Below are 72,089 nucleotides of genomic sequence, written 5' to 3'. Positions count from 1 at the left end.
TTCAGGGTGAGACAGTGCTATATTGCATATAGATTTTGAGTCTGATAGACCTGGTTTTGCAGCTGGGATCCCCCAATTCTCATTTGAATGACACTGGGGATGTCCCCAATCCTGTTGACTTCAGTTTCCCAATCTGCAAATCAGGGATAATAACACTCATGACATAGGATTTGTGAGAGGATTAAATAAAATGGCACATGTTAAATGTTAGTATAGCTCCTGGTACACAGCAAACCCAATATAAAGCTTTCTTACTTTTACCCAGTAGGTCTGAGTGAAGGTGTTTTGAGCCTGGGAAGGGGAATTGAGTTCTGTTCTTCATGGGAGGAGGAACAGGCTTAGAAGGGATGGGGCCAGCATGTGGAGACCTGCAAACCAGACCCCATTCTTCATACTGGCTACTGTGCAAGGGGGAAGCAGGCACTCAATCATTTGCCCCTATCTTCTGTTACAATTTTTTTTCTAAAATTTGTAGTTATTTTTAAGAAAGAAATGGGGTCTCACTATGTTGCCCAGGCTGGCCTTGAACTCCTGGACTCAAGCCATCTTCCCACCTCAGTGTCCCAAAGAGCTGGGATTATAGATGTGAGCCACCACAGCTGGCACTGGTCCCTTTTAAAACTGCTTTCAAAGCTATGGACTTTTCCTTATAATCAGAAAAAGGAGATTGGACACTCTGGATCCATCTTAGAAGAGTTTGGTTCCCCAGTGACTCCTCACAGTGTTTGGACCTTTTGAGGTTTCTTCTAATTTGCAGTCCCCTAGGAAAGCTCTACCTTTTAAGGGAAGAAGTTTATATTAAAAGGAGCATGTGTGGGTCTAGTGGCTCAAGGAAGTGGGTCCAAATCCTAGCTCTACCACCTAATTCCAAGGCAAGCACTGAGGAGTTGGCCTCTGGACTCTAACTTCCCTTTGGCAAAACCCCTTCCTCAGTTTGTAGTATCTGGATGGCTCAGCATGGTAATTTTGAATCCTTTGCTGCTCATTCATATGTCCTTGAAAAGACTTACCTGAAAGAAACCGGGATCAAACATATGGCAACTATTCAGTCTGTTGTGCCTGCTCCTCCTCACATTGTGATCCTCACTATCAGGCATCTGACTTTCAGTGTCAACTCACACATGACAGACACTATGCTAAACCCTTTAAATGCATTACTGCATATAATCCTATCTATAGGCCCCTCAAGTACATACTAATATATCTATTGTGAAGATAAGAAAACTTATCTTGAAGAGGTTCAGAGAGGTTAAACATTTTTTCAAGGTCACACACCCAGTGAGAATTGGAAAAGGGATTCAAAACAAGGAGACCTGCTCTACAGCACAGATTTTGGTACAGTGAGCATTTTAGTTTTCCTTTACAATTTTCATGGATCTGATTCAAACCAAATCTATAATGTCTCCCTGGCATAAATTCAGATTTTGCCCTAAATCCAAGGGCACATGTTTCATATATAAACAGTCCTAAAGTTTCAGAGGTATCTGGTTACCTTTGTAGTATGAGTGCTTAAGTATCTCTGCTTAAGATAAAATGTGCTAAGTCCTGATGAATCTACCAGGAGACCAAGGAGCATACAGCTTACCCTAGCTTTTTCCCACTAAAGAAAAGCCAGTTTTGCTTAGGACACTTGAGAAAACGTCTGTGCATCTTTGGGAAAACCACTTTACCTCTCTGAGACTTTGTCCAATTCTTCCAACAATGTGAATGGTCATATCTGTCCCATCCATGTGTTAAAATAAAACCTGTGAAAATGATTTGTAAACTCTTCTGTTTTTCACAAATTTTATGGATAAAAGGTGATGAATAAGGCACCTTATATGGAAGAAGCAGATAACTAAACAAATAATATGAATAATCTAGTATGGTTGTGGCTGTAACTTAGAAGCAACATGGTTGAGTGGGTGATGTTAAGAAAGACTTTTCTGAGTAAGATTATACAACTGGTAGTAGTTACCCAGGCAAATAGCATTCAAAATAGCGAGAGGGAAAGAGCTTCAGTTTCCTCCTCTGTCCATGAGAATAATAGCACTGTCTCACATTATTAAATTTATGAGAATGCCATGCATCGACTAGATGTTTGAGAGACAGTGGCAAAAATCAAACACGATACATAACATACATAACAAAAACACAAATTGCTACTTTAGATAAATGTGCACATCAAGTCCATAGTCTAACTGTTCATTTGACCAAAGTGTCTCATCTGCAATGGTGGGATGGGCTGAGCAGGAGGCGGAGGATATATATGAGTAAAGAAGGCAAAGAGGGAGTCCTCACACAAGCTAACATTCTCCTGGGATGGTGGCTGCTGGGGGAAAGAGGTGAGCTTGTTATACTAAAGAGAAAATCTTCATCATGGAGCTGTTATAAGGATCTAATGCATTTCTTTTTTTTTTTTTTTAATTTATTTATTATTATTATACTTTAAGTTGTAGGGTACATGTGCATAACGTGCAGGTTTGTTACATATGTATACTTGTGCCATGTTGGTCTACTGCACCCATCAACTCGTCATTTACATCAGGTATAACTCCCAATGCAATCCCTCCCCCCTCCCCCCTCCCCATGATAGGCCCCGGTGTGTGATGTTCCCCTTCCTGAGTCCAAGTGATCTCATTGTTCAGTTCCCACCTATGAGTGAGAACATGCGGTGTTTGGTTTTCTGTTCTTGTGATAGTTTGCTAAGAATGATGGTTATAGGCATGGGCAAAGACTTCATGTCTAAAACACCAAAAGCAACGGCAGCAAAAGCTAAAATTGACAAATGGGATCTAATTAAACTAAAGAGCTTCTGCACAGCAAAAGAAACTACCATCAGAGTGAACAGGCAACCTACAGAATGGGAGAAAATTTTTGCAATCTACTCATCTGACAAAGGGCTAATATCCAGAACCTACAAAGAACTCAAACAAATTTACAAGAAAAAAACAAACAACCCCATCAAAAAGTGGGCAAAGGATATGAACAGACATTTCTCAAAAGAAGACATTCATACAGCCAACAGACATATGAAAAAATGCTCATCATCACTGGCCATCAGAGAAATGCAAATCAAAACCACAATGAGATACCATCTCACACCAGTTAGAATGGCGATCATTAAAAAGTCAGGAAACAACAGGTGCTGGAGAGGATGTGGAGAAATAGGAACACTTTTACACTGTTGGTGGGATTGTAAACTAGTTCAACCATTATGGAAAACAGTATGGCGATTCCTCAAGGATCTAGAACTAGATGTACCATATGACCCAGCCATCCCATTACTGGGGATATACCCAAAGGATTATAAATTATGCTGCTATAAAGACACATGCACACGTATGTTTATTGCAGCACTATTCACAATAGCAAAGGCTTGGAATCAACCCAAATGTCCATCAGTGACAGATTGGATTAAGAAAATGTGGCACATATACACCATAGAATACTATGCAGCCATAAAAAAGGATGAGTTTGCGTCCTTTGTAGGGACATGGATGCAGCTGGAAACGATCTAATGCATTTCAAAGTCCATATCACAGCCTTGGCACATGGTAGGAGTTCACTAATTGAAATTATTATTTGAAAACCTGATTAATAGATGATTCTATGAAAATACTGCAGAGGCAGCTCTTCATTTATCTTAGGGAAAATTCCATACTCTCCCTCTTAACTTGATTAATTTTATTTTATTGTGGTAAGAACACTTGACATGAGATCTACCCTCTTTATTCATATTTTACCAAAGCTAATGGGCTACGAGTCTAAATGAAAAAACAAAAAGAAACCCTGGATTCTAGAACTTGCAAAATCTCAGTTCAAAAATTCACATTATTTACATCCTTGAAATTTCAACTGTGTGATTTAAGTTTCTAGTTCTTGGCTCTATCCCTTTAGGCACGTGACAGCAGCAGTAGGGCTTCTGTCTGGGCATGGATAACTGAGAAGTGATCCTTGAATATCTGTATTTTCTGGCTCTTTTCAGAGTCTAAGTGGTGCGAAGGAGACTGTCTAGTGGTAACTACACCCACCAGACAGTGGTGAGGTCCTGAGAGGCATCCTTTAATGCTGCCTTTCCTATTATTGAGAAAAATGGCACTGGCTTTAGACATGGCCTCGTTAGGTTCCTCATAGTCCTAATGTTTTATTTGATTATCTCAGGAAGGAATGCTTTGAAATTTTGTCCCAGGTCATGGTTGATGGTAGGATAGTGAGTTTCAGAGTCTCAACATGTTTCCTTCCTTTGGGAGAGAAAGGCTTGGAAAATATACCTCTTCTCTATGTGTCAGATGCTCCAAAGAAACAAAACCAGACACCCTCCTTCCCACAGAGTGGGGGATAAAACCAAATGTGTGTGCTGAGGAGAAAAATGAAAAATGCCCGTTATTTTCTGCAGGCTGGAAAATGATGTATGTTCCTGGGGGTAACCTGCTACCTCGGAATTAGTCATTCGACATCGTGTTCTCTCTGCTGCTTGAAGTGCCTCATTTTAAAAATGTTAGATTTTTTTCCCCTCTCACTTAACTGTAGGAACATTAAATGCACAACTTTATCAAAATGACACAAGATATATGTTTCTGCCAACAGCAACAGGAGAGGATTAACAATTCAAATGGGAATGAGGAAAAGTTTCTCTGAGACGATGGGAAGAAGAAAAGTTTGATTGGGGATCCTGAACTTTCCTCAGCCTGAAGCACACTGTTACACACTTGGCGTCTCTGAGGTCTGGATGGGAGAAACATTTTAAGAGGAAGAGGGTTTATTTTATATTATTTTGGTCTGTCTCTCTGAGATCAGGACTAGTTGTACACATTTGTAGAGTGTACAACTATGTATGGATATCTCAAAAAATAATCATCACTTGCATAATGACTGATGCCTGAATTTGGTCAGGGCTAACACTTCTGGTCATTATGCAATAAAGGGCCAGAAAGCCAGTATTAAATAAAATTGGAGAAAGGAAGGACAGTGTGAGGGTATGGAGCTAATATGGGTTGGCTGTGTCCCCACCCAAATCTCATTTTGAATTCCCACGTGTTATCAGGGGTACCCAGTGGGAGGTAATTGAATAATGGGGGCAGGTCTTTCCTGTGCTGTTCTTGTGATAGTGAAAAAGTCTCATGAAATACATTGGTTCTACAAGGGGGAATTTCCCTGCACAATCTCTCTCTCTTTGCCTGCCGCCATCCACGTAAGATGTGACTTGCTCCTCCTTGCCTTCTGTCATGATTGTGAGACCTCACCAGCCATGTGCAACTGTAAGTCCAATAAACCTCTTTCTTTTGTAAATGACCCAGTCTTGGGTATGTCTTTCTCAGCAGCATGAAAATGGACTAATGCAGGAGCCCTGGGAGATGAGGGGATGAGAGGGAAATGATCTCTGTGGGATTAGTTATTGCAAATAAGAAATAGAATTCTATATCTATATAGAGGGTAAATGGTCCATTGTGCCATTTCGCTGATAAAATGAAGTATTTATGTTAGATTCAGTTGGAATTTTTTAGAAAGTTAAGATTCTGGATGGAGTGACAGAATTTCCTTGTTCTTAAGAAGAAGAGCATATCATTTTGCATGAGCTCTGGTATTTTAGCAGGATATAGATATGAACCCTTGAACTTCTCAGAATCCTTTTCTGATATGTGAATTATATATATTAATTTATTTTCTATGACTCTTTTCTGTGTACCACCTTCTTAACCAGGAGTGGCTTTGATGCTGGATTTTCCAACCCCCATGTAATCAACCCCATCTCATTTTCTATCACTACAGAGCATGAGATTGTAGCCAAGCCACTGACATTGAGGAAACTCATAGTGAGGGCTCCACAGACTATCCTCTAGATAACGAGTAAGAAGAAAACTCCTCCCAGAGGAAGAGTACAGAAATGATAAACTTGACCCAGTAAGAATATATGGGAGATTTGAGAGGAGGAGTAATTCTGGGTACAGTCTGGTGTTGGCCACTTGGGTTAGCCCTCCACTTCTCCAATCTCAGGACATGTGAATCTCTCACTTGCTAAATGGATCCCAGGCACATCTCTGAAATATATCAAGTTTTTTCTTCACTCAAAGCTTCCATAATTACTGCTTCTTTTCCCTGGAACATTTTTCTATATGATCCTCTCAAGGCTAATTCTTGAAGTGTAGGGTGGAGCTCAAATGTCCCCTCTTGAGGAAAGACTTCTTTCCTTTACCATCTAAAAAGCCATGCTCCTCTCACTCATTCTTCTCCCTATCACATTCACATGTTTTGTTTTCTTCTTGGTTTCATCGTTCTTTGAAATGACCTTGTTTTTTATTTTATTTGCTTACTATTTGTCTCTCCCACTTGGATGCAAGCTCCACGTAAACAGGAACATTGTTTGTTGCTATGTCCCCACCACCTAGAAAAGGGCCAGGTGCAGAGTAGAAACAGAGCAAGTATATGTTGAATTAATAAATAAACTAAGAGTCCTGTGGATCACAACTCCAAAATGGCCCCTGTCTTATCCTCTCATGCTTCCCCTGAAGGCAGAGACTGAGGGAAAACTGGTATACAGAGGGTTTAGGGATGTGATCATAGAAGGCAGGCATGAGAAACAGGAGTGAAAACAGGGGAGGTAGGGGAGGCCTTTAAAAAGGTATGTTACTGATTTGGCTACTGCTACAAACAACTGGTAATTGACTCTGAAAGAGTTTCTGAGGAGCTGGATAAAATGGAACTCAGAAATGTTCATCCAAAAGAGGCAAGGGGAAATAATGATACTTGGGCAATTGTGATCCATTCTTTGGCCAACAGTTGCCCCAGGGGACATGAACTCTTCTGTATTTTGCATGGCATGTGAGTGAGTGCCCAGTGGTTCCCTGCGGGATCCCAGGGAGTAGAAGGTGGGCAGTACACACTGAGGTGAAGCACTGCCAGGTGACACTGTTTGAAGCTGGTTGAGGCTTGCCTGATTCTGGTCCCTGCCATGGCTGGAGAAAAGATGAGGCCATGGGGATTTAAGTAATGCACAAGAGGTATGCAAAGTTCGTTTCAAACTCTATTGACTCATTAAATTATTTCAACAGCCATCACCTCAAACCATTGCATTCTTGCTCACCTGAAGGGATCAGGCATGATGTGTCCTTCAGTTTCATTCCCTAATATACTCCCGCCACAACTCCATTTGGTGGTTCTCAGACAGCTTTGAGACTTTGGCTCCCACAGGGCATGGAAACTCAGTTTTCTCTTCTCTGACCATTTTAACCAATGGCAGGCACAATTCATAACTTTGGACCTACTATTTCTTGGCATCTGGTACCAGAATCCAGGCTCATTATTTCCTAAAGGCTTTCACAAAAGTACAGGTAGGTGTCTTCTTGTCTCTCTCTTTTCCTATCTTCTCTCCCAGGGTCCCTGCAGAGCTTTGCATATGACCAGTTAGCTCTCAGAGCAGCATGATGCATTTGGCAGAGGAGTTTGCAGGAGAATTGTCGAAACAGGTGTTTATTTTACAATCTGGAAGAAAATTGCAAGAGGCAATAGATTTTGACCCTGCAGTTTGTTGAGTAAAGTTTTGTTTTTAATTTCCCCCTACCTAGACACATGATAAATGAGATAACTTATTTCTTCTGGTCCCTCAGTGGACAATATGATAACCATTCCTTGACAGCAAGCAACATGCTATTTCTTTTGGCATGTGTTTTGTCAAAATATGTTTCCCTGGGAGATTCTCCTGAGTCTCAGATTTTTATTTTCAGAGTACTTTTTCTGATATCCCTAATTCTACCTGAAATGTCTGAAGTCATCTGGGGGACTTCGGAACATGTAGAGGGAAATGGATGCTTTATAGATCTTAGAATTCTTGTGGACCTGAGATCCAATAACATCCCCTGTTCTCCACTCAATAACTCCCTTATAGTCTCACATTCAGGATAGTATCTGACTCATTTGTCTAGAGGATGCTCTGGGCTTAGTGATAAGTATTAAGGATAGCAGTGGACTATCATTGCAGTTGCTCCCCAGTGCCCTCAGTATAATATCTAGATATTTTTCTGTGTATAAGTTATTTCATTTCTAACCTTTATTTACTTATGTAGCCTTAATTTTTCTTATTACTCACTTTGTACTCTGACCTTTAGCTGGACCATGTGGATTTTTTCAAATTCCCCATGTTCCCTCTTCTGAGCATTTTCTTCTGCTTCTCTTCACCCAAGTAATTAGTCTTCATCCTCCACCTGTGTTATTGAGTCTCCAATCTGAGTTCTCCTATTGTGTCTTGCTTCCATAGCTTTTATTCTTTTTTTGTTTCAAGACAGAATCTCAGGGAACTTTACCTTAAGAGGGATATTTTAGTTATTTTCTTGGAAATTAGGGTAAAGTATAAAAGAAGTCCCTAGCTTTTTATTATATAAGGTTTAAGTAATGGAAGTCTCATATTTAGTCTAGTTCAAGGCTTGGCAAACTTTTATTGCAAAGTACCAGAGAGTAAATATTTTAGGCTTTATAGGACCAATGCCATCTCTGTCACATTATCTTTTTTTTTTTTTTTTTTTTTTTACAATCTGTGAGTAATGTAAATATCATTCTTACATTTTGGGCTTTGGGACACCTTTGGTTTACAGGCAAACTAAGCCTAAAAGCTAAGAGTTAGTCCCCTTACTGTTAGGACTCTAGTTACTAGTACTGTAGATAATAAAACATCAAAATATCGCCAAGGCTCCCATAAGACTATGAAGAACAAATAGCTCTGATGAACAAGGAACCTGCATTTTCAGGCTCAATTATCTTCACATTTAATAATGTCCCAGTAGCTTATTACAGGATGTTGGTTGTTATTACAATGCTGAGGAAAATTGGATGAAAGTGTGCTTAATTATATATAAACCTTTGTAAATGATTGTTCCTTTGAACTAGTATTAAGCAGTCTCATGAGATCTACCTGTAATGCTGGTGGACATCACGTGGTTGATATACTTAACCAAGTTTCTATTTTCCAGAATCATTTCTGCTTTTGTTTCTTATTCTGGCTCCCAAGAAGGCACAACAATTCAGGCAAGTGAAGAAAAGGTAGTACTTTGAAGCCCAGAAGGTAGTAAGGGAGACCATTCTTATTGTATGACTGTGGCAAAGATTGATAAGCTAGTCATTGAATGTTAGCACCAGAAGGTAACTTAGTGACTATCTGGTTGGAGGAAATGAAGCTCAAATTTTAAAATGAGTGGCTGGCTGAGCTGGAACTGGGGTCCAGCTCCATGACTCCCAACTGTGGGTTCTTTACACCTCAGTGCATTACCTCTCTTGACTGTCTTAAGTATTTTAGACACTATGATTAAATCTGGTGGTTTTTAATGTATGTCTGCAAATGTTTTAGCCTGGTTCACCAACAAACACAATGTACAGAATTTCACTTTTTCCTCATGCAGTCTCCCCAAGACAGACTTAACCCTGTCGCATTGAATTAAATTTAGCCTAAAATTGTCTCCATAGGTATTTTAAGTTTAAACATTTCTCTCTACACAGTGAACTGTAACCTAACTTGACGTGTAAATAGATTGTAATATACTTTGTATAAGTAGTTGAGTCTCAGCCAATCACAGCAGCTGAGTTTCAATTACAGGCAGCCAACTGTTCAAACCAGGTTCAAATAAGGCAAGCGCCAGCTGTCAGCAATCCAGCTGTTTCTGCAATTCCCTTCCATTTTCTGTACTTTGCTTTCCCTTTTCTGTCCATAAATGTTACCGGACCATGTGTCAGCCCTGCAGCCTCTCTGAACCTATTCTTGTTCTGGAGGCTGCCCAATGCTTGACTCATTCTTTGCTCAATTAAACTCTGCTAAATTTAATTTGCCTGAAGTTTTTTCTTTTAACACCCCAAAGCCAGACTACTCAGTTCTCACTCAGAGGTGCTCCACTGACACTTGTCCTGACAGAGTGGACTCCACCAAGTTACATTTCCCCTGAGGAGTGTGACAATTAGGCTTTAGTTCTGAAATCAAAGGATTTACAGATGGCTACTCATGGTGTTGGCCTTTACTCTATGTGCCTGCTCCATCTTATTCTGACTTAATGGATAATGTCATTCTCTATTATGCATTCATTAAGGGAAGGCCAGCATCTGATTGTGTGATGGATTATGCCAGATTCACACAACTCTACACATTAATCTGGCATATTAGTAGAAATCAAATAACTGAAGCTCCTCTTGGTGAGAAGTTTGGTGCTTCTCCAGATAAAATAGCAAGGTGCAATGGGGAGAAGGGGATGGATCAGGAGATTAAAGCCCTAGGTGGACAAATGAGCTTTGATACCGAAACAAAGTGTTTGAGGACAAAATAGAGTCAGACCATGTCACTAGACAATGTGGGTTCATGCCGTTGGCTGTATTAGAATGAAGGACAAGATGGAAAGGAGAATATTTAAATAGTTTACTTGGAAGAATGTTCTTGTTCATTTTTTCTGGATACTGTTATTTGATTGGCTAGAGAGCATGTAGACCGATCGACCCTTCCTTCCTTCCTTCCTTCCTTCCTTCCTTCCTTCCTTCCTTCCTTCCTTCCTTCCTTCCTTCCTTCCTTCCTTCCTTCCTTCCTTCTCTCTCCTTCTCCCTCTCTCTTTCTTTCTCTTTCATGATATGATGTCTATTTTTGGTATGTCCTATTAAAGCTAGTTTCAATTACAGAACAAATTGTGACTGTTTTCAGAGTGCATTGTGTCCTCTGCAATTCTGTTATATTATTTATTTAAATGTCCTTTTTACTAGATAGTCTTTCTGTGTCCAGGTGATATGGTTTGTCTGTATCCTCACCTAAATCTCATCTTGATTTGTAGTTCCCATAATCCTCACATTTCCTGAGAGAGACCGGGTGGGAGGTAATCGAATCATGGAGGTGGTTACTCTCATCCTGTTCTCTTCATAGTGAGTTCTCCCAAGATCTGATGGTTTTATAAGTGGCTTCTCTCCTTCACTCAGCACTTCTCTCTTCTGCTGCCACATGAAGAAAGACATGTTTGCTTCCCCTTCTGCCATGATTATAAGTTTCCTGAGGCCTCCCCAAGCATGCTGAACTGTGAATCAATTAAACCTTTTTTCTTTATAAATTACGCAGTCTAAGGTCTATTTCTATTGGCAGCATGAAAATGGACTAATACAGTAAATTGGTACCATAGAGAGTGGGGTGCTGCTATAAAGATACCTGAAAACATGGAAGCAACTTTGGAGCTGGGTAACAGGCAGAGGTTGGAACAGAAAATATGGGAAATTTTGGAACCTCTAGAGACTTGTTGAACGGCTGTGCCAAAGTGCTGATAGTAATATGGACAATGAAGTCCAGGCTAAGGTGGTCTCAGATGGAGATTAGGAACTTCTTGGGAACTGGAGCAAAGATGAGATTGCTATGTTTTAGCAAAGAGACTGGGGGCGTTTTGCCCCTGCCCTAGAGATCTGTGGAACTTTGAATTTGAGAGAGATGATTTAGGGTATCTGGTGGAAAAAAATTGTAAGTGGCAAAGTGTTCAAGAGGAAGCAGAGCGTAAAGGTTTGAAAAATTTGCAGCCTGATGATGCAATAGGAAAAAAAAAATTTCTAGGGAGAAATGTAAGTCTGCTACAGAAATTTGCATAAGTAATGAGGAGTTGAATATTAATCACCAAGACAATGGGGAAAATGTCTCCAGGGCATGTCAGAGACCTTCACAGCAGCCCCTTCCATCATAGAACTGGAAGCCTAGGTGGAAAACGTGGTTTCCAGGGCCAGGCCAAGGGATCCCTCTGCTCTATGCAGCCTTGGGATATGGCCAGGCCACAGGACCCTCTGCTCTATGCAGCCCTGAGTCCCAGCTGCTTCAGCTCTAGCAGTGGCTAAAAGGAGCCAACATACAGCTCAGGCCATTGCTTCAGAGGGTGTAAACCCCAAGTCTTGGAGACTTCCATGTTATATTCAGCTTGTGGGTGCACAGAAGTCAATAATTGAGGTTTGGGAACCTCCATTCAGATTTCAGAGAATGTATGGAAATGCCTGGATGTCCAAGCAAAAGTCTGCTGCAGACGTAGAGTCATGATGGAGAACCTCTGTTAGGGCAGTGCAGAAAGGAAATGTGGTGTTGAAATACCCACACAGAGTCCTCACTGGGCACTGCTCACTAGACCTTTGAGAAGAGGGCCACCATCCTCCAGACCACAGAATGGTAGATTCACTTACAGCTTGCATTGTGCACCTAGAAAAGGCAAAGACACTCAACGTCAGCCCATGAAAGTAGGCAGGAAGGGGGAGGTACCCTGCAAAGCCACAGGGGTGGCACTTCCCAAGGCCATGGGAGCCCATTTCTTGCATCAGTGTGATGTGGATGTGAGATATGGAGTCAATGGAGATTATTTTGGGACTTTAAGGTTTAAGGCTGCCCTAATGGATTTTGGACTTGCATGGGGCCAGTAGCCCTCTTGTTTTGGCTAATTTCTCTCATTTGGAATGGATGAATTTACCCAATGTCTGTAGTCCCATTGTATCTGGAAGTAACTAACTTGCTTTTGATTTTATAGGCTCATAGATGGAAGGGAATTGCCTGGTCTCAGATGAGACTTTGGATGTGGACTTCTGGGTTAATGCTGGAATGAACTAAGATTTTGGGAGACTATTAGAAAGGGATGACTGTGTTTTGAAATGTGAAGACATGAAATTTGAGAGGGGCCAGAGGCAGAATGATATGATTTGTCTCTGTCCCCACCCAAATCTCATCCTGAATTGTAGTTCCCATAATCCCCACCTGTGGTGGGAGGATCCCTGTAAGAGGTAATTGAATCATGGGGGCAGTTACCTTTATGCTGTTCTCGAATTCTCACAAGACCTAATTGTTTTATAAGGGACTTCCCTGCTTCACTTGGCACTTCTCTCTTCTGCCACCTTGTGAAGAGAGGTATGTTTGCTTCCTCATCCACCATGATTGTGAGTTTTCTGAAGCCTCTGTTTTCTAGGCCACTGAACTGTGAGTCAATTAAACCTCTTTCCTTTATAAATTACCTAGTCTTGGGTATGTCTTTATTAGAAGAGTGAGAATGGACTAGTACACTAGGCCTATGTAAATTTTGTTCTTTGGGTCTGAAACTTCTGTTAATCTTGCAGAGTTCTTCCAATCCTTCATGCTTCAACTGAGATACTATATCCTTGAAGAGCCTTTTCTGATCTTCTAGAACAGGATTAAGTGTTCTTCCTAGGTACTCCCACTGTTCTTACCTCCATCAGAATTCTGTTTACTGTATTGCAGATACTTTTTTATGCAGCTATCTCCCTAGTCAAACTGTGAAGGCAGATTGGTTTCAAGATTTCATGGTTATAGCCTGGCATTTACATAGTAGGTGTTCAATAAATGTTTGTTGAATATTTGAATAAACTATGTAACTTCTTCCCACAAAATTACTAGCATTGTTTACTTGGGTAATTTTAAGAAAGTATCTTTCACTTTGGTCTGATATAAGTTTTTGTCTTTCTCAAGAGAGTAAGTGTGAATCCCTGTGGCAGAAATGAAGGCATTGTTCGTATACCACCTCAGCCTCTCCTCTGGACTACTGAGAATTTAAATTTCAGAGACAAAGTGAGCAACCTAACTTTCATTTCCAATAACTGTATCCTCTTTTCTTTCTTCCAAATTTGTATGCCATGCTGCCAAGAGAGATTTTTAGAACAACTCCCACGAGTTTTAATTTCAATTCATTTGGACTGTGTGAGATGTATACTGTATTTTATGTTAAATAGAGTTGTTACCACTTATTTGAGCTCCTTGGAAGAAAGATGTTCCCTAAATGCAAAGCAGCCAGAATAGCAAAATTTACATTTTAATGCATTACTTTATCCCTTTAGTAAAAACTCTCTGGAGAACTATGCAACCTCAGATATTAACTGGGATTGACATTTGGGCTTTTGTGGGTACTGCAGAGGAAAGGTGTTTACTGCCTCTGCATCAGGTGATGAGTTGCCTCGTTACCAATTCTAGACATGTGAAGGCAGTTAAATTACAGCATTCACAAGCCCCTCTAAGATCATCTGTTTGTATTTCTCTTCCATCTACTATCTTGTGTAACAACCATAATCTCAATCAATCAATGAGTCATTTTTGAGTGCATATCTGCACAGACCTTTGCTACAAGCAGAAGGGGAGGCAGACAAGATATGTAGCATGATTCTTAGCCATAGGAAAGTTGTAATTTAGTTTGGGAGATAAGGAATGAAATAATCAGCAAGTAGTACAAGGCAGAATGTAATTCAGGATATTCATTTGGTAAATATTTATCAAGCATCTATTATGTGCTGGCCATAATATTAGGAGCTAGCACTACAGTGGTGAATAAGATACATCACGCTTATAGTACATCATGCTTATAGTAAAAAAAAAAAAAAAAAAGAAAAACATTAAATAAGTACATGTAGATGTTATAAAGATAATTTAAAGTAGTGAGTCCTAAAAGGAAAATAAAACAGGGAAATAGTATATTGATGAAAAAATCTTGATGGAGAATGATGGGAGAAATGTTACTTTAAATTGGGTGGTCCAGATAGTCTTGCCAAAGTGGTGATATTTGAGCTTTGCCCTGAGTCAAGAAGGAGCCAGCCACATGGAGATGTGGAAAGACAGATTTAACACAGAGAGAAAATTAAGGACCAATCCCTGAGATGGAAATGAGCCACGTTCATTTGAAAAACAGAAAAATGCCAATGTGCTTAAAACAGAATGAAGAAAAAGAAATGATGTTTGAGTGTAGCAAGGAGCCAGTTGTATATGGTGCACACTTCAAGGCCTGTTGGAGTTTAGAGAAATAAGTTTTAATGAGAACTGGAGGAATCATCAAAGACATGAATGTGGTGAAGACTAAACTAGGGTTTGTAAAGTGGGCCCAATTGATGGGAGTGGGAAAAAGAAAAGCATTAATGGACAAAAGAATATCATTATCAAATGCCTAGATGCTTGTTAGTTGTGTTAGATACAGGGTTTCCATGTTTTCACTTGCTACCTAACCCAGACCAAGATGCAATTAACTATTGTAGCTTTTCAGGTACAAGTTATGCATACATTCATTAAAAAAAATACTTAAAATGCCAATTAATTTTGATTTTTATGTTTAAATAGGTAATACTAGCATACAAAATTCGAGGTAGAAAAGAAACACAATGAGAGATCTTATTTTTACCCCATTATTCAAAAACTCAATTCCCTACTTTACTGGTAATTACTGCTAAGTGATAGGTCCTTGTAATGTTTCTACCATCCTCATCATTTATCTCTTAAATGTTCTTTTCTGATTTTTATTAACTGTTTGGAATTCTGTTTTATCTGCATATTAATGATACGCCTCTTTAAATATTTTTCAACAGAGTACTTTGCCACTTTAAGCTTGTAATTTTAGTGTCTTTGTTTGTTTTTGAGACAGGGTCTTTCTCTCTTGCCTAGGCTGGAGTGCACTGGTGCAATCTGGGCTTATTACAGCCTCCTAGACTCAAGCAATCCTCCCACCTCAGCCTCCAGAATAGCTGCAACTACAGGTGTGCTCCACTGTGCCCAGTTAATTTTTGTATTTTTGAACAGACAGGGTTTCCTTATGTTGCTCAGGCAGGTCTGAAATTCCTGGGCTGAAACAGTCCTCACACCTTGGCTTTCCAAAGTGCTGAAATTACAGACGTGAGCCACCATGCTCAGCCTAGATTGTCTTTAAACCAGTGTCCAGGTGATTAGGAGCCATGTATGGTCAAAAGAGTACAATCATAAGTAAAACAACTTCAGTTTTTAAGTGCGTAGACATTTCACTAGTTAATTGGCATGGTAAGTATAAATTCCTTATAAAGAAACAGCATGTGAATAAGTTCAAACATCCCTGTGTCAGGTGTCAAAGATATAAGTTCTAGATGAGGCTCTTTTCTTCACGAATGTAATGACATTGCCCACATTACCCTCACTTCTTCTGGCATTACTTTTCACATCTGTTAAATGGAAGAGGTCATCCCTTCCATTGCTAAGATTCTCACTTTAGCTGAAACCAAAGTTTTGCTCCTTGAATACTCTACTATGCATATGTAATTTCACTAGCCCAACATAGCCATGCATCTGCATTCCCATTTTTAAAAAAAGGCTTTTTGACATATCTAACAGCAACATTTAGGTTATATTTGTTCAGGTTTGATGGTATCACAAATTTAGCCATTTAGTAAGTATACTTGGTCATGCACATTACCTGAGTGTTATTTGCAAAGTGAATGCTATGTAAATATCTATTGATTTATTGACTATTATTAATTTTTGTAAAATGAACTTTTTTAGAAAAGCATACATAATAAAACTATGTCACTGATATTTAGAAACAGAAGAGGGCTTATCACTTAGGATAAAGTGGCTTGTTGAGTTCAGTAAGGAAAATAACCAGCCATTCAGTTTTATTTTGGCTGCTCCCAGGAGAATTAATATTATAAAGTGATGTAGAACAAGTAATTCCTTGAAATGCAACATTGTGATTCCAGAGATGAAGCTCCTCTATTAAAATGACCATATCAAGTGCTCATTTATTATTTCGACAAGTATTAAGAATTTATTCTATGAGATATTTGTGTAAGAGAGATATTATTGAGCTATAGTTTCTGTCCTGTAGTAGGATATGTAAACTATACAAATAATGCCAATAAAAGACAGAAAATAATAAGGGCCATGTATTAGTCTGTTTTCACCCTTCTATAAAGACATACCTGAGAGTGGTTAATTTATAAAGTAAAGAAGTTTAATTGACTCACAGTACTGCATGGCTGGGGACGCTTCAGGAAACTTACAATCATGATGGAAGGAGAAGGGACATGTCTTACATAATGGCAGACAAGAGAAAGCGGGCAAGAGCAGGGAAAACTGCCTATGAAACCATCAGATCTCATGAGACCTCACTCACTATCATGAGAACAGCATGGGAGAAACTGCCCCTGATATGATTTGGCTGTGTCTTCACTGAAATCTCATCTTATACTGTAGTTCTCATAATCCCCCTGTGTCATGGGAGGGACCTGGTGGAAGGTAATTGAATCATGGGGGTGGTTGCCTCCACCTCCATCCTGGTATCATGAGAGTGAGTTCGTTCTCATGAGATCTGATAGTTTTATAAGGGTTATTTTCCCTCTTCACTCTGCACTTCTCCTTGCTGCCACCATCTGAAGAAGAATGTGTTTGCTTCCCCTTCTGCCATGATTGTAAGTTTCCTGAGGCCTCCCCAGCCATGCTGAACTGTTGGTCAATTAAACCTCTTTCCTTTATAAATTACCTTGTCTTGGGTATGTCTTTATAGCAGCCTAGGCGTGGACTAATACAGCCCCCCATGATCCAGTCACATCCCATCTTGTCCCTCCCTTGACACATAGGGATTATGGGGATTACGATTCAAGATGAGATCTGGGTAGGGACGTAGAGCCAACCCTATGAGGACACAAAACAGAGGTGTTCAGTGAAAGAAAATATGTTTTCAGTTTGTTAAGGTACTGGAAAGGCTTTATGAAGAATTCATAAAGGTGTCATTTGAGTTGGGCCTTGAAGGATGCAATGTCATTTATGATCTAAATATAAGTAATTCCACTTCTTGAGAACATCTCAATTGGATAAATTTCCATGAATGGAAATATAAAATGCAATAGTTCTCTGGTGCTATCTGTACTTATAGGCCAAAAGTTCTTGGTAAAAGACGAAACAGTCCTACATTATTTACTACCATGTGTTACAGTAGTGAAAAATGTATGAGTTGCAAAAATTTGATGGTTAGGATTTCACACTACTGAAGTTAAATTGGTTTCCAAAGTAGATCCTATCAGACAGAGTGGTCACTTTGCGTTTTTCCTCCATGCAGTGTTGCCCAGGCAACTATCACTTCTGATGGAAGACACCCTCTGAGCAGCACTTCCAAAAGCATTTTCTGCAGAATATTTGTACTTCAAGATGCTATGGAAGAACAAAAAATTTTGTAGACAAATAACTCAGGGCAATGATAAAGACTAGATTTTTTTCACGGACACTTAACCATGCTTATTTGTCTTTTTAAGGTACTGAAAAGTCCTTCAGCAAAGGAACATGCTTCACTTTGGAAGATCTGGCATTTTCAATTCCAATTTTTATAAAAGATACATTTAAAAATTTTAAATACTTTTATGGAAGTACATTTTACATGAAGTATAACACACAGACTATAAGTGTATAATTTAGTAAGTTTTGATAAATATATACACGTGTGTAATCACCACCCAAATCAAGATGTAACACATTCCTATCAACCCTCTAAAATTCACTCTTACACTGTACCTACCAGTAATCAGAAACTACTGTTCTGGTTTCTATTACTGATATAATTTGTGTATTTGTCCCCATCTCATGTTGAAATGTCATTACCAGTATTGGAGGTGGGGCCTGGTGGGAGGTGAATGGATCATGAAGATGGATTTCTCATGAATGGTTTAGCACCATACCATTGGTGCTTTCCTCGTGACAGAGTGACTTCTTGTGAGAGCCTGCTGTTTAAAAGTGTATGGCACCTCCCTCTCTTTCTCTGCCTCCTGCTTTTGCCATATGACATGCAAAATCCTACTTCACCTTCCGCAGTGATTGTAAACTTCTAGGGGCATGCCCAGAAGCTAATGCTGGAGCTATGCTTTCTGTACAGCCTGCAAAATTGAGAGCCAATTAAACCTCTTTTCTTACAAATTACCCAGTCTTATGTACTTCGTTATAGTAATGCAAGAACAGCCTAATACGATTACCACAGATTATTTTGCCTGTTCTTATATTTTATGTAAATGGAATCATACAGTATGAAAACTTTCATTTCTGTTTTCTTTTATTCAATATATGTTTTAAATATTCATTTATATTGTTGCATGTATTTATATATCATTCATTTATGTTCCTAGAAAAACTTTCCATTATATGAATATATTAGAGTTTGTATCCATTCTCCTGTTGATGAACACTTGCATTGTTTTCAGTTTTGGATATTATGAATAAAGTCATTTTGAATACTATTGTGAAACTATTTTTGTGGATTTAGGCTGTCATTAATCTTTGATAAATGCCTATGTGAAATAGGTTGGTAAGTGTATGACCAATTTTACATTCTCTCTTTAGCAAAGTATGAAATGCCCAGTTCTTTCACACTCTCATTCACATTTGGTATTGTCATTCTTGTGAAGCTTGAGTTTAAAATGGTGCATCATTGTGGTTTTCACTTTCACTTACTCAAAAGTTAATGATCTTGAGTATGTTCTTGTGTGCATACTGGCCATTTGTATATGTATATACATATTCAAATATATATATATATATATATATGTGTATACTGGCCTTCTTTTATGAAATACCATAAAAAATATATATGTGTATACTGGCCTTCTTTTATGAAATACCATAAAAAATATATATGTGTATACTGGCCTTCTTTTATGAAATGTGTTCAAAGTTTTAAATTGAGTTGTTTGTCCTTTTATTAATGATTTGTAAAAGTTTATTATATATCCTATACTCATATATATACACACACATACATATATGTACATATGCACATATATACACACATACGTAGTTAAATATACGCACTCAAATATGTGTGTGTGTGTGTGTGTGTGCCAGTCTTTGGTCCTCTTTCAGTCTTCTCTTTAAGAAATGTTTGCTTACCCTAAGGTCAAAAGGATTTTTCTAATTTTTCTCACATTTTCTTCTAGAAGCTTTTTACACTGAACTTTTATGTGTAGGTCTACAGTCTACCTAAAATTAATTTTTGTGCGTGGTATGACTTAAAAATTGAGGTTTATTTTTTTTTCTATGTTGACATTTAGTTATTTCACATCATTTGTTAAAAAGATTTTTTCCCTATTGAAGTGCATTGGCTTCTTTAATGAAAATCATCTGACTATAGTTTTTGTATGTGTCTATTTCTGGATTCTCTATTTTATTACATTTATCTATTTGATTATTAGTTTACTAGTTTTATACTAGATCTTAGAAAAGGTAATGTGAGTATTTCAGCTTTTTCATTTATATACACACACACATAATACACATCCATATATGGACATGTGTATGTGTGTGTGTGTATAAATGAAAGAGCTGTATATCCATACATATATGTGTGTGTGTATATACATATATGAATGCATATATAGTCATTTGAGTGTATATGTATTTGAGTATAGGATATATACACACACACATATATGGACGTGTGCGTGTATTTCTGTGCTAGGTTTTGGGTTTTTTTCCCACATGTTTTAGAATCAGTGTACATTTTTTATTTTTAAAAAAAATTATTGGGAAGTTGATTGAGATTGCATTGAGTATACAGATCAATCTGGAGGAAATGATATCTTAACAATGTTAAGTCTTTCAATCCATAAATATAATATACCTCTTCATTTGTTTAGGTATTTTATAATTCTCTCAGTAGTGTTTCAGAGGTTTTAATATAGATCGTTGTTATATATTTTGGTAAAGTTTACACTAAGTATTTCATTTTTCATATTATTTTATTTTTAAAATTTCAATTTTTTATTTTAGATTCTGGGGGTACATGTACAGGATTGTTACATGGATATATTGAGTGATGCTGAGGTTTGAAGGAGAAATAAAATATTTTCCAGACAAGTAAAAGCTAAGGGAATGTGTTACTACTAGACCAGCCTTATAAGAGATCCTTAAGAGACAGGATTTTTCATAGTATGGGTCTGCTGGTAATGAATTCTCTGGTTTTGTGTACTAGAAAATATCTTTGTCTTATCTTTCATTTTCAAAAGATATTTTTGCTAGAAAATATGCTGGATGGATATTTAATATTCACACTTTTACCTAAAAGACCATTTTATTGCCTTCTGGACTATTGTTTTTGACAAAAAGTTATCTGCTATTTTTATTATTATCTTGTATATAATGTATTATTCTCTGGCTTCTGTCAAGATTTTCTTATTATCTTTTTCAGAAATTTTACTATAAAATATTTATCATTTGCTGGGATTTTTGAACCTCAAAATTAATATTTTTCCAACAAATTGGGAAACATTTGATCTATTAATTGATTAACTATTTTTGTTCTATTATCACTTTTATTTTTTTGGAATTTCACTTATATGTATGCTAGACTGCTTGACATTATTCACACAGGTTACTGAAGATGTGTTAATCTTTTTTCAGTCTTTTACTATCTGTTCTTTACCTTGTATACTTTATATTGCTCTGTCTTCAAGTTAACTTAACCTTTCTGTGCTGTGTCTCATTTGTTGATAATTCCTCCAGTGACGTTTAAATTTCTGGTACAGTTTTTAAGTTTTAGAATTTCTAGTTTTTAAGGGTCTCAATTTCTCTTCTGAGATTTCCCATTCATCCTTTTGTTTTAATTATGACTACCCCCCACTTTAAAGTTATTCAACATATTTAAAGTCATTTTCCTGCTAAATTAAAAAACAAAACAAAACTAAGTAATCTCAGGGTCTATTTCAGTAGATTTTTTTCCTCTTGATTATGCATTCCAGTTTTCTGGGTTTCAAAAGCTGTGTCTTAAAATTTTAATGAACACAGTAGATGATTCTTTGCAGAGATAATATGTTCTGTTATGCTCCTCTGTAGAATGATTTTTGTTATGGGAGGTTGATTATCTTGAACTTGTGGTATTCTTATCTTACTCTTATAAGAATGTCTTGTTTTGTTCATAGAAGAATCTCTCAGTTCTGGATCATAGCATTTACTTCTGAGGTATGGCCATTTTTGAGTTTCAATGGAAGACTCTGAAGCTTCAAATACCGAGGCTCTTTACGTTGTTGGGACTCAATTTGTTCTCCTCTATGGTGAGTAGCAGCTAAAATACCCTCTAAATTTTTCAAGTGTTTGGCTGTTGATTTCCACTGAACTTCATTTAATGTCATCCACACATACACAATGCAGATATCAATTGAGGATTAAAGTTTGTTTTAGGTTGGTGAAAAAGTAATTGTGGTTTTTGCCATTGAAAATAATAACAAAAAAACACATTTACTTTTGCACCAACCCAATATGTAGATTTTTGGGGCTCCCCACTCTGTGCCATTCTCTTTTTCAGGATTTCCATCCTCATTTTCAAGACTCTCTGACAGTTCTGAACATTTTTATCTCACAATTTAATTCAGAAAGACTGCATTTTTTTGCTTGAGTTTCAGATGTTTTGATGGAAAGTGACCTGCATGGCATAGATGCATAAACATGGACCTGACTCTGGTTTCAGTCTTTTAAGGGTTGAATTTATTTAACTTTGCCTGTATTTAATCACTCTTAGGGCCTTTAAATTATTGTTTTTTTAGGGACAACTCGTTCAGAATTTGTAGTTTTTGGTTGAAAATGTGAATTCTATGCAAAATACACTGCTATGACGAACAGAATTTTCAGTGGATCATTCTTTAAAAAATTAATAATGATTTTATTATGTTCCATGGAACTAATAATAGTTTTGTTGTTCTAGAACATGCATAAAAACTGTGTCCCATAGTTTTTAGGTCACTGATTGGATTTATTTTATTTATATAACACTTATCAAGACCCTTTGTTATGAATGACAATATTTTAGGCATTTGTGGGGGCAAAGAAAAAGAAAGGCTCATGAAAGCCTTCAAGGATCTCATATTCATCCATTCATTCATCCTTTCTTTCATTTAACTGAAACGTATTTAATGCCATTATAGTGAGAGAATCCAAAAATAGCTCTACTGTAAAAACTGGAAGAAGTCTAAAGAGCAAATCCATAATTACTAAAATAAAAATGATATTCTGTAAAAAAATGAAAAAATATGTAACATGTAATAAAACATACTAGCTATGAGTGTGTAAAATTGGAAGTACTGATTTAGAGTGGAAACTACAGAAGACTTTGTTGAGAAGTTGTATTTGAGCTAAAACTTTAAGTTAATCAGGCCATATGGTGGCATTAAGAAAATAACTTTTGGAGGAGGACAATAGGGCCAATTAGAGCAGCCAGGTGAAACGGCTCCCATCAAGGGACTGTGAGAGCTGGCGTGCTCCTAATGGATCTTCAGAGGGAAGGCACCAAGAGTGGAAAAAGGGAAGACACAAAAGCTGGGCTGAAGGGGGAGAAAGCTGGGAACCCTGCATGGGGCTACCAAGTACTAGGACTTATTTCTGGCCCCGAGTGGCTCTGGCAGAATAGTTGAATTGAACTGGCAAGGAGCAATCTGCTGTTGCCATGGGCTTTTGGAACCCTGGTAGGAGGAGACCCCTCAACTACCATAGACACTTAAATTAGCAGGGAGAGCAGCCTAGAGAAATAGTAGGGGCAGCAAGGCAGCTGATGTGGAGTGCAGAGGGTTTGGTGCAGGAGCATCTGTAGCAGACCATGGCCAGAAATGGCCACTCCCCTAGCATTGACTTGCTCCCATAGGCTTTAGCCCTAGAGGAACTGTTGGACCTGAACTCTGTAGTATAGTCTTGCCCATCAGACATGACTGGTCTGATCTGACCACCTGTTGGTCTGCTGGTCTCTCCTGGGGCCCTAGTCTGGACATGCTTGCTTAAAGGGCAGTCTTGAGTGCTCTCGGGCCCTACACCATAGCTTCTGCATTCATAAAACATGCCTGACTTGCAGAGCTCCTGTGGGTTGGCTCCTGTGGCCATGTACCAGCCTTCATGCTCCCTCCTTATGCCGCAGCTTCCCCTTAGCCCACAGCAACTCCCCAGATTGCTTTGCTGTCTGTATATCTGTGTGGTATGTATGTATGTCTGTGTTCCATCCCTGCTCCCTGCTCCAAATTCCATTGCAGGTGAAGCCTTGGTGAGCACAGAGCCAGCAATCTCTGCCACCACCAGCACCATACCCTTGTGTTAACATTACACAGAGAACAGTGGATCATCCCTCACCCTCAGTGAGCACTCTTGCTTGCTGGGAACAGAGAAGCCATCTAGAACTGTGCCCACAAGCACCCTACCTCCAAGCCAACACCACCTCCAGTACAACCATGCACGTAGTCACCAGAAGGAGTCCCTCACACCCTACTCCAGCTGCATTGCCTCTGCCATTGTGGTGAACACTGACAGGGAGTCAGGCAGCCCAGCACCTGCTAGGACTCTTCCACAGCTGCTACTATGAGACTAGATCCACTGTCACTGCACTATGAAACACTTTGGCTGACACCACCCATTGGAGTACAGTGACCAGCAGTCTGGGAGCACCTTCTTGGCCCCTTTCCCAGTGAAGTGGATTCCTATCATTAAAAAACTAGAAAACAAAGTTTGGACCCAGTAAAAATCTTCCAGAATTAAAGCATGCAGTCCAGGATTTGGGGGCTGTGCATTGGCCCCCTAAAATCTTCCAGCAATAAATCCAGTTGGCTGAATCAACCTTATACCACAATCAAACCCTCAAATTCATCTAATAGAAAAAAAAAAGAAAAAAATCCAAAGGTCGACACTCTCAAAGATTGAAGGTAGATAAGCCCACAAAGATGAAAAAGAATCAGCAAAGGAACCCTGACAACTTAAAAAGCCAGAATGTCTTCTTTTCTTCAAATAAGCACATCACCTCTCTAGCAAGGCTTCTGAACCAGGCTGAGATGGCTGAAATGACAGAAATATAACTCAAAATATGAAGAGAAATGAAGATCATTGAACTACGGGAGTACCTTGGAACCCAATCCAAGGAAGCTAAAAAGTATAATAAAACAATGCAGAAACTGACAAAATAGCCAGTACAGAAAATAATGTAACTGACCCAATAGAGCCAAAAAACACTACAAGAATTTCATAATGCAATTACAAGTATTAGTAGCAGAACAGACCAAGCAAAGAAAAGAATCTCAGAGTTTGAATACTGGCTTTCTGAAATAAGAGTCAGACAAGAATAGAGAAAAATGAATGACAAGAAATGAACAAAACCTCTGAGAAATGTGAGATTATGTAAAGATACCAAATCTATGATTCATTGGTGTCTCTGAAAGAGATGGGGAGAATGAAACCAACTTGGAAAACATATTTCAGGATATCATCCATGAGAAATTCCCCAACCTAGATAGAGAGTCCAACATTCAAATTCAGGAAATTCAGAGAACTCTGTAAGGTACTTCCAAAAAGATCCTCCCCAAGACATGCAATCGGCAAATTTTCTAAGGCTGAAATGAAAGAAAAAAATGTTAAAGGCAGCTAGAGAGAAAGGTCAGGTCATTTGCAAAGGGAAGCTCATCAGACTAACAGCAGACCACTCAGCTGAAACCGTGGAAGCCGGAAGAGATTGGGAGCCTATATCCAACATTCTTAAAAGAAATTCCAATCCAGATTTTATATCTGGTCAAACTAAGCTTCATAAATGAAGGAGAAATAACATCCTTTTCAGACAAGCAAATGCTGAGGGAATTTGTTATCACCAGAACTGCCTTACAAGAATTCTTGAAGAAAGACCAGTGATACTATAAAGCAACCACATAAACAAGTCTGCAAAATAACCAGCCAACATCATGATGACAGGATCAAATCCACACATATTAATACTAGTCTTGAATGTAAATGGGCTAAATTTCCCAATTAAAAGACACAGAGTGGCAAGCAGAATAAAGAACCAAGACCCATTGGTATGCTGCTTTCAACAGACCCATTGCTTGATGGGTGAAATGACACACATAGGCTCAAAATAAAGGGGTGGAGAAAAATTTACCAAGCAAACAGAAAACAGAAAAAACAGGGGTTGCAATCCTAGTTTCTGATAAATCAGGCTTTAAGTGAACAAAGATTTAAAAAAGACAAAGAAGGACATTGCATAACAGTAAAGTGTTTAACACAACAAGAAGATTTAACTATCATAAATATATATGCAACCAACACAAGAGCACCCAGATTCATAAAGTAAGTTCTTAGAGACCTTCAAAAAGACTTAGACTCGCACATAGTAGTAGTGGGAGACTTTAATTCCCCACTGACAGTAGTAAACAGATCACAAAGATATTCAGGACCTGAACTCAGCACTGGATCAAATGGACCTGGTAAATGTCTACAGAACTCTTCACCAAAAGCCAACAGAACATACATTCTTCTTATGTGAACAGACTCTAAAATTGATCGCATAATTGGAAGTAAAACATTTCAGAGCCAATGCAAAAGAATTGAAATCATAACAATCAATCTGTCAGACCATGTGCAATCAAGTTAGAAATCAAGAATAATAAATTTACTTAAAACTATGCAATTACATGGAAATTGAATAACCTCTTGAATGACTTTTAGGTAAATAATGAAATTAAAGCAGAAATCAAGAAGTTCTTTCAAACTAATGAAAACAAAGATACATCATACCAGAATCTCTGGGACACATCTAAGGCAGAGTGTTAAGAGGGAAATTTATAGCACTAAATGCCCACATCAAAAGTTAGAAAGATCTCATGTTAACAACCTAATATCACAATTAAAAGAACTAGAGAACCAAGAGCAAACACAACCAAAACCAGCAGAAACAAGAAATAACCAAAATCAGAAATGAACTAAAAGAGATTAAGGGAGGAAAAAAACATTCAAAAAATCCACAAACCCAGATGCCTGTCTTTCAAAAAAATTATAAATAGATAGACTGCTAGCTAGACTAATAAAGAAGAAAAGAAAAGATTCAAATAAACACAATCAGAAACAAGGGAGATATTACCATTGATCCTACAGAAATACAAACAACCTCATCAGAGAATATTAACATCTATGCACACAAAATAAAAAATCTGGAAGAAATGGATAAATTCCTGGACACATACAACAAAAATTTGATCCAGTGCTGAGTTCAGGTCCTGAATATCTTTGTGATCTGCCTACTACTGTCAGTGGGGAATTAAAGTCTCCCGCTAGTATTGTGTGCAAGTCTAAGTCTTTTTGAAGGTCTCTAAGAACTTGCTTTATGAATCTGGGTGCTCCTGTGTTGGTTGCATATATATTTACGATAGTTAAATCTTCTTGTTGTTCAGTCTTAAGATTGAACTAGGAAGAATTGAATCCCTAAACAGACCAATAACTAGCTCTGAAATTGAGTCAGTACTAGCCTATCAACTAAAAAAAGCCCAGGAACAGATGGATTCACAGCTGAATTCAACCAGATGTACAAAGAAGAGCTGATACAATTCTTGCTGAAACTCTTCCAAAAAAAATTGAGGAGGAGAGACTCCTCCCCATCTCATTCTATGAGGTCAGTATGATTCTGATATCAAAACCTGGCAAAGACACAACAAAAAAAGAGAAAACTTTAGGCCAATATTCTTGACGAACTTTGATGCAAAAATCCTCAATGAAGTACTGGCAAACTAAATCCAACAACACATCAAAGAGCTTATCCATCATGATCAAGTAGGCTTTATCCCTGGAATCCAAGGATAGTTCAACATACACAAATCAATAAATGTGATTCATCACATAAACAGAACTAAGGACAAAAACCACATGATTATCACAATACATGCAGAAAAGCCTTTTGATAAATGTTAACACTACTGCATGTTAAAAACTCTTAATAACTAGATATTAAAGGCAAATACCTCAAAATAATAAGAGCCATCAGTGACAAACCCACAGCCCATATCATACTGAGTGGCAAAAGCTGGAAGCATTTCACTGAAAACTGGAACAAGAAAAGAATGCCCTCTTTCACCACTTCTATTCAACATAGCAGCCAGCACTGGGACTCACAACTGCCTAACACACTTAGCTCCGTGGGTTGGGGAAGACGGGCATGCATCTCTATAGCTGCAGGCTGTGCTTTTCCCCTGCTGGAGCCAGGGTGCTGGATGGCTTGGTCCCAAGACGTGTCGCCAACAGCCCACCAAACCAGTTGTGGCAGATTGCAGCCAGAGTGCATCTTCAGGCCTGACCATAACTCATCCTCCCTCACTGCACAGGCCTTCCCAGCAGGAACTCCAGTAACTCTAGCTAGAGGCTCAGGGACAGAACCCAGATGTCCCTGGGCATGAGCCCCTAGGGAGACGGCTGGCCCTAGTCTCTGCAGATCAGCAGACTTAGTCTTTCCTCCTTTAGTTCTGAGGAATCTGGGAAGCCCAGATGAGTGGGTTTCTCCCCAGCAAAGCATACCCTCTCCACCAAGGGACAGTCAAAGTGCTTCGTTAAATGGGTCCTATTCCCCTGGACACCCAACTGGGTGAGACCCTCCAACAAGGATTGTCAGACACCCTATACAGGAATGATCCTACTGGCATCAGATTGGTGCCCCTTGAGGTCAGAGATCCCAGAAGAAGGAGCAGGCACTCATCTTTGCTATTATCCAGCCTCCTTGAGTGACATCTCCAGGTGCAGATGCAAACCAGATGAAGAGGTCCTGAAGTGAACCCCCAGCAAACCACAACAGTCCTACAGAAGTGGGACCTGACTATTGAAAGAAAAACAAACAAGCAGAAAGTGACAACAATAATAAAATAAAAGCCCCCACAAAAACTCCATTCAAGGGTCAGCAGACTCAAAGATTGAAACTAGACAAACTCACAAAGATGAGAAAGAACAAAAATATGCTGAAAACCCAAAAGGCCAGAGTGCCTCTTCTCCTCCAAATGATCACAGTGTCTCTCCAGCAAGGGGCAGAACTGGATGGAGGATGAAATGAATGAATTGAATGAAGTAGGCTTCAGAAGATGAGTAATAAGAAACAACACTGAGCTAAAGTAGCATGTTATAACCCAGTGCAAAGAAGCTAAGAACCTTAATAAAAGGATAGAGGAGATGCTAACTAGAATAACCAGTTTAGAAAGGAACATAAATGACCCAATGGAGCCGAAAAACACAGAAGAAGAACTTCATGAAGCATATACAAGTATCAAAAGCCAAATTGACTAAGTGGAAGAAAGGATATCAGAGTTTGAAGGCCACCTTGCTGAAATAAGGCATGCAGACAAGATTAGATAAAAAAGAATGAAAAGGAACAAACAAAGTCTCCAAGAAATATGAGACTTCATTAAAAGACCAAACCTGTGATTGATTGGAGTACCTGAAGGAGATGGAGAGAATGGAAACAAGCTGGAAAATACACTTCAGGATATTACCCAGGAGAACTTCCCCAACCTAGCAAGACAAGCCAACCTGAAAATTCAAGAAATACAGAGAAAACCACTAAGATACTCCATAAGAAGATCAACTCAAGACACATAATTATCAGATTCTCTAATGTCAAAATGAAGGGAAAACTGTTAAGGATAGCCAGAGAGAAAGGCCAGGTGACCTCCAAAGGGAAGCCCATCAGACTAACAGCAGACCTCTCAGCAGAAACTCTACAAGCCAGAGAGATTGGAAACCAATATTCAACATTCTTAAAAAAGAATTTTCAACCCAGAATTTCATATCCAGCCAAACTGAGCTTCATAAGTGATGGAAAAATAAAATCTTTCCCAGACAAGCAAGTGCTGAGGGATTTTGTTACCACCAGGCCTGCCTTGCAAGAGCTCCTGGAAGAAGCACTAAATATGGAAAGGAAAAACCAGCACCAGCCATTGCAAAACCACACCAAAATATAAAGACCAATGACACGATGAAGAAACTGCATCAACTAGTGTGAAAAATAACCAGATGGCATCATGATGACAGGATCAAATTCACACATAATGATACTAACTTTATTAATATAAGGTTATTATATGTATATATGTTATAATATATAAATATATATTAATATAATAATAATATATAATCTTATGTAAATGAACTAAATGCCCCAATTAAAAGGTACAGACTGGCAAATTAAGAGTCAAGACCCATTGGTATGCCGTATTCAGGAGACTCATCCCACATGCAAAGCCATACCTAGGCTCAAAATAAAGGGATGGAGGAGAATTTACCAAGCAAATGAAAAGCAAAAGAAAGCAGGTGTTGCAATCCTACTGTCTGACAAAACAGACTTTAAACCAACAAAGATCAAGAAAGACAAAGAAGGGCATTACATAATGGTAAAGGGAACAATTCACCAAGAAGAGCTAATTATTCTAAATATATATGCACGCAATACAGGAACACCCAGATACATAAAATAATGTCTTAGAGACCTACAAAGAGACTTAGACTCCCACACAAAAATAGTGGGAAATTTTAACACCCCACTGCAATATTAGACAGAAAATGAACAAGGATATTCTTCTCAATGCGACATGGCACTTGTTCTAAAATTGACCACATAATTGGAAGTAAAACACTCCTCAGCAAATGCAAAAGAACTGAAACTATAACAAACAGTCTCTTAGACTACAGTGCAATAAAATTAGAACCCAGGATTAAGAAACTCACTCAAAACCAATTACATGGAAATTGAAAAACCTGCTCCTGAATGACTCCTGGGTAAATTATGAAATTAAGGCAGAAATCAGTAAGTTCTTTGATACCAATGAGAACAAAGAGACAACATTCCAGAATATCTGGGACATAGCTAAAACAGTGTTAAGAGGGAAATTTATAGCACTAAATGCCCAAATGAGAAACTAGAAAGATCTCTAATTGGCACACTAACATCACAATTAAAAGAGCTAGAGAGGCAAGAACAAACTAATCCAAAAGCTAGCAGAAGACAAGAAATAACTAAGAGCAGAATTGAAGGAGACAGAGACAAAAAAAGGTCTTCAAAAATCAATGAATCCAGGAGCTGTTTTTTTAAAAAAATAAAAATAAAATAGACCACTAGCTAGACTAATAAAGAAGAAAAGAGAGAAGAATCAAATAGACACAATAAAAAATGATAACAGGGCTATCACCACTGACCCCACAAAGATACAAACTACCATCAGAGAAGCTATAACCATCTCTATGCAAAGTTGGATTCACAGCTGAATTCTATCAGAGGTACAAGGAGGAGCTGATACCATTCCTTCTGAAACTATTCCAAACAGTTGAAAAGAAGGGACTCCTCCCTAACTCATTTTATGAAGCCAGCATCATCCTGATACCAAAACCGGGAAGAGACACAACAAAAAAAGAAAACTTTAGCCCAATATTCCTGATGAACACTGGTATGAAAATCCTCAATAAAATACTGGCAACCAAATCCAGCAGCACATCAAAAATGTAATCCACCATGATAAGTCGGCTTCATTCCTGGGATGCAAGACTGGTTCAACATACAGTAGTCAATAAACGTAATCCATCACATAAATAGAACCAAGACACAAATCACATGATTATCTCAATAGATGCAGAAAAGACCTTTCATAAAATTCAATATCCCTTCATGTTAAAAACTCTCAATAAACTAGGTATTGATGGAGATATTTTAAAATAATAAGAGCTATTTATGACAAACACACAGCCAATATCATATTGAATGGACAAAAACTGGAAGCGTTGCCTTTGAAAACCGGCCCAAGACAAGGCTGCCCTCCCTCACCACTCCTATTCAACACAGTGTTGGAAGTTCTGGCCAGAGCAATCGGGCAAGAGAAAGAAATAAAGGGTATTTGGATAGTCAGAGAGGATGTCAAATTGTCTCTGTTTGCAGATGACATGATTGTATATTTAGAAAACCCTATCTCAGTTCCAAAATTCCTTAAACTGATAAGCAACTTCAGCAAAGTCTAAAGATTCAAAATCAATGTGCAAAAATCACAAGCATTCCTTTATAACAACAATAGACAAGCAGATAGCCAAATCATGAATAAACTCCCATTCACAATTGCTACAAAGAGAATAAAATACTTAGGAATACATCTAACAAGGATCTGAAGGACCTCTTGAAGGAGAACTACAAACCACTGCTCAAGGAGATTAGAGAGGAAACAAATGAGAAAACATTCCATCCTCATGGATAGGAAGAATCAGTATTATGTAAATAATCATATTTCCCAAACTAATTTATAGATTCAATGCTATTCCCATTAAACTACCATTGACATTCTTCACAGAATTAGGAAAAACTACTTTAAATTTCATATGGAATCAAAGAAGACCCCGTATAGCCAAGAAAATTCTAAGAAAAAAGAACAAAGCTGGAGGCATCATGCTACCTGACTTCATACTGTACTGCAAGGATGCAGTAACCAAAATGTCATGGTACAGACATATAGACCAATGAAACAGAACAGAGACCTCAGAAATATTACCACACTTCTACAACCATCTGATCTTTGACAAACCTGACAAAAACAAGCAATGGGGAAGGATCTCCTATTCAATAAATGGTGCTGGGAAAACGGGCTAGCCATATGCAGAAAACTAAAACTAGACCCCTTCCTTACACCCTATGCAAAAATTAACTCAAGATGGATAAAGACTTAATGTAAAAACCCAAACTAGAAAAACCCTAGAAGGAAACCTTGGCAATACCATTCAGGACATAGGCATGGGCAAAGACTTCATGACTAAAACTCCAAAAGCAATTGCAACAAAAGTCAAAATTGACAAATGGGATCTAAATAAACTAAAGAGTTTCTGTTGAGCAAAAGAAACCAGCATCAGAGTGAACAGACAGCCACAGAATGGGAGAAAAGTTTTGCAATTTATCTATCTGACAAAGGTCTTATATTCAGAATTTACAAGAAAAAAAATTACAAGAAAACAAATTCACACACACACAAAAAACCCATTAAAATGTGGGCAAAGGATATGAACAGACACTTCTCAAAAGAAGACATGCGGCCAACAAACATGTGAAGAAAAGCTCAACATCACTGGTCGTTAGAGGAATGCAAATCAAAACCATGATAAGATACTATCTCATGCCAGACAGAATGGCAATTATTAAAAAGTCAAGAAATGATAGATACTGGTGAAGCTGTGGAGAGATAGGAACACTTTTATCACTTTTACACTGTTGGTGGGAATGTAAATTAGTTCAACCATTGTGGAAGACAGTATGGCGATTCCTCAAGGATCTAGAATCAGAAATATTGTTTGACCCAACAATCTCATTACTGGGTATATATCCAAAGTAATATACATCATTATACTATAAAGACACATTCACACATATGTTTAGTGCAGCGCTATTTACAATAGCAAAGTCATGGGACCAACTGAAATGCTCAACAACGATAAACTGGATAAAGAAAATGTGGTACATATACACCATGGAATACTACACAGCCATGAAAAGAAATGAGATCATGCCCTTTGCAGGAATATGGATGAAGCTGGAAGCCATCATTCTCAGCAAACTAACACAAACAGGAAACCAAACGCCACATGGTCTCACTCGTAAGTGGGATTTAAGCAATGAGAACACTTGGACACAGTGAGGGAAACAACACGCACCAGGGCCTGTTGGGTGTTGGGGGGCCAGGGAAGGGAACTTAGAAGATGGGTCAATAGGTGCAGCAAACTACTGTGTCACATGTATGCCTGTGTAACAAACCTGCACATTCTACATATGTATTCCAGAACTTAAAATAAATTTTTTTTAAAGAACAAAATCATGTTCATTACAGGAACATGGATGGAGCTAAATGCCATTAACTTTAGCAAATTAACACAGGAACAGAAACCCCAAATACTGTATGTTCTCACTTATAAGTGGGAGCTCAATGATGAGAATACATGGACACATAGAGGGGAACAACACACACTGGGGCCTATTGGAGGGTTGAGGGTGTGAAGAGGGAGATGATCAGGAAAAATAACTAATGGGTACTAGGCTTAATACTTGGGTGATGAGATGATCTATACAACAACCCCTCCATGACACCAGTTTCCCTATAAAACAAACCTGCACATGTACCCCTGAACTTAAAATAAAAATTAAATAATTTTAAAAAAGAAAGACTGCATTAAAACCTTACCATTGAAAGAATAAGCTTAGCCAGAAAAGAAAGCCTATTATTGCGAAATAAAAATCTGTTATGGGTGACTGCATATTTTCAATGGGAATAAAAGATAAATAAAAATTGGAAGAAAATGAAATCCAAAAAGAAAATAACTTTTATATGAGAGGGAACCGTATGTGTAAAGACCATGAGAGATCAGGAGTAAATGATCTTTCAGACATACGAAGTATATATTAGGGGGAGGAGAAAGTTAAGGATGATGTTCAGGGTTTGGCATTTCCAAGGCATTAGGTGCAGTGCCATTTACAATGACGTGGGGTATGGGCTTAAATGCATCAGTTTGGTTTGGACATGGTGACTTTGAGATGTCTTGAAGATGCCAAACTGAAAACATTAACTGAAGTTAGGTGTACCATTTTGGAGCTAAAAACTGGCATTTTGCCATTCTCCCTCCCTATTTTTCAACCAACTGAAAAGTTGGTGACTTTAGAGCTCTAACACTATTTTGAGCATCTATCATTTAAAACATTCAATCATTTAATATTTGTTAATAGTACCATGTACATTCTAGGCATTGGACTAGTTGTTGAAAACATAGATTTGGATAAGACAGACAAAGTTATTATCCTCAAGAAACTCACGTTCCAGTTGGGGAAGACAGGCAATAAATATATAAACAAATAAAACAAATAACCAAGTAATAAAATTTCAGACAACGTCGACAGCTTTGAATGACAGTTAGAATGTGGAGCAACAGGAACTCTTGTTAATTTATGGTGGTGGCTTCTTACAAAACCAAACATAATTATATCATATGATTAAGCAATGTGGCTCCTTATTATTTTATCCAAAGAAGCTGAAAACTTATTTCACATGAAAACTTACAAGAGAATGTTTATAGTAGCTTCATTCATAAAGCAATCAAGATGTATGTTGCAGGTGAGTGGACAGATAAAATGTGGTTCATCCAGACAATGAAATATTATTCAGTGCTAAAAAGAAATGAGCTACCAAGCCATGAAAAGATATGGAGAAGACATAAATGTATATTACTAAGTCAAAGAAGTCAATCTGAAAAAGCTACATACTGTATTATTCCAATTACTTGACATTACAGAAAAGGCAAAACTGTGAAGACAGTAAAAAGATCAGTGGTTGCCAGGGATTAGCGGAAAGGGAGGATGCATTGGCTGAACACAGAGGATTTTTAGTGCAGTAAAACTACTCTGTATGATACTATAACGGTGGATACATGTCATTATGAATTTGTGCAAACCCATAGAATGTACAACCCCAAGAATGAATCCTAGTGTCAACTGTAGACTCTGGGTAATTATGATGTATCAATGTAGGTTCATCAATTATAACAAATGAATAGCTGTTGTGGGGAATGTTGAAAATAGAAGAAACTGTACATTTGTGCAGACAGGGAGTATATTAGAAATCTGGGTACCTTCTGCTCAGTTTTACTGTGAACTGAAAACTGCTCTAAAAAATAAAGTCTATTTAAAAATTCAGACTATTAGTGCTTTGGGGAAAACTAAACTAGAAAAATAGTATTTTGGGTTGAAAGGATGTGAAACTTTATAGAGTGGTCAAAGAAGGCTTTTCTGGAGAGTCAGCATTTCATCAGAAACCTAAAAGATGAAAGAAAGGAATAACATGACCATTTTTGGGGAAAAGTCCAGACAGGAAACATCTGGAGGAAAGCCTTGAGGTAAGAAGCAGCTAATTATCCTGTGTGACTGGATTTTACCAGATGAGGGAAAGAATGCTAGAAACCTGATTACGTATGGCCTTCTGGATAAAATATCCTAATCAGACCAGCGTACCTATTGATGGCTTTTAGAAGCCTTTTAACTCCTTATTCCTACTCCAATATGATAAATCAGAAAAACATTTCAGAAGAGCAAACAATGGCAGGAGTATCACTTTTTAAGTATTTCCTTGAGACGGTAGAAAATTTAGAAAATGGAGCATCTATGGGTATCTTTCATCCTGCGTCATCCACTTGTTTTTGTTTGAGGAAACAGAAGACAGGATTGGTGGCGTAAAGCATGGTGTGATGCTGTATGAAGCACAGAGATATGCTTTGGTTTGTGAGAACACAGACAATTTCAACAGGAATAGTCAAAGTATTTCAACAGTAAAAGCTATGTAGAAAAAAAAAAAAAAGATGAGAAAATGAATTGTAATATAACGTTATCTGTCCTGTTACTTTAACTTGATGTGATTTAAAAGGGCAATCTTACTACCCGGAGCTGTCTAATCTTCTAAACAATGCTTGGTGACAATTGAAATACCCTGTATCCTTCTGGACTGTCATTTAGCTTATTTGGGGGGATTTGACAAATCACATGTTTGCAAAATAAGCGATACTCCAAATTCCTGTTATTTTCTCTTTTCATTCAAATGTTTCCAAGTGTCAGAATCTTCCATGGGAAATAATCAGCCCTTTTTGGAAGGTATAAACGTGCATGCAAATCAGAGTCGCAGAGACATGAACATGGAGCTATTAGTGTCATGCTGGAACTGCTCAGGTTATTTATGCTCATATTACTCCTTGAAAACAAGAATAAACTGAGAGAATTTGTGGATGGAGAACATCACCAAAACCTTGTCTAATAATTGTGAAACATATGTCCTCTATGGCTTTCATTTAAATCCTTTTCTCCTCATTCTGTCCCCAACATATCCACTTAAGTTAATTTAAGTAAAGTCTGCACAGGCAGATTGAGGTAGGGAGGTGAACTAAATCATACAGATATCTATTTTAGAAATAGAAAATTGCTATTTAGAAAAAAGACCCATTTTTGCCAGGATGTCTAGAAAGCCTTTTTTATACCACTTATATTTATCAGAGAACCACTTACTCACTTTCTACTTTGTCAGTCTTATTTTTTGTATCTTATTTATTCTACAGACTAGGGATGCCTCACGAAATCAGTTCTGCCCTGTGGATTTTTAGGGACCCCAGAAAATTAACCCTAGAAAGATTCTGAAAGATCATCTTGTCCTACAATCTTGTTAAGACCCAAACACTGAAACATTTGATCGAGGCCACTCCATCAGTTAGTGGTTGAGGGAGGCATATTATTTATAGACTATGATCTGTTTCTCTGCCAGACCAGAATAACTCCATGGAATGTTTCTATCCGGTCCAATTGGTTCAGTTATTTCAATACATTATTGCTGCTGTACACTGAGCCCAAGCACAGTGAATGCTCTTTGTGGCAGGTACAGAGGCCAAAATTAGGTTAAATCTTTCCCTTCAGGAATTTCTTTTTAAATACCCACACATGAACAAATGGACAGTTGGCTCCATGTGTAAGTCACAATCTTTTAAATAGATTAAATTAAATTTATAAAATTTTATTTTTCATTGACAAGCAGCATTCATATTTACCATATATTTATGAGGTACAATGTGATGTTTTGATATATGTTTGCATCGTAGGATGACAAAATCAAGCTAAGAAGTCTATTACCTCAAATACTTATCTTCTTTGTGGTGAAAACGTTTAAAATCCAATCCTTCAGTCATTTTAAAACACATAATGCATTATTATTTATTATGGTTACCGCTGTGCAATAGGCCATTAAAGCCTATTTTTCATTTCTAACTGAAATTTTGTACCCTTGGATCAACATCTCCATGTCTCCATTCACTTGCATCCCCCAGTTTCTGGTAGCTACCATTCTCCTCTCTACTTCTATGAGTTCCTATAAGACATCATTATATAGAGAAGTCTCAATTCAGTTTTCTCTAGAAAGAGAACAAGAGTCAGTCAATAAAAATCCTTTCTGACTACTTTGTGTAGTCCAGCACTTTTACATTAAATTTCCTATAGTTATTTACCACTGGCAGGTCTTAGATTAATATTCCCTTTTGGGAAATTTCAGAAATTCTTTTCAACAGGACTCTGAGTTTGAGTGGGCTGCAGCAAGAGGGTCAGGATATGCAGTGAATCAAAGAAATGGTAGTGCTTTTTACCACTCAGCAATCAGTATGTATAAGATACTACGTAATTTTGTGAAATTCAAGTGTTGATTGCATATACCATAAAATTTCATTTTTAGGTAAATACCTGAAATGCTTAAATTTACTCTCCAGGAGCTACTCCTCTCCCCTTATCTAATGTCTTTCTGTTGTAGTAACCTGTTCATTTAATCCACTGCATCCCACTTCATTTATTTGATATCTAACAAACATTTGTTAAGTACTACTGTGTATTTGACAGTAGTTTTAAACGTTTTAAAAGCTGAGGATCCAGGAGTATATAAAACAATTTTTTTTCACCTTAGGGAGCTTACACTCTAATGGAGGAACAGGACAATAAAGCAGGAAAATATGATAAATGATTTAAAGGTAAATTAATTGGACAAATATGTAATTTATTTAGTATGTATCCTGGCATGGAGGAGGTTAGAGTGTGGCAAATTTTCTATTTTCTAGAAATTAGAATCAAATAGTTGTAACGCATCCCCCAGATGCCAAAAATATAATCAAATTGTCACCAGAATCCAGAAACTTAAAGGCACTGTGGACAGAGAAAGCATTTCAATTTAGATATCGACAGAATACTTCTCTCTGCATTTGTTTTAAGCCAAATAGCTTTTCTTCCAATTTTGTTTACCTTTGGTATTTGTATCAAGCTCTTATTTTCTTCTGATAACCCATTAATTTAAAAGTAGCTCTTATGAAGCAATAGTGACTTTTCCATTATTGAGTATCTGTTTCAAAGTCATTTAATCTTCCAAGCAGAATTTGTTGTGTGAAGTTTTATGCAGCCAAGAATGATTTATTTGCAAATGTAGCAATAGCATACAATCAGCCAAACAAGATTTTTTTTTCTCCAAATAATATTCTACTGAAAATTTAAATGTTTCTAGTCTATGTTTCATTAGAATTTGAATAGGTATGTGCAGCTACTCCAAATGTCCACTGATAGTGAAATATTATTTGGGAAACAGAACCCTGTAAACATAACTCCTTTCAAAGTACCAACACATTCAAATTTCTACTCAAGGCAAATATGATTTGGAAGGCAACATTGTTTGAATGAAATAATATAATTCAGATGATGATTATAGTCATGAACTAAAGAACTAATTAATTTGGCAAATATATTGTAGGTATAAAGATACATGTACAATTTCTTACCATGGTTATTAAGAATTTTATCTTTGCTTTAATGGTATCATTATAAAAGGTTGTAATAAACATTAAACATTTAAGGAATATTTTTAAATGATCTATGAGGGGATATTCTCTCTCACAACACTTGTACAATTAGCCTAAATGAGACTTATGGGCTTTCTTATTAATGAGTTAGAGGACTTAAGAGTTTGACTATTTTTAATGGCTGCTCTCTCAGTACCTGTCACAGGGTTGTCTTTGTCTTTGATTTTACTTACTTTAGAATATAGAGAGGCTATCACAATAATCCCATAGCAAGACAAAAACTGTAAGCAACAGTTTCCCTAATTTGGATGCCAATACGTTTATTTGGGGCCATTAAGAGTTGTTTAGTATTTAACATTTTGATGTGTACACATCTTATGTGTATTGACAATGATAACCAGCTATCAATATTAGCTAGGTAACATATTCACTATTCTTTCTCATGAGGGTGATATGTTTGTGTTGAGCTAGCCACATCATTTTCTCTGGTTTTTTTTTTTTTTTTTTTTTTTTTTCTTATAGCCATGATATGTGGCTAGAATCAAGAATGCAGGCCTTGTTTATTTGAAAAACTAGTTAATCTGTATGGTGGAGAAGAAAAAAGAAACAGATTCACATCTTTTGAAATTGCAAGCATAAGGTCTAAAGATTTAAATTAAGAGAGGAAGAAGTTGAGGTCGGGTGACCCATGGTGTGGTGCCAAAACAGATACGAATAAATTTAACTTATTTATCTACCATATATATGGGTGTTGATTTCCAGCCATCAAGCACCGTCTGTATGTCTTAGAAAGATCTATTCCTTTCATGGCAGCCAAAACGCCATGTGAATATAAGCACTTCTCAAAATTTTTTGGCCAGAATTTACTACTGGTATATCATTGGCATAAGCATGGTTATGTCTATTCTCATGATCTTCCTGATGTTGTATTTGTAAGCCTAAAACTCATCATATAACTACTTTTTCTCCCTTGGTCCAAGGTCCCTGACCTATAGATATAAGATTTGTTTTATTTTCATCAGATCAGTGAAATGTTATTCATTCATCCAGCCATTTAGAAAATATTTATTTAGTGCACACTATACACCAGGTTCTGGGCCATGATCTAGCAACACAAAAATGAGTGAAATTAGAAACTTGCTTTAAAGAATTCAGGAGAAACAAATAAGGAAGTGAATCGTGACAGCAGCGTGATAAGGCTGTGATAGTGGTATGAACATGGGTCGATGGAAACATGTTGCAGAAAGTGCTTAACCTTGTCTAAAGATATGAGTGAATATGAAGCCTTCCCAATTATGTGAGATGAAACCTGAAGATGAGGTATGAGGACCCTGAAGATAATCAGATTCCTTAGTTTCTTTATCCTCCAACCCATATTTTTCTTTTGAAAGGCTTCAAATACCAACATTTAAACACATTCTCTTGACTAGGAGGTAATTCCCAGCTTGGCTTTCCTTCCTTTCTTTATTTAGCATGTATTAGGTCCCCAAGATATGCACAGCACTAAACAAGGCACTGAAGATGGTAATGAATGAGATAGACGTGGACCTTATGCTTGTAAAATGTGCATTCTAGTAATGCTGCCATAAACGTATCATCGTCCAAGTACTTGTTGAATCATGATCGTGTTGAGAGATGTGCAGAAGAGCTATAAGGTGTTTGAGTCCATGTCACAGGGAACCTGGCATAATTGAGGGTCAAACAATTTTCTGGGATGGCTAAGCTTCAGCTGAAATCTGGGACATGGTTTCAGACTTTCCAGAGAAAAAGTGGGGAAATTGCCTCCCAGGTAGGAGGACAGCTTGAGTGAAGGCTCTGGAAATGAAAAGAAGGCCAGTCAGTGTAAACCAGACCTCACAGAAGGCTAGGTGTGGTTCAGAAACTCAGAACAATGCCAGGTCATGAGGAGACTTGCTGAATGCTTTAAATGCTGGACAAAGAAAAGACACCGAAGATGTTCATGGTGAGGTAGGAGTTGGGAGACTCCAACACGCATTTAAAAAATAGCCCTCTGCAGAGCTGTGGTGTCCAGATTTGGTCAAAGAACAACTCGTTTGTGGCTCTTTACATACCAGTCTGTCTCTTAAGAAATGTTGAATATAAGATTAAATGGATACATTCTCAACAGGGACCAGAGGTGTATTGGTGACATCTGGCTCCTGCCAGTTGTTTGAAGGGACTCAGCAGTCAGCAGAAGATACCATAGAGGCGGGCATCTTTTGGGGAGCATCATGAAAATTGTGTTATTTGGTCATTGGTTTTACTCTGCCACTCGGTCTTCAGCCTTGCTATTATCTGCCTTCATTTAGAAAGCACTTAGCAGGGTTAAACAATATGTGATTTTGAGCTAAGGTGTTAAGGGCTGAATATAATTTATAATGCCTCTTTAAAATGCAGAAAACACTTGCATTTTTAAACACCAGCTTTTAGTTTACAGTCTTTGCACAGCCTTGAGTTTTATGGCAAATAGCGAGTCCTATGACAGGAATGTAAGAAAGACAACTCAAAATAGAAAAAATTTTCCAGATGTTTTTCATAAAAGAGCACCATTTAACATTTGGGCAGTGTTTTTTAAGGATCACAACATATTTTTACATAGGCTTTAATCCTTTTAACAACCTTGTAGGGGGTTAAGTGAGAGGACTGAGGTAGAATCATCTGCTTGATTCCGTCTACAGCACACAGTAGGATACTGTATCTTGATGGAATTTAGGCTGCCATAAGTATTATATATGCAGTAAGGATATCTTATTTATTTACTTATATGCCAGCTTTTAAAACAAAAAGACACATGGAACAAAATTAGTATAATAGTATCATAAAGAGAAATTATGAGCTAGAAAGAGAAGTAGAGATCTGCTAATTCAAAGGATTGGGATTATTATAACTCCATATCAAATGGAGTTATTGGCTTCCTGGAATCCAAGTCAAAAAGGAAATCTAATGAATCCCTTGGTTTTGTAGTCAAGAAGAATAGGTGGTGGTAAGGAGTATCAACATTTTTTATATTGTTGGCACTAAATTTTGAAAAGTCTTTTTTCACACATTTTATAGAATGGATACTGAATAGTGAAATGCACAATAGGCTCAGGGGCTGTTATTTTCCAAACAAAACCTGCTTGAATTGCAGGCCTCTCTGTTCTGATTTCCAGGTTGGGACACTGTAAGGGTTTGTTCCTATGTCATCTTGCTGGACCTTCGTCTTTCCTTCCTTGCATCTCTGTGGGAGATCTCAGCTGCAGTTCTCTATTGGCTACATTCCTGCCTCCTGACTGCTCATGCTTACTTTTGCCTTTTCTGTCTTCTCTGTTGTCTGTTTCACGCTGCTCAGTGCCTTAGAAATGTCAGGACTGCCTTCTTCCTGCCACTCTTTGGGCGCTGCCCACGTGGTGGTGCCGACCTACCCTTGAATCCAAAGTACTCTTGGCGGTGAGTCTCCCCATTTGGAGTCACATTGCCCTCTTTCTTTCCATCCTGGCCAATATTGCATGTTCTTCTGGCCTGCTTTTGGAGGAGGAGGACCCACAGGAGTGTGACTGGTTCCCTAGTGATACAGTCTCTTTAGCTTTACTGATACTTATGGCACTGGCCCAAGCCTTGGGCTTCATATACCTCAGCAGGTCTGACACATTTCTCGAATGTAGCCATTGTCTCAGGAATTCTATTTTCTTTAGCTTGTGCCTCACAGTCATTCCAATATGTCTGTACAAAATTGAACCTCACTGTGAACATGCTTAAAGTTTATTCCCATGAGGCTCTTTTGAACTAATGAGAAGAGGGGGTACGGCTTGATAGTAGAATGTTTATAACTTAACATGCAAGCATACTTGAAACTCAGCTCTGAGCCAGCTGGGATCTCATTGCAAAAGGATGAAGAGGTGGATTTCAAATACTATTTCATGTAACAGCCTCTGATAATAGTCTTTAAAGAGCAATTCAATGAAGAGTGTTCTATGAGGCTAATGTGGTACCAGTACATAGCCTTCCAGCCTTTTAACTTGCTCCAAGGAATGGCTTTTGAGAGTAGAGGAGCAAATGGATAGTTCTGTAACCATGCTTACTTATCTGAGACTGGAAAAATCGATTCTGCATCTTACTTCTATCATGTGGTCATAATTGATGTTGTGACAAATATGGAAGAAGAAAGGAAACTTTCTGTTTTCTAGTTGAAATTCCTAATGGTCATTTTCTTGAGAAATTCTAAGCAGTCTTCTTAAACAGCCAATCTCATTTCCTGCAGCCCTACTCCTGATTGAGAACAGGGAGAGATTAATGTGGGATGGCCATGGTTCAGTCTTAGTGGGCAGCTGTGATAGATTGAATGCCACCAGCTGCATTGCACTAGGTATTCTGGCAAATCCTGTTTCTGAAAATATACTGTCCAGAGTATTGATTATGCTAACCTTTAGTTGTAAATTCATGTCTGGAGTGAATACTTGCAATAAAGCCCATTTGTCAAGCACAGGCTTAATCAAAGATTATAATTGGCATTAATGAGTCCTCAGTAAAAGAACAGGTTTGGAGTACCAGTTAAAGATTGGTCCATGTCAGTGCATCCATCAGTAATCACCATCTGGAATGGAAGCTGACAGCTGTGCAGGGAATTAGGGGAGTTGCTGCTGGGATACTTTCCTTTTTGATGGGCAGGTGCCCAGAGTCCTCATTATAAATTATGTTTGGATTGAGTGGATGACCTTTTTGGCAAAGCTAGCACTATCATCCTTTAATGTTTTCTTGTGAGAAATCCATTCTGAAGAAAATTTTAAAAGCTTACAAAGAAGAAGCAGAGGGTCAGTTTAAACTCAATTCCAGAACCTTGAATTTGCCAATCAGGATTTTGCAGATATTTTGCATGCACATTTGGAAAGCAAAATCAAGACCGCTTTCTACTTCTTTATCCAAGGATTAATGTCAAAAACATTGATGGGACCATTTTCCCTTTCATTGGATTTTATCTTTTGGATATCATCTGTGTCTTAATTCCATTACATTAAAGAGATGACCTTTTTCTTCTTTGACTTTCATCTTTTCTCCCTTTGGTCACACTTTTATCCATGAGACTAGCGTTAAAGTGGGCCAGCAACTGTTTTCATCTTGGAAAAGACTCTATCCTGTCTTTCTCTGTTGCTCTGGCCCAGCAGTCCCATTTCTGTGTGAACTCAGTGGAGAGTGTAACCTCCTGATGTACTGGAAAACATCTGGATGGAAGGGTGGGTGACCCCAGCCACTCCGACTGCTGGCAGCAAGGTAGGGCAATGGCTACAGAGCTTCCAGCCTAGAGATCCTACTTCTGCCTGAATATGCTGAGGGGCACAGCTTTCTGTTGTGCCAGAAACAGCCAGATGGCAAGGCAAACAACTCCACCCAGCCCCTACCTCTCATAGGCAGAAGGGCCACACTTGCTAGAAATTCCAGCCCAGTGATCCTGCCTCTGCCTGAATCCTGTGGGCAGGCACAACCCTGTGTTCCCCTGAGAAGCACTGAGACAGCAGATAAGGGCTGACTCAGCAAGGATATGGCCTGTCTGCCAACTACAGCCCTTGCCTGAGGAAGTCCCATGGACCAGAACACCCAACAAAAGAAATGCAGACATGGAGACAGTAATCAGAGAGAGCTTGTCCAAGACCCAGCAGCAGACTAGAATTAAAACTAGTTGACTAAACCCACCTTATGCCACAACTGAACTACCAGCAGCACCAAAGAATCTTAATGCAAAAAAAAAAATTCAAAGGACAGAAACTTCACAGATTGAAGGAATGTCAGCACACACAGATGAGAAAGAACTAGCAAGGGAACTCTGGCAACTCAAAAAGCCAGAGTGTCTTCTTACCTCCAAACAACCACAGTAGGTCCTCAGCAATGGTTCTTAGCCAGGATAAAATGGCTGAAATGTCAGAAATATAATTCAGAATATGGATAGGAACAAAGATCACTGACATTTAGGAGGAAGTCAAAACCTAATCCAAGGAATCTAAGAAATATGGTGAAGCAATGTAGAAGATAAAAGATGAAATGGCTGTTTTAATAAAGAATGAAACTGAATAGACAGAGCTGGGAAACTCAACTCGCTTCAAGAATTTCATAGTACCATTGCAAGTGTTAATAGCAGAATTGACCAAGCTGAGGAAATATCTCAGAATTTGAAGACCAGTTCTCCAAAATAACTCAGGTAGACAAAAATAACAAAAAAATATACAGAAGAATGAAAAAAACCTCTGAAAAATATGGGATTATGTAAAGAAACCAAATCTATGACTCATTGGCATTCCTGAAAAAGAGGGAGAGAAATCAAGCAAATTGGAAAACATATTTCAAGATATCATCCACAAAAATTTCTTTATCCTCAAGGAGAGGACAACTCTCAAATCCAGGAAATGCAGAGATACTTATATAGTATCTGTGAGATACTATATAAGAAACCATCCCCAAAACACATCATTATTAGATTCTTCAAGGTCAAAATGGAAAAAAAATTGTTAAAGGTAGCTAGAGAGAAGGGGCAGGTCACCTACAAAGGGAACCCAATCAGGTAAACAGAAGGCCTTTCAGCAGAAACCCTGTCAGCCAGAAGATATTGGGGGCCTATATCCAACATTCTTAAAGAAAGGAAATTTCAACCAAGAATTTTACTTATAGCCAAACTAAACTTCATAAGTGAATGAGAAATAAGATTTTTTTCAGACAAGTGGTTGCTAAGGAAATTCACTACCATAGGACCTGCCTCACAAAAGGTCCTTAAGGGAGGGATAAATATGGAAAGAAAAGACCTTTACCAGCCACCACAAAAACATACTTAAGTATATAGACCATTGACAATCTAAAACAACCACATAATCAAGTATGCATAATAATCAGTTCACAACAAGATGACAGGGTCAAACCCAACATATCAATATTAGCCTTGAATGTAAATAAATGACCCAATTAAAAGGCACAGAGTGGCAAAGAAGCAAGACACAACTGTATGCTGTCTACAGCATACGCATCTCATGTGCAGTGATACCCATAGGCTCAAAGTAAGGGGATGGAGAAAAATCTACCAAGCAAACAGAAAAAAGAAAAAGCAACGGTGGCCATTCTCATTTCAGACAAAACAGACTTTAAATCAACAGTGATCAAAAAAAGACAAATAAAGTTATTACATAATAGAAAGATGTTCAATGAAACAAGAAGACTGAACCATCCTAAACAGATATACACCCAACACAGGAGCACCTAGATTCATAAAGCAAATTCTTAAAGACCTATAAAGAGACTTAAATAACCACATAATAATAGTGGGATATTATTTTATTAATAATTACTTATTTATATTAAAAATAAGTACTTATTAATAAAGCTCTGGACTCTAAGGAGACCGCACATCATTGCTCATTTTGTCACACGTCAGCCTTAAGTACAGTGTTACTCTATACTGTGGAATGCTTTATAAACCCAACCTGAAATACCTGAGTATGTTCATAAAATGTTTTCTTAAATTCAAATGTGTTAAATCACATAACTATTTCTGTTTGAATGAGGCCAGTGTTAGGTCAATATAAGGTAATGATAGGACTACTTGGTGGTGCTGTTTGTTGAGGAACATTCTGTTAACTTTGGAGAGTTTTAGGAAGACATTGAAATAATTCAATGCTATAGTACTCTTATTGCATGGAAATTACTCTTTTCAAGTTAAAGATTGTATCAGCTCTTTTCATGAGTGGAGTAGACATGGCCTTAATAATTATTAATTATTTATTAATAATAATTGCTACATTTATATGCCTAATATGTAGCCTTGTGCTACATAAAGTACATACACGCTCATGTAACTTTTAAAACAATTCTGTAAGGGCAGATGTTACTATCCAGATTTCGCAGATGAGATTCTAAGAGGTTAGCTGTTTATTTTCAGTAACACTGTTAGTAAATGGTAGAAATTGAATTTGAACCAATGATTGCCAGACTCCAAAGCTCATGCTTTTTTTTGCTCTGCCTTTATGCTGAACTCAATTTTCTCAGTGTCTTAGCAGTCATCTCCATGGTAAGATATCTTGGTAGGTCCTTTGAACATAGGTAAATATAGGTATGGGTATATGCATGGTTTGTTGCCTTCGTCTTCACACGGTAAACTGTAAATTTCTAAGATCCTTTTTATATTCTAAACTGATATTTTAAAAACATAGTTAATAAGAGATATCATCAGCAGGGTCATCTTATTATGAGAGGAAATAAAATATAGCTCTTTTCTTCAATCTCTACACACATATACACACAAATATATGGAGAGAAAAAATTCTTAAAAATACTTTTGAATACATTATTTAACCTTTAATATTTACATTAACTAAATTACATATGAGCTTACTGTAATATGTTAGAAGATTGGCTCAAAATTCATCCCATTTATGTTGCAGTTAATTCTATGGTATTTTTACCCATTGTATTTTTAAGTTTCCACTTGCTTATATAAGAAAGTATTTGTTTAGAAAAACAATTTATAGACTTTTTAAAAGAAAAATACCATTAAATGTTATTGTCATAATTTACAACACAATACTGCAGCTAAGTAGTTCATCTTAAAATATTACCAATTATTATAAATCAAGAATATTAAACACTGTCTTTAATGAAAAGACTCATTACATACTAGTTAGCGGTTCTAGCCACGGAACCAGTTTTCATTTCATCATCAATTTTGTTTGGTCTTTAATAGCATCAGTTGAGATATACTTCATGTTTAAGATTAAATAAAAAGAGAGCTTATTCCATCATTTGAGCAGCTCAAATGAACAATGTAGACATTGTGTGATAATTTAATTTGCCCAGTTGATTAGGTCCCACTAATCTCTCCCTGCCCAAAGTGGCATAATGAAAAAGTTCAAGATGATTTATTATTTCATTAAAAATTATATAGATTCACCTATCTACTCCTCTTTCTGACATACCTTGGGACAAGTTTATTCAGGAAACCTACCATTATTGTTATATTAGCTCATATATGTGGTGGATTTTGTTATTGTTGTTGGGATTTTAAAAGTTAAATATGGAAGTAATTCTGCACAGGAGGTGAGAAAGGAAGCAAATGGGTATTTCTCTTGAGGTTGGAAATTAGTAGTGGTTATCTGCCATAATAAATTATACAGATGGGCTGTGGAAATATTTGTTAATGAGAGGAATCAGTGAATTAGCAAAAGCAATTATATGAAAGTAGGGAGGTTGTTTTCAACCAGGAATCCTCTTCTTTTCCCATCTTCTATGGATCCTGAGTATTGTTACCTCATAGCCCCTCTGTCAAGAATGGAAAATAAAAAAATTGTACACCACCAAAATAAAATGTAAACATAGAATGGGGCAACCTTTCTAAATTTTACAAAATATGATTCATATTATGAAAAACACAGTGGACTAGGAATCTGAATCTTGGTTAAGAGGCCTGTTTCTGCTGTATCCTGGCTGTGCCTTCTCAAGGAAAGTCATCGAATAATGTGGGACCTCTGTTATTTCTAAAGGTAAGATGGTAATTACAGCCTCTTAGCAACCGTGTTTGCTAAGATCAAGTGAGTGTTTGGAAAACAGTCTGAAACCACAAAGTACCATCTAAATGAGATGGGTTATGGTGCTGAAGCCAGATTACTTGGCTGCTTTTCCAGGGACTCTAACTTCTGAGTGTTCTTCTTTCCTAACTCTTGGTCAAGAGAAGTACAGATGTTAAATTTTACCGTAACCACTGGAGATGGTAAGAACAAATTAGCAAAGTTAGTGAAAAATCTAGAAAGTTGGAGAAAGACCTCATAAAATCTTTTATGATCATAATTGAGGTGCTTTTCCCCCTTGATATGGTTTGCCTGTGTCCCCACTCAAATATCATCTTGTATTGTAGTTCCCATAGTCCCCATGTGTCATAGGAGGGACACAGTGGGAGTTAACTGAATCATGAGGGCAGTTACCTCCATGCTGTTCTTGTGGTAATGAGTGAGTTCTCATGAGATCTGATAGTTTTACAAGGTGCTTTTCCCCTTTTGCTTGATACTTCTCTTTCCTAACATCATGTGAAGAAGGATATGTTTGCTTCCCCTTCCACTATGATTGTAAGTTCCCTGAGGCCTCCTCAGTCATGCAGTACTGTGAGTCAATTAAACCTGTTTCCTTTACAAATTACCCAGTCTCGGGTGCTTCTTTTCTTTTCTTTTTTTTTTTTCTTTTCTTGAGATGGATTCTAGCTGTCACCCAAGCTGGAGTACAGTGGCACAATCTCAGCTCACTACAACCTCTGACTCTTGGGTTCAAGTGATTCTCCTGCCTCAGCCTCCTAAGTATTTGGGACTACAGGTGCGCATCACCACATCGAGCTGATTTTTTTTGTATTTTTAGTAGAAAAAGGATTTTGCCGTGTTGGCCAGGCTGTTCTCAAACTCCTGGCCTCAAGTAATCCACTCACCTTGGCCTCCCAAAATGCTGGGATTATAGGCATAAGCCACCATGCCCATCCTCAGGTATTTCTTCATAGCAGCATGAGAATGGACTAATACAGTAAATTGATACCACAGAGAGTGGGGTGCTGCTATAAAGATACCTGAAAATGTGGAAGTGACTTTGGAGCTGGGTAGCAGGCAGAGGTTAGAATAGTTTGGAGGGCTCAGAAGAAGATAGGAAAATGTGGGAAAGTTTGGAACTTCCTAAAGTCTTGTTGAATAACTTTGACCAAAATGTTGATAGTGATATGAACAATAAAGTCCAAGCTGAGGTAGTCTCAGATGGAGATGAGAAACTTTCTGGTAACTGGAATAAAGGTGACTCTTGTTATGCTTTAGCAATGAGACTGGCAGAATTTTGTCCCTTCACTAGAGATCTGTGGAACTAGGAACTTGAGAGAGATGATTTAGAGTATCTGGCCGAAGAATTTCTAAGCAGCAAAGCATTCAAGAGGAAGCAGAGCATAAAAGTTTGGAAAAGTTGCAGCCTGAAGATAGGATAGAAAAGAAAAACCTATTTTCTGGAAAGAAATTCAAGCCTGCTGCAGACATTTGCATAAGTAAAGAGAGGCCATATATTAATCAACAAAGCAGTGGGAAAATATCTCCAGGCCATGTCAGAAACCTTCACAGCAGCCCCTCCCATCACAGGCCTAAAGGCCTAGGAGGGAGAAATGGTTTCCTGTACTGGGCTCAGGGGCTGCCTGCTCTGTGCAGCCTTGGGACATGGTGTCCTGTGTCCCAGCTGCTTCAACTTCAGTGATGGCTAAAAAGGGCCAATGCACAGCTCAGGCTGTTGCTTTAGAAAGTGCAAGCCCCAAGCCTTTGTGACTTACATGTTGTGTTGGGCATGAGAGTATACAGAAGTCAAGAACTGAGGTTTGGTAACATCTGCCTAGATTTCAGACGATGCATGGAAATGCCTGGATGTCCAGGCATCAGTTTCCTGCAGGGGTGGGGCCCTCATGGAGAACCTCTGCTAGGGCAGTGCAGAAGGGAAAGGTGGAGTTGGAGCCTCCACATATCATCCGCACTGTGGCATTGCCTAGTGGAGGTGTGAGAAGAAGGTCACCACCCTCCAGACCCCAGAATGGTAAATCCACTGATGGCTTACACCATGCACCTGGAAAAGCCACAGACATTCAATGTCAGCCCATGAAAGCACCTGGGAGGGGGATTGTACCCTGCAAAGCCACAGGGGTGGAGCTGCCCAAGGCCATGAGAGCCCACCTCTTGCACCAGCATGACCTCGATGTGAGACATGGAGTCAAAGGAGATCATTTTGGACCTTTAAGATTTAATGACTGTCCTAATGGATTTTGGACTTGCATGGGGCATGTAACCCCTTTGTTTTGGCCAATTTCCCCTATTTGGAATGGGTACACTAACTCAATGCCTCTACCCATATTTTATCTAGGAAGTAGCTAACTTGCTTTCAATTTTACAGGCTCAAAGGTACAAGGGACCTGTTTTGCCTCTGATGAGACCTGGGACTTGGACTTTTGGGTTAATGCTAGAATGAGCTAGACTTTGGAGGACTGTTGAAAAGGCATGATTGTATTTTGAAATGTGAGGACATGAGATTTGGGAGGGGAAATGGGTAGAATAATATGGTTTGGCTGTATCCCCACCCAAATCTCATCTTGAATTATAGTTCCCATATTTGCCGCATATTGTGGGAGGGACCTAGTGGGAAGTAATTGAATCATGGGGGTTGTTCCCTCCAAGCTGTTCTTGTGATAATGAGTGAGTTCTCACGAGATCTGATGGTTTTATAAGGGGCTTCTCCTTCTTTGCTTGGCAATTCTCCTGCCTGTCACCATGTGAAGAAGGATGTGTTTGCTTTCCCTTCTGCCATGATTGTAAGTTTCTTGAGGCCTCCTCAACCATGTGGAACTGTGAGTCAAGTAAACCTCTTTCCTTTATAAATTACCCAGTCTTGGGTATTTCTTCCTAGCAGTAACAGACTAATACACCCCTCCCAGAGAATCTGAGTGAATGAAACTTTTGGCTCTGAAATCAGACAGGCCAGAGTTTGAATCCTAGCTCTGCCGCTTACTGGCTTTGTGAGCTTGGGAAATTCACTTTATCTTTTGGCTTCAATTTCCTCTTTTGTAAATTGTGGTATATTCCACCTACTCTCTGTGTTGTTAGAGTTAAATTACCTAAATATCCCAAATATTTACCCCATTGACTGGTTTGTATCAAGTGCTCAATAATTTTCTGCTACTATCATTACACAGAATATGTCCTTATCATGATCAATAAGTATATTCTAGGACCAAATCTCACAAGCCAGGATGCTCCCTTTCAGGAAATTCTCAACCTAGACCTGGAAGCCTGCAGGCTTCTCCTAGTCTGAGCTGCTGCCACATATTCAAATTTTTGCCTGCCTTCCTGGAGCACAGGAATCTCACATATAGGAGTCCAGCCCCAGAATCATCTCAACTCTGTGCTAGTGGTCCCCTCAACTCTGATTCATTGTGAGTATGGCAGTTTGCCATAAATTTTGTGTGCTGTATATATATGTGTGTGGACATGTATATTTATGTAAGAGAAATCACATATGAAAAATTAGGGTGAATCATGAGTGGAGGCTCCTCAAAAGAAGAAGAAATGAGTGAATACACTTATTTTCCATTCTCTGTGGCTGGGCTTCATAGTACCCTCAATCAACTCTCAACCTGTCTTTTTGATCTCACCACAGGCTAGCTATCTTCCTGTTCACTATCACACTGACACTACCTCCTAGTTTTCCCTAAACTTTGTGTGATTTTGAAACTTGGAGCCCTATGCCTTTCTTGCCTCTTACCTGCCTAATGAATTCCCACTCATCCTTTAAGACCCAGGCCAAATACCACTCTTTGGTGAAATCTTTACTCATTTCATCTAGACTGATAGTCTATGCCTCATTTATGTTTTCTGGCATTGAATAAATAACAAAATAATATTAAGTGTTAAAGACTATCATGATTGAGAAACTACCACATGCTAAGGAGTCTTCAGGCTTTATCTTATCTGATGCACTTATAAACATGTCCATTTTACAGATGACAAGAGTAAAATTCAGAAGATTTAAATAATTTGTCCAAGGTTACAAAAATAGTAAGCAGAGTTTAATGTGTGTCTAAAGCTTGTGCTTTTACCTACCAGGGCACTATTTATTTTATGGCATGGTTAACCCTCCAATAAGCTGAAATTCCTCATTTTTATTCCTCTTGTGAGCTCTCTTTGGCACATTATAGGAGCTTAATAATTGTTTACTGAATAAATATTGATGTAAATCCTAAATAACTATTTATCAAGTGAATGAAGGCTAAGCAGTGGTTTTTAAATTTAGATGATTTGATATGTAGTATTCCTTATTACTGTGGTACATTAATGGCCCTGTGATTTCATGTTAGATTATTCTTTCTTCATGTGTTTACTTATCAGAAAGAACATATTCAGAAATTGTTATAGGTCCCATGGATTTTAGTCTTCAATGTATGCTATTATATAATGCATAATATAAAGTTAACTATAGAGAATTCTTTTTAGTTTCTCTACTTCTTTAATTGAAGGTGGTTGTATATGTGGAATAGGAAGATAATATGTTTTTGTCCTTTGAGATTTGTTGTATAAGTGTCTCTTCATGGTTTCAAGAAGCAATTATCCTGCTAGGCACAGGATTTGCAAAAAAAAAAAAAAATGAAGTCATATAATTATGAGTGATTTCCGCCTCTGTGTACCTCCACTAGGAGGTATACTTGGGATTTGATTGTCGAATTTGGACTTTAAAGTTTACTTCAAATGGGAACCAATCATAATCCCAAAAGACACAATTCTCGCAGCCATAATGGCAAATATTGAAATCTCAAAAGAACAAAGTCCCAAAAATATAATTCTGAAAAAAACTATTAAAAATTCTTTAGAAGACGTTTACTTACATTTCTAAAAGGGAGTTTATTTGAGAAACATATAAAAACAGAACTGAACACTTCATAGGGTATTTGCACAATAAAATAGGCAATAATAGCTTATGTATTTTTGCAAGCACTCAAGTATACTAACAACAGTTGCATGGGTATAAGAATTATGAGCAGATAAACCAAATTCACAAAGAAATAGGTCAAAAAAGGACATGTATAAATACATATATCACTATGTTTGGTAATTGTGTGTACCCAGATTTACAACTGCAGTCATCTGAAATTCTATGACAAAAAACCTAAACCTTTTGAGATCTATCAAAAATTGCAGTGGATCAACACTGCATATATAGTCACCCAAAAAGCCAAGATCTCAAGAAATTTTATCTTTTATAAATGCAGATGTACAATGACATCTCTCCATTTGTTGAAAAATTTCAACATTTTAACATATACATACAAGGCTTACACACAAAATCAACATTATGATAATGCCTTTTCATGGAGTCAAATTTTCTAGAAATGCATGAACAAACTAGAACTCTCTAAATGTCTCTACACAATTATACCATTATTGGAAAGGATGCAAAGATAAACTATGTAGAATAGTGAATTGTAAAAAAAAAAAAAAGTCTGAAATTTATAAGAGAAAAACATCCAATACCCTCTTGTCTTAACGTATTTGTACAATTAAGAATTTATTGCATTAATTTAAGTGAGAGACAATGGTAGTTAGGTATAGAATGGATCTGTTGTTGATGACTGTAATGGTACTGGGGGTGGGAGAAATTGAAGGATTTGATCATTATATTTAAGAGGTAAATGGACAGATTTGGTTATAGCATAGAAAAAGGGACTATAAGGTTGGTTCCAATATTCCTTGCTTGCTACTTGGATTGGTCATGATTCTATTCTCTCAGACTGGGAACAAAGGAAGAGTCCAGAGTTAGAGGCGAATATTGTGGTTTTATTCTTAGACTCACTGATTATGTTTTGATGGGCTTCTGCATAAGGGAAATAGTAGGGCAATGGCAAAATGTGATAGGAAGATTTCAATCACATTCACTAATCTGTTTATCATTATTGACAATGTTTTTATTTCTCTTGTTTGTTGCCACTTAACTTTTCTGATGTCTTTAACTGATCATGGATTCCTTGCTGACATAGAGGACCTCAGGATAAATTGCCTGTTTACTGCCTCTTAATGTTCTAAGACCTTGTTCTTTAGAAGATGTTACTGCCTGCCTGTTCAGGTTCTTTTTTTTTTTCTGCTAAAAATACACAGTAACTCTGACCTAAAACATGGGAACCATTTGAATCAAAATAGTAAAGCGTCTTTCCCTCAATAGTTCTGCTAGGAGTAAACTTTGTCTTTTTAAAAAATAGACTTTCAGTTTTAGAAATTTTAGATTTTCAAAAATACTGAGGAGAGTGCAGAGAGTTTCAGTGTATCCCAACAAATAGTTACCCCTATTATTGACATCTTATCATATAGAATATTTTCTAGAATCCTTTCAAACAGAGGTGGTATTATTTACTCAAAGGGGGTAAAAACTGCTAGTAAGAGGCAGGAAAGAATGAACCCTCAACCAACTCACTGCTCTGAAACTCCAAAACTCAAAAACTGTAGCACAAATAGCTAAAAATAGAAAAAAGAAAACTCCATGGATAATAAAATAGCCACCACAAACCCTTATTAAAACTCCAGAATCTTTGTGAGATACAGTGAAATTTGAATAAAATCCAAAGAGGAAACCCAAGTTGATAGTATCTGCCCTATTTTTGAGGAAACAGCAATTTTCAAGAATAGCCTCTGAAAGGCCATATAAATGCTGCACTCGAGATGACTACTAATGTGAGTGAACTGGAAAGATGTATTCCCCTTGAGGCTCATTTCCTCACTACAAAGCTTTCAAAGAGGTGGGAATAAAAGATCATATGGCAGTACCATTTTTATTTTTTCCTACTCAGCTTCCTAAATTGAAGTGGCAGCTTGAAGGCCAGGCTTGGCCATAGACACAGATCTAGCTTCGCCACCACTGGGCGATATTAGCTGAGCAGAAATAAACAGGCACTGACCTTCTGAGCAGAAGTTTCTTATATGTAGAACTTTGTGGTCTTACCCCATGTCTACCCAGGGAGATCTGTTGTTTAAAAAGGAGAAGAAGGAAAACTTCTCTTTTCCTCACAGGACCGGCTATTTCCCCTTCTGGTACATACATGGAAGCTTTAACACTCTAAAATCAGATGAAGGGGGAACACTGATCATATCCACTTCAAAGAATGTAGACATATTACTTTATCCAGATCAAGCAGTGTTTAAGACCATAGTCTAGGATGCTCACAATTAATTTGTTTGCTTTTAATTTCATCTCTGTTAGGCCTAAAATGGATGTTCTTCCTTTCTGGCATGTAAAGATAAGCAGAGTTCACACATAGGAAGTGCAAGTCCAGAGGAATTATCAATGCTTTGAGACTAAAATCAGCTTCTTTCTCCCTTGACAGACTAAAACATATCACCTGTCCAGAATTGAGAGTATAGTGTTCTCTTGAAAAGGACCAGATGGTTTTGTCAATAATTTACTCTGACAGTGTAGAAATAGCTGGGCTCTAGGAAGAGATCCAGGTTTCTGATGCTCATTTTGCAATTATAGCCCTTCTAAATCTTATTCTTAGCTGCTATTAGTTTTAAAGCCCCTAAAATGGAACAGGCCTGTTAGGCTATCTTTAGTCAATAATTCCTTTCCCATTCTAAAACAATTTAATGCATTATCTTGGGCCAAGAATAGGAGAAGGGATAGTATTTTCCTTAAATGATGTTGCTAATGCAATGGGCAATGTTAGTGAACCTGCTCCTCAAACTGTCTCTTGAGAAGAAGCTGTCAGTGCTGTCAATCTTACACATCTTAGCGACCAAATAGATATGAGATTAAGATCACCAAATGCTGACTGTTTGCAATTCAAATGTGAGCTTTACTTTCTCTGAGTCTTTTGTGGAATCCTGAGTTTTTATATTTAGAGGAATTATTAATATTAACACTGTAAAATTAACTCATAGAATGTTAGTGCTGGGGGTACTTTAAGAATACCTAACTCAATCCCTTTGCTTCACAGATGAATAAACATAATTTCAGAGGCTGAGTAATTTGCCCTAGGTCACAGACTGGTGAGAAGCAGAAAGGAGACTAGAGTGAGAACTTTTAGAGAAACGATATTTAACTTTCTCTGTTTTGTCACTGTTTACACAAGCCTAGGACGAGCAGACTCTTAGCTGTTCTGCAATTTGCCATAATGCTCATTTGTGGCTGGGACTCAGTTTATGTATCTGAAAGTTCGGATAAAAATGCCTGCCCCCACAGTGTATTTGTGATGCAAGTGAGAAGTGTGTAAAATGGCTAAATGTGTACGTGTATGTGTATGTGTGGGGTGGGGTTGGGGCGGTGCAGGGTGGTGGTGGTTGCAATTTTGCAGCTGCATCAATCTTGAAGTTTCACAAGTCAAATACTCTAATAGCCCAGCATTCAGCAATTATTTTCAGATTATGTTAATGTGTTTTTTTCCTTCAAAGCACTTCACTTGTAGATATTGCAATCTGTTTACATGCGATGCTGAAATGAAAAGGTTATTATTAGCTTGGAAGTAAGCAATGCCAACTATAGAGTGTTTTCTTTTACTTGGATATTATAAGTTAAGATGATGAGAAAGACTTGCTGTGGGAGCACAGAATTTTCCGTCTTTCTGCCATCCTGAGTTTATTCTCAGCTTGTTCACTCTTCTTGCAGGATTTCTAGAGAGGGAGGAACATTTTGAGTTTGTGGGCTTCAAGAGTTTGATTCCAATTATAGGTCAGTTTGGAGTCTCTTGTGTCAAGGCATCAGGTGCCTCAATAAATGAGTCTGTGGTCATGAATCAGTAGACTAGCAAACAGAAAGACAAGAGCATGTCTTTATCTACTTCCTTGAGCTTGAAGAGAGGGGCTGTCCTATTCCCCTTTATATCTCCAGGGCTTAGTGAGAATGGAATAAGTACATTTTGAAATACAAAGACTGATATTTCTTTGCTTATACCTGAAAGTGGATAAGTAAAAATTTAAATGTCAAAACAAAACAGAAAAGTGCTGGAGTAAAATATTGGTGAGTATTTGTTTAAATTTGAAGTAACATCATAGGCAGAAACCACATGTAAAATTTCGATAGTTTTCATCAGTTAAAAATAAAGAATTTTTGTATAAAAAGTCCAATATGAAGTTTAAAAGGAGACTCTAACTTGAGAATGAGATTTGGAATTGCACAGCACAGGTAAATCCTCATTATCAAGAATCCTTAAAAATCAGTAAAAGGTAATGATTATTCATCCCAATAGAAAAAGAATGAAATAAGGACAAACAGGCAATTCACTAAGGAGGAAGTATAAGTGCTTAATAAATATGAAAACATGTTAAATATTATCAGTAAGAAAACTTGCATATTGGAGAACAACGATGAAGTACTATTTGTAACTATTTAACTGGCATAGATTTTGAGAACATGGTAATACTCAGCTTGGCAGGAGCATCACTCTCATGCACTACAAGTAGGACTCTGTATGGGTAAGAACATTTTACATTATGTATACAGTCTCATAAAATCAGGTCTGTTTTTTGATCCAACTATTATACTTTTAAGAAATATATGGAAGAGTATGCAAAGTTATATAGGCAAAATGTTTACTTAAGCATGGTTTATACTATAAAAAAAGTTAAAAACAGCCTAAATGTTCCAAAACAGGAGACTTATTCAATAACTTATGATATATAATATTAGAATCTTCCAATTATGATATATTAACATAAATAATTTGGTTTTTGTCCTTTATTCTGTTGATGAGATGTATTGCATTTATCAGTTTGCATATGTCTACCACCCTTGCATTCCTGTGATGAATCCCATTTGTTCATGATGTGTTATCTTTCTGATAACTGTTGGATTCAGTTTGCTATTATTTTGTTGACGATTTTTGCTTTATGTTCATCAGGGATATTGGCCTATAATGTATTGTTGTTATTGTTGTGTCCTTGTCTTATTTTGGTATAATGGTTATGCTGGCCTTGCAGAATGAGTGAAGGAGAATACTTTCCTCTTAAATTTTTTAGAATAATTTCAGGAGATTTGGTATTAGTTCTTTGTATGTGTGGTGGAATTGAGCTGTGAGTCCCTCTGGTCCTGGGATTTTCCTTCTTGAGAGACTTTTTACTGATTCAGTCCTGCTACTCATTATGTCTATTTAGGTTTTCTATTTCTACCTGATTCAATCTTGGTATGTTGTATGTTTCCAGGAATTTATCCATTCCACCTAGGTTTTCAGTTTTTTCAGCATATAGCTGTTTATAATAGTCTCTGATTATTTGTATTTCTATGGTATCAACTGTATTGCTTCCTTTGTCATTTCTGATTTTGCTTATTTGGATGTTCTCTTTTTTCTTGGTTCATCTACATAGTGGTTTATCAATTTTGTTTATCTTTTGAAAGAACTATTTTTTCATTTCATTTATTCTTTCTATTGGTTTTTGGTCTCTGTTTCATTTAGTTTTGCTCTTATATTTATTATTTCTTTTCTTCTGCTAATTTTGGGTATGGTTTTATCTTGTTTTTCTAATTCCTTGAAGTACATTGTTTAAACTGTTAATTTGTAATCTTTCTAATATTTTACTTAGGCATTTTTTGCTATAAATTTCCCTCTTAGTACTACTTTTGTTGTATCTCACATGTTTTGATACATTGTGTTTTCATTTTCATTTGTTTTAATAAACTTTTTGTTTTAATTTTAATTTCTTTGTTGACTCAATGGTTATTGAGGAGCATGTTGTTTAATTCTCATATATTTGTACAGTTTCTAAAATTCCTCCTGGTATTGATTTATAGCTTTATTCCATTGTGTTCTGAGAAAATACTTGATGTAATATTGGTTTTTAAAAATTTGTTGAGACTTGTTTTGTGGCCTATAACACGTGGTCTATCTTGGAGAACATTCAATGTGCCAATAAAAAGAATATATACTCTGCAGTCATTGGATAGAATGATCTGTATATGTCTTGTAAGTTCATTTGGTCTGAATTACAGTTTAATTCCAACATTTCTTTATTAATTTTTTGTCTAGATGATCTGTCTAACGTTGAAAGTAGGCTGTTAAAATCCCCCACTATGATTGTATTGCAGTCTATCTAGTGTTTTAAATATATTAATATTTGTTTTATAAATCTGGGTATTCTAGTGTTGGATGCATATATATTAAAAATTGTTTTATTCTTTTTCTGGATTGATCCCTTTATCATTATAGTACTTTCTTTGTCTTTTTCTACTGTTTTTGACTTAAAGTTGGTTTTATCTGATACAAATATAGCTACTCTTGCTCACTTTTGGTATTCATTTGCATGGAATATCTTTTTCTGTTTCTTTACTTTCAGTCTATATGTATCTTTATTGGTAAAATAAGTTTCTTGTAAGCAGCATATAGCTAAATCTTGTTTTTAAAAAATTTATCCAACCACGTTTTATATATATTCAGTGGCTAATTTAATCTATTTACATTCAAGATTATTATTGACATATGAGACTGTGTTTTGTTACATTTTTAATTGTTTACTGGTTGTTTCATATATTCTTTGTTTCTCTCCTTTCTCTTGTTTATAACTGTGGTTTGGTGGATTTCTGTAGTGTTATCATTTGAATCAATTCTCTTCTGCCTTTGTGTGATTGCTTCACCAGAGTGTTACATTTTCATGTGTTTTCATGACAGTAAATGTCATCCTTTTGCTTCTAGGCTTTGGTCTCTTTTGAACATTTCTTGTCGGGAAGATCTAGTGGTAATGAATTTCCTCAAGATGTGTCTATCTTGAAAGACTATTTCTTCTGCATTTATGAAGGATAATTTTGCTGAATGTAGTATTCTTGACTGGTAGTTTATTCTTTCAGCACTTTGAATATATTATCTCATTCTCTTCTGCTTATAAGGTTTCTGCTGAGAAATCTGCTATTAATCAGAATGGAATTTCCTTTGTAGGTGACTAGGCACTTTTCTCTTGCTGTTTTTAGGATTCACTCTTTATCTTTGACCTTAGAGAGTCTGACTACAATGTGCTGTAGAGAAGATCTTTTGGCATTTTATCTGCGTGGGGATTGCTGAGCCTCCTGTATGGAAAAGTCTAAATCTCTTGCTAGACTTGGGAAATTTTTATCAAATAATTTGTTAAATAAATGTTCTAATCTTTTCATTTTCTCTTTGACCACAGCAATACTGATAATTCAAATATTTGGTTGCATTATGTTGTCCCAAATGTCACAAATGCTTTGCTCATTCTTTTTTTTTTTTTTCTAAAAATTTGTCTAAATTGTGTTTTTCAAAAAAGCTGTCTTCAAATTCTTTCTTAGCTTGATTTTATGTATTGTTGAAGCCTTTACATTTATTTTGTACTTCCCTCAATGAATTATCCAGTATCAGAATTTCTACCTGGTTGTTTTAAAAAAATCTCTCTCTCTCTCTTTTTTGAGATGGAGTCTCATTCTGTTGCCCAGGTTGGAGTGCAGTGGCTCAATCTTAGCTCACTGCAATCTAGGTTCAGGCAATTCTCATCCCTCAGCCTCCTGAGTAGCTGATATTACAGAAAACAAATCCATCTCTTTAGTAAATTTCTCATTCATGTACTGAATTGTTTTTCTGACTTTTTTGTATTTTTTTTTTCAGAATTCTCTTGTATCTCACCAAGCTTCTTTAAAATTAATATTTTGAAGTATTAATCTGAGATTTCAAAAATATCTTTTTGATTGAGATCTATTGCTAGAGAATTATTGTATTTCTCTGGGGATGTCATTTTTTTTGCCTTTTCTTGTTTTCTGTGTCCTTATACTGATATTTGCACATCTGGTATAACAGTCATTTCTTCCAATTTTTTGGATTTCTTTTCATAGTGGAGTACTTTTCCCTGAAGATGTATATATATTGTTGGTTAGGTAGGGTGCTTTTGTTTTGATTTTAGCTGCCTGCAGTAATGTGATCTCTGTATGATTTCTTTAGCTGTCAACAGCCTCAGTGTTATCTGTGATTTCCTTTGTGATTTAGGATGCTGTTATCAGGGGAGGCTGTGATGAAGTTTTGCTGGGGACTAGGATGCTGGTAGGCCAGTCTTTGAGCCCTAGTGGTGGCAGTGTTAAACACAGCATGCCTGTTCTTGGGCCCCAGCTTACACTGGCACCAGTGTGAGTGGATATAGGAAGGATATATATATATATATATTTAGGCAGGGTCTCATTCTGTCACCCAGGCTGGAGTGCAATGATGAAAGCTCACTGCGTCATCTGCATCCCAGGCTCAAGTGATCCTCCTACCTCTGCCTCCTGGGTAGCTGGAATACAGGCACATGCCACCACACCCAGCTAATTTTTGTAAGTTTTGTAGAGATGGGGTTTCACCATGTTGTTTAGACTGATCTTGAACTCCTGGGCTCAAGTGATCTGCCCACCACGGCCTCCCAAAGTGCTGGGATTACAGGCATGAGCCACTACGCCCAGCCTGAAAGCCTGATTCCTAGGCCTTCAGGTGGCTTGCATGGGTGCTGGTCATGGCAGTGGTGGGCTAGGCATGTGGACATGTCCTTGAGCCACTGGGCAGCTGGTGTGATGTGGGTGATGGCAGTAGGAGTCTTGGCACAACCTACTGGAACCCATGCAGTCCATGCTATGTTGGTGGTGACTATGACAGGTTGGGCAGGCCAGTACTTATGGGTTTTAGCTGTGGTGGTAGTGGCAGGTTGAGTCAGCTAGACCTCAGACCACAACAGGAGGGATCAGGTGCCAATGGTGGTAGACTTAGCTGGGTAATTTTAGGTTCATGGGTTGGATGCTTGAGTATTTGGGGGATGGGACTAGGCTGATAAACTTGTCCTCAGGCCCCTTGGTAGCACATTCACGTGCTGGCTGTTGTAGGAAGAGGTGGAGTGGTCCCAAGGTCACTGGTGGAATGCTCAGGTGTGTGCTCCTCTCAGCTAGATCAACATAGGCAGGTAGTTGTGGGGAGTGAAGTTTGCTCACACTGTGGTCTCAGAGCAGTACACAGCAGCAGCAGTAAGATTTGTCCTTGCATATGTGGGAGTGTCTAGCCTCATCTCTTCCTTTATGACCCTGTGGCAACAGCAACAGTTTTAGCCATGCCTTGGGGCAGCATAGAGATCTTTGGAGGCTAGGCTCTCAGAATGGTGCCAGTTGAGGGCTTGCCTTTGGGTAGGGTAAAACCCCTCTCAGCTGGAGCAGCATGAGCAGATAGTTGTGGGAAGTGCAGTTTTCTTGTGCTTTGGTCCCATAGAGCCTACATTGGCAGCAGTGGGATTTTTTTTCTTAGAGTGCTTGGGAATGCCCAGCTTCTTATCTTCCTTCTCGGCCCTACAGGAACAATGTCATTCCAGGCCCAGGGCAGAAGACACATATTTGTAGACTAGGCTCTTGGAATGCCACTAAGATGCAGCTGCTCTGGGCTCAGATATCTGTGGGGCTGTGTTAGTTCCGTATCTGGAGCAATGTCTCTGTGCAACCTCTAGGCAGCTTCATATGTTAATCTTGAGGCTTGTGTGGGTCAAGGGGTTCTCTCATAGCTAAGATTATAAAAAACCATGGTGGGAATGTGAAGCCCTAGAGATTCCTCTCTTACCCTTTTCTCATGTCTGGAAGCCTCTCCAAGCTCCCAGCCAATCCTGGCTGAGCAAGCTGTCTCACTTCTCTTTCCTTACTGGCTTTCAGTGCTGTCACTTCTCTGTTGAATCCCACTGTTCTCTCTCAGAAAATTTCCTTGCAGTGTGAATATCTACTTACTACTTTGATTTGGCTATGTGTCAGAGGCATGTACTGGCTGCATCTAGTCAGCCATCTTGCCTCCAGTCTGCTAGTCAATTCTTAAGTTCTGTAGTTCACTTTAAATTGCCTCTTCTACTCCATACACATTTTAGGAGATAATGAGCAGCTATAATCCAACCTGTTTAAAACCTTATAAAAATTGGACTATTTTAATAATATGAACCACTCACTTGAAATATGTAGGTAATTATGACTAAAATTAGTATCTACTTCAATTCCACGCAGTAAGGCTTGATTTAGTTGATTATTTACATCAACACCTTGATTCACATATACTGCCATTAAAAGATGAACACAATGGCATAGAGAATAGTATGTAGGCATTGGAGCCAGACAAGTGTCAGTTAAAATCCCATAACCATGGATTAATTGCTGTGTGATGTTGGGCTAGTGTTTCAACTATTTTGAGAATAATTCTTACTATGATTGAAAATCAAATAGCATGTGGTAGGAATTGTAACTGTCACAGAATAAAGACTCAAAAAGTGGTAGCAACTGTTTACTCAATATATATAGGGCAAGATCTTTAAAAAAATATATCTACCTATGACAGGTGATGCCATATTAAATATCAAAGTTTCTCAGGCAAATTTACTTCAAGCTTATGTCAAATGTTATTAACTTCCTAATAGGTAAAACAGTAATTTGTCAGAAATGGGTCACAGGAGTATAAAAACCAATAGATCATATGTCTAATGAACTTGCATGCATCTATGTGCATGTGATTGTGTGTGCATGCAGAAGTGTGATTTATTTTTTTTTAAATGTTTCATTTCACAAGGTCAATAAAAATATAATATCTCTACGAGTACCTACAAGGAAGTATGTTGCAAGATGGTCCAAGTGCACACACTGCAAGTCAGAGATGCAAACATTACATCCAGGAAGCAAATAAGAGTGTATCTGTGCCTGAAACAAGGATACTAAGGTCATCCACAACAGTGGTGTCTAATGGGGTACGCTAATATGAAGGAGTGAAGTAGCATCAACAGAGAGTAAAACAGACTGACTGCAGCATGTTCTTCATATTTGTCACTATTTTTTAATATGTTACTTCAGATTTCAATGTAAAATTTTGAATAAAAGGAATAATTATATACATGTTTTATTTATTTTTGAAACAGATGTTCTCCCTTTTTGAAGAATAAATTACATTTTATTTTCCTCCAGTCTTATTGAGATATAATTGACAAATAAAATTAAATAAATCTAAAGTGTATAATATTTTGATTTGTGTATACTATATGAGGACAGGATTTTAGAAGCTTCCATGTTGGTGAACAAGAACACATCCATGTGTTGGGAGGGTGGCACATCTTAACTTCATAGGGACAGAAGCTCGTGTGCTTGATACCCTTCCAGACCTTGCCATTATACACACACACACACACACACACACTCTCCATGCATCTATTCCCTCTGGCTGTTCATCTGTATCCTTTGAAGTAGCCTTTATAATAAGCTAGTGAATGTGTTTACCTGACTTCTATGAGCCACTCTAGCAAATCAGATGGACCTAAGGAGCAAGTCTTGGGAACCACAATTTATAGCTGGTAGGTCAGAAGCACAAGTTATAACCTGAAACTTGTGAATGGAATCTGAAGTAGGGGAAGTCTAGTGGGATTGAGTCCTTAACCTGTAGGATCTGACACTATCTTCAGGTAGATAGTGTCAGAACTGAATTTAATTATTACAGGACACCCAGCTGGTGTTTGCTGAAAAATTGGTTGGTTTGTGTGTGTGGAGGTGTCTTCTTTTTTTCTTGGTTAGTCTAGCTAGAGGTTTGACAATATTGCCTACCTTTTCAAAAACCATCTCAGTTTTGTTGATCTTTTCTATTGTGTTTTGTCTTAATGTCATTTATTTCTGCTCTAATCTTTACTATTTTCTTCATTCTGCTTCTTTTTAGCTTAGTTTGTTATTCTTTTTTAGTTTCTTAAGGTGTTATGCTAGGTTATTTGAGCTCTTTCTTCCTTACATAGGCATTGGTTGGTTTAAACTTGCCTCTTAAACTGCTTTTGCTATATCCCATAGGTTTTGGTAGTTGGGTCTCCATTTATGTTTGTCTCAAGGTATTTTTAAATTTTTCCCTTTTTGTTTCTTCTATGACTCAAATAGTCATTCAAGAATGTGTTGTTGAATTTTCACATTTTTGAATTTTTCTGTTTCAAGGAAATAAGTTTTCAGTAACTGATAAACACAATACTTTTTTAGTAACTGACATTAAAGGAATGGAGATCTATGAAGTGCCTGACAAAGACTTTCAAAATAATTATTTTAAATAAACAATCAGCTGAAAGAGAACACAACTAGACAACTCAATAATACCAGGAAAAACAATACATAAAAAAATTAGAAGTTAAAGAGACATAAATGATTAAAAAGAACTAAACAGAAGAAACTGAATAATGCAATGAGTGACATAAAAATGCAAGAGAAAGCTTCAACATCAGACTCAAGCAGAGGAAAGAAAAAAATCTGTTAACTCAAAAATAAGTCATTTGAAATTATTCAGTGAGAGGAGAAAAAAGAAAAGAATGAAGGAAAGTGAAGAAAATTCATGGAATTTATAGGGCACCATCATGTGGATCGATACACAATTAGAAACTCATGGTATAAGAAAGAAAGATAAAGGAGATAAAAGCTTATTTAAAAAATAATAGACAAAATCTTCACAAATATTGGGAAGGATAGAATGTCCAGGTTTACATAGCTCAAAAGTCCCCAACCCACGAACATAACACCAAGATACATTATAACCAAAATTTCCAAAGACAAAGAGAATTTTGAAAGCAGGAAGAGTAAAGCAACTTGTGACACACGAAGACATTTTTATGACATTATCAGCATATTTCTTAGTAGAAACTGCACTCCAATAAAGAGTGAACTGATATAACCAAGGTGGTGAAAAAAAACCTGACAAGAATACTATGCTTGACAAAGCTGTTCTTCAGAAATGGAGGAAAGATAAAGATTTCCTCAAAAAGAAATGCTGAGGAAGTTTGACATCACTAAAACTTTCTTACAAAAAATGCTGAGGAAGTTCTTCAAGTTGTAATAAAAGATGCTAATTATTGTAAAAACCTATGGGAGTATTAAGTTCACTGCTAGAAATATATAGTCATACTCAGAATAATCATCAGGATATTGTAATTGTGTAATGATATTGCAAGGATGGTGTGTAAACCACTTTTAACTATAGTATACAAGTTAAAAGACAAATGTATTTTTAAAAGACTATAGCAACAATAATATATTGATACACAGTATAAATAGATGTAAATTGTGACATTAATAACAAAATGTTTGGGAGGGGGAGAATTAAAAGTGTAGAGTGTTTTATGTGATGAAAAAGAAGCTTATTTTCTACTTAAAACATATATATATATATAAAAAATATGTTTTATGTAAGCCTCACGGTAACCAAAAAATAATTTTTTAGTAGCTGGTAAGATGGTCAAATAGGAACAGCTCCTGTCTGCAGCTCCCAGCAAGATCAACACGGAAGTGGGTGATTTCTGCATTTCCAACTGAGGGGCCCAGCTCTTCTCATTGGTACTGCTTAGATAGTGGATGCAGCCCATAGAGGGTGAGCCGAAGCAGGGTAGGGTGTTGGTTCACCCAGGAAGCACAAGGGGTTGGGGAACTCCCTCCCCTAGCCAAGGGAAGTCATGAAGGACTGTGCTATGAGGAAGGGTGCATTCCAGCCCAGATACTACACTTTTCCCATGGTGCTTGCAACCCATAGACCAGGAGATTCCCTTGGATGCCTATACCACCAGGGCCCTGGGTTTCAAGTACAAACCTGGGCAGCCGTTTGGGCAGACACTGAGCTAGCTGCAGGAGTTTTTTAGTTTTTTTTTAATACTCCAGGGGCACCTGGAACATCAGCGAGACAGAACTGATCACTCTCCTAAAAAGGGGACTGAAGCCAGGGAGCCAAGTGGTCTAGCTCAGTGGATCCCAACACCATGGAGATCAGCAAGCTAAGATCCACTGACTTGAAATTCTCGCTGCTAGCAAAGAAGTCTGAAGTAGACCTGGGATGCTTGAGCTTGGTGGGAAAAGTGTTGTCCAACATTACTGAGGCTTGAGTAGGCGGTTTTCCCCTCTCAGTGTAAACAAAGCCACTGGGAAGTTTGAACTGGGAGGAGCCCACTGCAGGTTGGCAAAGCTGTTGTAGCCAGATGGCCTCTCTAGATTCCTCCTCTCTTGGCAGGGAATCTCTGAAAGAAAGGCAACAGCCCCAGTCAGGGGCTTACAGATAAAACTCCCATCTCTCAGGGACAGAGCACCTGGGGGAGGGGGTAGCTGTGGGCACAGCTTCAGCAGACTTAAACATTCCTGCCTGCTGGCTCTGAAGAGAGCAGTGGATCTCCCAGCATAGCACTCATGCTCTGCTAAGGGACAGACTGCCTCCTCAAGTAGGTCCCTGACCTCCATGCCTCCTGACTGGGAGACACCTCCCAGCAGGAGTTGACAGATACCTCATACAGGAGAGCTCCAGCTGGCATCTGGCAGGTGCCCCTCTGGGATGAAGTTTCAAGAGGAAGAAACAGGCAGCAATCTTTGCTGTTCTACAGCCTCTCCTGGTGATACCCAGGCAAACAGTGTCTGAAGTGGACCTCCAGCAAACTCCAGCAGACCTGCAGCAGATGGCGCTTGACTGTTAGAAGGAAAACTAACAAACAGAAAGGAATAGCATCAAATCAACAAAAAGGATATCCATACAAAAACCTCATCTTAAGATCACCAACATCAAAGACCAAAGGTAGATAAATCCATGAAGATGAGGATAAACCAGTGCAAAAAGGCTGAAAATGCCAAAACCAGATTGACTCTTCTCCTTCAAAGGATTACGACTCCTTGCCAGCAAGGGAACAAAACTGGATGGAGAATGAGTTTGATGAATTGGCAGAAGTAGGCTTCAGAATGTGGGTAATAACAAACATCTCTGAGCTAAAAAAGCATGTTCTAACCCAATGCAAGGAAGCTAAGAGCCTTGCAAAAAGGTTAGAAGAATTGCTAACTAGAATAACCAGTTTAGAGAAGAACATAAATGACCTGATGTAGCTGAATAACATAGCACAAGAAGTTCGTGAAGCATACACAAGTATAAATAGCCGAATCAATCAAGCAGAAGAAAAGATATCAGAGATTGAAGATCAACTTAATGAAATAAAGTGTGAAGACAAGATTAGAGAAAAAAGAATGAAAAGGAATGAACAAAACCTCCTGGAAATATGGGACTATGGGAAAAGACCAAATTAACGTTTGATTGGTGTACCTGAAAGTGACGGGAAGAATGGAAACAATTTGGAAAGTGCTCTTCAGCATATTATCCAGGAGAACTTTCCCAACCTAGCCAGACAGACCAACATTCAAATTCAGGAAATACACAGAACACCACAAAGATATTCCTTGAAAAGAGCAACCCCAAGACACATAATCATCAGATTCACTAAGGTTGAAATGAAGGAAAAAATGTTAAGGCAAGCCAGAGAGAAAGGCAAGGTTACCCACAAAGAGAAGCCAATCAGAATAGCAGCAGATCTTCCTGCAGAAGCCCTGTAAGCCAGAATAGAGTGGGGGCCAATTTCAACATTCTCAAAGAAAAGAATTTTCAACCAAGAATTTCATATCTAGCCAAACTAAGCTTCATAAGTGAAACAGAAGTAAAATCCTTTACAGACAAGCAAATGCTGAGAGATTTTGTCACCACCAGACCTACCCTAAAAGAGCTCCTGAAGGAAGCACTAAATATGGAAAAGAAAAACCAGTTTCAGCCATTGCAAAAACATACTAAATTGTAAAGACCATTGACACTATGAAGAAACTGCATAAACTAAGGGGCAAAATAACCAGCTAGCATCATAACGACAGGATCAAATTCACACATAACAATATTAACCTTAAATGTAAACAGGTTAAGTGCCCCAATTAAAAGACACAAACTGGCAAATTGGATTAAGAGTCAAGACCCATCAGTGTGCTGTATTCAGGAGACCCATCTCACATGCAAAGACACACATAGGCTCAAAATAAAGGGATGGAGGAAGACTTACCAAGCAAATGATAAACAGAAAACAGGAGGGTGTTCCAATCCTAGTCTCTGATAAAACAGACTTTAAACCAACAAACATAAAAAAAGACAAAGAAGGGCATTACATAATCGTAAAGGGATCAATGCAACAAGAAGAGCTAACTATACTAAATATATATGCACCCAATACAGGAGCACCTAGATTCATAAAGCAAGTCCTTAGAGACTTACAAAGAGACTTAGACTCCCACACAATAATAGTGGGAGACTTTAACATCCCACTGTAAATAGCAGACAGATCAATGAGACAGAAAATTTACAAGGATATTCAGGACTTGAACTCAGCTCTGGACCAAGTGGACCTAATAGACATCTACAGAACTCTGCACCCCAAATCAACAGAATATACATTTTTCTCAGCACCACATCACACTTATTGTAAAATTGACCATGTAATTGGAAGTAAAACACTCCTCAGCAAATGCAAAATAACAGAAGTCATAACAGTCTCTTAGACCATAGTGCAATCAAATTAGAACTCAGGATTAAGAAAGTCATTCAAAAGTGCACAGATACTTAGACACTGAACAACCTGGTCCTGAATGACTACTGGGTAAATAACAAAATTAAGGCAGAAATAAATAAGCTCTTTGAAACCCATAAGAACAAAATAACAACGTACCAGAATCTCTGGGACAAAGCTAAAGCAGTGTTTAGAGGGAAATTTATAGCACTAAATGCCCACAGGAGAAAGTGGGAAAGATCTAAAATCGACATCATAACATCACAATTAAAAGAACTAGAGAAGCAAGAGCAAACAAATTCATAAGCTAGCAGAAGACAAGAAATAACTAAGATCAGAGCAGAACTGAAGGAGATAGAGACATGAAAAACTTTTCAAAAAAAATCAATGAATCCAGGAGCTGTTTTTTTGAAAAGATTAACAAAATAGATAGACAACTAGCCAGCCTAATAAAGAAGAAAAGAGAGAAGAATCAAATTGACAAAAAATGAAAAGGGAAAGGACCGCTGATTTCACAGAAATACAAACTACCATCAGAAAATATTTTAAACATCTCTATGCAAATAAACTAGAAAATCTTGAAGAAATGGATAAATTCCTGGAGGCATACACTCTCCCAAGACTAAACCAGGAAGAAGTCAAATCCCTGAACAGACCAATAACAAGTTCTGAAATTAAGGCAGTAATTAATAGTCTACCAATCAAATATAGCTCAGAACCAGACAGATTCACAGCCGAATTCTACTAGAGGTACAAAGAGGAACTGGTACCATTCATTCTGAAACTCTTCCAAACAATAGAAAAAGAGAAACTCCTCCCTAACTCATTTTATGAGGCCAACGTCATCCTGATACCAAAACCTGACAGAGATACAACAAAAAAAAGGAAATTTCAGGCCAGTATCCATGATGAACATCAATTCAAAAATCCTCAATAAAATATTGGCAAACTGAATCCAGCAGCACATCAAAAAACTTATCCACCATGATCAAGTGGGCTTCATTCCTGTGATGCAAGGCTGGTTCAACATACACAATCAATAAACATAATCCATCATATAAACAGAACCAATGACAAAAGCCACATGATTATCTCAATGGATGCAGAAAAGGCCTTTGATAAAATTCAACACCCCTTCATACTAAAAACTCTCAATAAACTATGTATTAATGGAATGTATCCCAATATAATAAGAGCTATTTATGACAAACCCACAGCCAATATCATACTGAATGGGCAAAAACTGGAAGCATTCCCTTTGAAAACTGGCACAAGACAAGAATGCTCTTTCTCACCACTCCTGTTCAACATAGTATTGGAAGTTCTGGCCAAGGCAATGAGGCAAGAGAAGGAAATAAATGTTATTCAAATAGGAAGAGAGGAAGTCAAATTGTCTCTGTTTGCAGATGACATGATTGTATATTTAGAAAACCCTATCATCTAAGCCCAAAATCTCCTTAAGTGGACAAGCAACTTCAGCAGTCTCAGGATACAAAATCAATGTGCAAAAATCACAAGCATTCCTATACATCAATAGTAGACAGAGAGCCAAATCATGAGTGAACTCCCATTCACAATTACTACAAAGAGAATAAAATATCTAGGAATAAAACTTACAAGGGACATGAAGAATCTCTTCAAGGAGAACTACAAACCAATGCTTAAGGAAATAAGAGAAGACACAAACACTCTATGGTCAAGGATAGGAGGAATCAGTATTATAAAAATGGCCATACTGCCCAAAGTAATTTATAGATTCAATGCTATCCCCATCAAGCGACCATTGACTTTCTTCATAGAATTAGAAAAAGCTACTTTAAATTTAATATAGAACCAAAGAAGACCACTTATAGCCAAGATAATCCTAAGCAAAAAGAAAGAACAAAGCTGGAGGCATCACGCTACCTGACTTCAAACCATACTACAAGGCTACAGTAACAAAAACACCATGGTACTGGCAACAAAACAGATATGTAGACCAGAACAGAACAGAGGCCTCAGAAATAATGCTACACATCTACAACCATCTGATCTTTGACAAACCTGACAAAAACAAGGAATGGGGAAAGGATTCCCTATTTAATAAGTGCTGTTGGGAAAATTGGCTAGCCATATGCAGAAAACTGAAACTGGACCCCTTCCTTACACCTTATACAAAAATTAACTCAAGATTGATTAAAGGCTTAAATGTAAGACCTAAAATCATAAAATCCCTGGAATAAAACCTAGGCAATACCATTCAGGACGTAGGCATGGGCAAAGTCTTCATGACTAAAACACCAAAAGCAATGGCAACAAAAGCCAAAATTGACAATAGAATCTAATTAAACTAAAGAGCTTCTGCAAAGAAAAAGAAACTGTCTTCAGAGTGAACAGGCAACCTACAGAATGGGAGAAAATGTTTGCAATCTATCCATCTGACAAAG

This window comes from Theropithecus gelada, chromosome 6 (assembly GCF_003255815.1).
Source record: "Theropithecus gelada isolate Dixy chromosome 6, Tgel_1.0, whole genome shotgun sequence".
In the NCBI taxonomy this organism is placed as follows: Eukaryota; Metazoa; Chordata; class Mammalia; order Primates; family Cercopithecidae; genus Theropithecus; species Theropithecus gelada.
The sequence above is the reverse complement of the archived record's forward strand: the minus strand, read 5'-3'. Positions refer to the sequence as shown.